General features: G+C 49.4%; 2 protein-coding genes across 6 annotated transcripts in view; both read left to right on the top strand.

Annotated features, from left to right (window-relative positions):
* TAL1 (TAL bHLH transcription factor 1, erythroid differentiation factor) overlaps positions 1-3,585 on the top strand; it is a 17,841-nt gene extending 14,256 nt beyond the window's left edge. For all 5 annotated transcript variants that reach the window (XM_090049080.1, XM_090049084.1, XM_090049082.1 and 2 more), the window contains one exon: positions 314-3,585. In XM_090049080.1, the coding sequence (XP_089905206.1) occupies positions 314-732 (419 nt within the window). In that variant the 3' untranslated portion in view covers positions 733-3,585. The remainder of the gene's footprint in view (positions 1-313) is intronic.
* Positions 3,586-42,028: 38,443 nt separating this feature from the next.
* On the top strand, positions 42,029-70,235 carry PDZK1IP1 (PDZK1 interacting protein 1). Its single transcript, XM_090049324.1, has 4 exons — positions 42,029-42,199; positions 63,456-63,564; positions 67,701-67,799; positions 69,313-70,235. The coding sequence occupies exons 1-4, from the start codon at positions 42,133-42,135 to the stop codon at positions 69,383-69,385; spliced, it is 348 nt and encodes a 115-aa protein (XP_089905450.1). The 5' UTR covers positions 42,029-42,132; the 3' UTR covers positions 69,386-70,235.
* Positions 70,236-71,232: the final 997 nt, after the last annotated feature.

The following is a 71,232-nucleotide window of genomic DNA, read 5'->3' as shown; positions in this document are numbered from 1 at the left end:
TCTATTAGCCCTTTATTTCTGGGTTATCCTAGCAGCACACAGGCTGCTAATTATTACATGAGCTATGCTTGCATACATGGCTCAAGTTAGGTATCTAAATCCTTATGTAATAAAAAACCGGCCTGCTTGTTACCTCCCATTGGCTTGAATGGAGGTTGTAGGTGTCTCCGTATCTTTTCAAATGAAACTACTTTTACAGAAATGTATCACTAGGTGCTTAAAATAAGTCAGGCAAGCTGGGAAAGATGGCCCTTTGAGCAAAATAATTAGCTTGCTTAGTGCTGCTCCTAACCCTGCTCCTTTGTAATTGTAGGTCCCCATACAAAAGTGGTTCGCCGCATTTTTACCAATAGCCGGGAGAGGTGGAGACAGCAGAACGTCAACGGTGCCTTTGCAGAGCTTCGCAAGCTCATCCCGACGCACCCGCCGGACAAGAAGCTGAGCAAGAATGAAATCTTACGTCTGGCTATGAAATACATCAACTTCCTGGCCAAACTGCTCAACGACCAGGAGGAAGAAGGAAACCAAAGGGGCAAAGTGAACAAAGACACTGGGATAGTCCAAGAAGACCTCCTGCAGGACATGTTGTCTCCAAACTCTAGCTGCGGAAGCTCTTTGGATGGCGCAGGAAGCCCGGACAGCTTCACAGAAGAGCACGAAGCATTAGAAACCAAGCACACGAGGAGCCTCCATCACGCCATCCTCCCTGTAGAAGGCAGCGCGCAGCGATGATGAACTTCCCAGTCGCTCGTCGAACCGAGAGGGGAAAGCGATTGGATCTGGACTCTTACAATTTCTTGCTCCGCATCTCCCGGAAGAAAGGGGGGACTTCGGTTCCTCCGGGTCTCGCAGTCCTGGAACTGGACGGAGAGCGGGGTGTTAGCGAACTCGACCGAGTCAAGTGGACGTCCAATATTTAGGTACTTGATCAGACACTGAAGAAAAGCTCGGGCATCGTCTTAGTGTACATATTGCTCATGATTTAACACAGGCAAGGAGAAAAACCTGGCCGTCATCTCTTTCGCATTCAGAAGGGTCCCGTCCCCCTCCCAAAATATTCGGTGATAACCTCTCTTAAAACAGAGTGCACCTGCAACGTGAAACAAGGCCCCTTCTTTCACTGCCAGGATAAGCCACAAATCCTCTCCGAACACATGTGGCGGCAACAACCACTGCAAATCCCTTCGCGGTATTTTTGGCATTTCTCTGGCCCTTCACGAAGTATATGCAACTTGTCTGGATGGAGACTATGGCAATACGCTTTTGTTGTCTGAGAGCTTTTGACTGTACCTTTCTAGTGAGGTGATACAATTCCTCTGCAAAAAAACAAAAAAAACTATTGCAAAGACTGAGACTTTTTTTTTAAAAAAACAAACAAAACCTAATTGAACTTTGGGTTGTTTGAGGTGTTGTATTTATGATGTGGAATTACTTCTGTTTAATACCGTCATGCCGTATCTGCTGAACAAAAAGGTACATTGATGTTTTCTTCTCTTCTCCCTGACACAACTGTACCCACTTTACAAAAGAGCTTAAATCCCAGCCCTGCTGAAGCCAGTGAGATGATCCCGATCGGCTTCTAGAGGGACAAGACTTGATTCAACGATTAAACGTTTTATTAAGGGCAAGCAAACATTTGCCAGTGATTTTTTTTCCCCCCTTTGGAATTGTCGACCTGGTTGGGTTTTTTCCCCTTAGTTTAAAAAGAAAAAAGAAAATGGTGGAATAACATTGTGTGTGTATGTCTATGAGAGAGATAAAAAGGTTTTAATTATGGACTTTGAATGGTTTGGTTTCATTGTAGGAGCATGATGGCTATCTCGCCTATACCAGTTTTGTTCAATAGCCTCATCGTTTGAGTCTGCCTCTTTGCTTCCAGTCACTGGGAGTCTTGTTTGCCCAAAGACTGCAGGCTGGGGTTGTCTTGATGTTGGTTGTCAGCTGGGATGGTCTTGATGTTCTCTCTCGCGAAGCATCAGGCCCCAGGGCTCATAGAAATGCATGTAGTAGCTCCCGTGAATTTGGCCCTTTTTTAAGCTGATGGCAACGTACAACCAGATGCACTGAAAACAGGAATGAAACCCCCAGTTGCAGCTCTCTATTAAACCCTCTGAACAAGCACGACAATTTAAGGCCACCGGCCAGTTTCTCAACTCCCGTGAACTGGTATTGTTCCAGTGACTCCATGCGCTACGATGTTTGGCATAGGCGAAGTAGCTAGCCCATGGACCGCACAATTTAAATGGACCCCTTACCAATTGCTAATGCATGCTAGAGCAGTGACACCATCCCATCCTCTGCCTCTAATCCCCAACTCGTTCATAGCAAGCCTCCTTGTTTGAAGGGGAAATCAATAGTGCGAGTGCACAACCTGTCCTCTTACTCATGACGGGGTGTGAGGTACAGGGAAATGAAGATGCTTCAGTGGGTGAACGCTGAGACCTGAAAGTTGACTTAGTTGAGAGTACGGGCAACCCTATTCTTGTTCTGGGGTACAATCATCTCTTCTTCTCCTTTTCCTTTTTAATGCCAGCTTCATGAAGTGAGTTAATACTATCTGGGGAATCAATATGTATGGGGTCAGCTTTCTTCCCAGTTACAAGTGTGTCTATTTATGAGAATGTATTTCCCCTAAAGTGTGATCTGCTGGTATTTTTAGGGTTATTGCAATCCAGCCAATGCTCCTAGGGGAGACCTTGAAGTCACGGGGGGTTGGCGTCTTCATGAAGCTTAAATTGCTGATTTGCAATGGACTCACCCCACTTTGCACATGCACCACTTACGTCTGCAGACAGGTCAGAAAGTGGGACTGACTGACGTGATGCGTTAGGCCAGGGGGGATTTCACCTTCCCGTGTTTTCTGGGAGTCAGGAGGGGTGTCATGGACTTCACCGGGACTGAGACATGATGGTGGGCTTCCAGCGATGGGGGAGATGTGGAGGGGGGAGGAAGCCTGTGGCCAAGATGAAGCATTATCAACCTTTTAAGGTTTTGAAATAATAAAGACTCTGTTTTACCTCTTTTCCCATTAGCTCTTCCAAGAAAAATAATTTAACACGTTGGAAAATCTTCTCCCCTGCACTTCTTTATATGTAGCTGAAGAGATGGTACAACCTTTCAACATGCACGTGTGTGCACATGCACACACACACACACACACACACACACACACGTACACGTACACAATCTTTGTAGCCTCTTAGCAGAATACAGCTTAAATCTATCTGGGATATGTATAGTTGTATTTTAATTGTGATTTGAATGGTACATCTACTTCTCCATCTCTTCTCCTGCCTGCTCCTTGTCTTGGTATATATAACATCGCCCTGTTTATGTTTGGAAGCAGCACTTTCAGTCAATGTCGTACCGTGTGATTGAATTCTCTTTGGGTTTTTTCTTTTCCAGCCCCTTCCTGTGGTTTCTGCACTTTTTTGCAGAAGTTAAGTAACCAGACCTGGTACCCTTATTATCTTTGTAAAGCCGATTAGGCAACCCACTGTGGATGTGCTATTTAGAAAACACATTTGTTGTAATGTGTGTGTACATACGACTATAAATATAAATATATATATATATAATGACTATATCAAGAATATTTCTAAATAAAGTTTTACAAATCAGCCTCAGGTCTCCTTCTTAAAAAAAAATCTCTGATTCACAGACTCCTAGAAATAGAGGGCTGCAACGTCACCTAGTCCACCTGTCTGCTCAAGGTAGGATTGCCTCCATCTGAACCATCCTAGAAGCAAGGTGTGTTGGACCAACTGTACAGATGGGCAAGATGTTAGACGAGCTTTTGGGTGCAAGAGGGCCCTTGCTTGGGTCTGGGGAAGAAGCATGCAACAGTCAAAAGTTGGTATCACCAAACAGACCCCGCTTCTTCTTGCATATTCCCTGCCTCACCACAGCCATGACACTCCAACCTCCTGAACCACCCTGGCCAAATACTCATCCTGTCGTGCGCATCCAACGACAGTTGCCACCACCGCGCTAGGGAATCTGTTCCAATGCCCAGTCACCCACAGATCTCAACTAGTCTTCCTCAAAACCAACCTAAGTCTCCCCTGCTGCAGTTTAAGACCATTACTTCTCCTGTGTCTGGTGAGGATGGGCCTTGCCATTCTTTGTTTTTTCCCCCTGAGAAGTTATTGCAACTTGCTGCCCTCAAATGCACAGGTAATGAGAAGTTATTACTTGCAAGTCCAAGCTGTAAGGATGCTTGGATTGCCAACCTCTACTCTTTACTGGTCAAACGTTGAGTCAGGTGCAAAAAAAATCGCAAGATTAACTTACAAATCATGAGATTTTTGTTTTTTAATAATTTGCTTTGGTTATTCTTTTATTTGTGTTCTGGGGGTCACTCACTTCAAGCTTTCAAGACAAGGCTAGAAGAAGATCCCCAAGTTTGGTGAGACCTGCAATAAGATTGCACGAGCTGGCTAAAAGATATCACCTCCACCGTGAGTCCTAATTCCTTTTGCCTCCATACCAGTACAGCTACAACCTGGATACCTTTGTATTACATAGGGCATAATCCCTGATGGCAGTGGTGGGATATGAACTGTTTTGGGTTAGAAGAGCTCAGCGTGGACTGAGTGCCAGATGATGGCTAGCTAGACCATGGCCTCTTCTTGCAGCTGCTCTATGAACCAGACCCTGTGACCACTGAACTGAGCTGCCCCTGTGTCTCAAGAGAGGGCCCAGGATGTCAGGGTGACGTTCATGATATAAGCCCTACTATATTCTCTGCCGAGGGGTCGATTTCCCCCTGAATGCTTCTGGCCCCAGGCTCTCTCCCCACCAAGGCCCTGATGGAGGATGCCATAACACTAGCCAAGGGCCCGATCTGCAGTCCTGCACCTAGTGCCTTTGAAGGGAGTTGTGGGTGGGTGGTCTGCAGCCCTCAGGAGCAAGCACTGCACACGAAGCCCCTTTAACAGACGTGCTCTTTGCTTCCATGAGCTCCCCAGCCCTTTGCATCAGGTGCAAACCTGCAGCACTTCCACACTCACCACTAGCTGGACTCACGCAGGTGGAAGGAGCCCAGGCCTTAGGATACGAGTCGTGAGGCTTATAGCAGGAGAGTGACTGGTGCTACAGAAAACCTCAGTAGGTGCAGGGAACCCTCCCCAGATCCTGGTGCCCTGTCCCCTTGAGGCAGGTGAGGGGTTTCTCAACTCTGGCTTTCCTTGAAGGGGAACAGGCTCTGGTCCTGCACATGTGGACTCTGGAGCTGCATCTCTGCATGGGCATGGGTGCAGCTGCAGTTTTGTGCTCTTGAGGCTGCTGAGACCTCCTGGGAAAGGGAGACTTGAACCTGGCATGAGGGTGCGGGTTCTTGCTAAGTAGGTCTAAGCAGCCTAATGCAGGGCCTCATAGAGATACCTGAGCTGGTGGAGGAGCTTAACAGCACACAGCTCCGTTAATGTGATGCTCTGTCCCGGGTAGAGTCTCAGCAGGGCTGGTTACTCGCTGCCAGGCGAGCCCTGCGCTAATGAGGCTATGCTGCTTCCAGCACCGAGCCCGCTTATCCTGATTGCATTGAGCCCTGGGGTAGGGATAGGGGGAGTAGGGTCTGTAACACACACACACACACACACACACACACACACACACACACACACACCCCCCCCCCCATGTAATCAAATGTGCATCATTACAGCACAGCCCCTTTTATACTGGCAAACTTCATACCCTTACATGAAACAATCCTGTAATAATTCACATAAATACCCCCTACCCTGTAAGTACATGTGTATAATAATAACACCCCCCATGTAATCACATGTATAATTACAACGCACACACGTGTGATTACTTGCGGGGGGGTTATAATTATACACAAGTGCTTACATGGGGGGGTGCTGTAATTATACACGTGCTTATATAGAGGGGGGGCTGTTTGTGTGAATTATTACAGGACTGTTTCATGCAAGGGCATGGAGTTTGCTAGTAATTACAGCACAGCCCCTTTAATCCTGGCAAACATCACACCCGCTACATGGAGCAATCCTGTAATATTTCACCGGGGATGCATTTTCTATTAACCATTTGTCACCCATTGTCCCTCAATGCTCCCTTTAATTTTAAAACCGTTCCCAGGAAGCTCAGGGTTTGGGGTTTTTTTAAGCATCTGGAATTCACATCTGGGCAGCACCAAGCCTGGGGATCCCTTAACAGTGCGTGTAAGGGGAGAGACAGGAGGTCTTCGGTGTGCTGAGTATTGCTGAGCATGGCTGAAGCCACTTGCATGCGCTGGGCCAGGCCGTCTTCTCCTGCTGCTGATTCCCCACGGGCGGCAGCTTTATGATGCATGTCGATCGACTTGGGATGGAGGCGTTGGCTGGAAATGTTGCTCCTGGCCGTGAAGCAAACGCCTACCTTGTGTTTATCTGGGGACGGCTGATCGTCTCCGCCTCATCCCCTGCCCTCTCGTCCTGCTGTTGTCCCAGGACAGCTCCAGATGAAGCTGATAGTTCATGTGTACTTTATCTCTCCCTTGCACCTTGCCCTTGCCATTTCTCCTGCATGACCAGGAAAACGGCCCTCCCCTCAGCTCTTTCTAAAGCAAACCGACTTTGCCATCGCAATGTCTCTGGCTCAGCTGTTTCACTTCACAAGGGGCTGGGGATTGTCCCGGTGTTATAAACCCCCACGGCAAATCGCCAGCAGAACAGCTGAAGACAACAGGACTTATCCAAAGCTCACTCATGTCAGTGGAAGATAGGCAGTTGCAGTAAATGGAAAGACTCCTGTATATTTTAGTGATCTCTGGGCCCGTCCTATAGCAAATTAATTAAAGTTCAAGAGCCAATGAATCCTAGAAAATTAGGGCTGGAAGGGACCTCACATCCACTCCAACCCCCTGCTCCAAGCAGGACCAGCCCCAGCTACATCGTCTCAGCCAAGGCTTGTCTGCACGGCTCTTAAAAACCTCCAAGGATGAAGAGTCCACCACCCTGAAGACCCTAATGCAGAAACATCCTTAAGCAAATGCTTAATCTACAGCATGTGAGTACTCCCATGGATTGAGTGCAGGCTGAGTGTTTCTCAACCTGTGGGGCACGACCCCAAAGTGGGTCACAAGCATATATGGAAAGGTTGCAGACAAACTTGAAAAATGGATTCTTCTTTAAAGGAGAAAAGTATGGGACATCATAGCATTTCCCCTTGCAGGCTGGCAGATTTCCAACCTGCAAGGGGCTGCTTGGGGTCCCTTATGCCCCCAACACACCCACCCGCTGCCCCACACACTGGGGGCCTGGGGGCAGCGGGTCAGGAGCGAGTTTATAACTGGCCATTAATGTTTACAAATGGGCTCTGGTACAAAAAAAGGTTGGGAACCACTGCTTTGGCTGATGGGGACCAACACGATGAGCAGGGAAATGATTGCAAAGCTCCACAGAGGGAACAGAACAGCTTCAGCCCTTAAACTTTTCCGGTCCCAGATGACGTCCAGAAAAACGCAACTAAAACTATGCACCACCATCATTGCACCTGCCGTGATGTCATGGCTTGGTGCGTGACCCTGAAAGACCAATAGAAATGGATTGGGCTTGAAAATTATATTCACAGGCCTCTGCTACTCATTATAGGTATTACACAATTAACATTCATCCCACAGTAAATTTAGACCGGCCACACATGCAAAGTAACGATCACAATAAAAATGACTATCCAGCTATAAAAGGAGCCAACCAGCGGCAAAGTTATTACTGCATATTTTCAAGTGCTAACTCTGTAGGCGGTTTTTATCTAGCTTTAATCTGAACGTGTAGCAGGGATCCCAAGAAGACAGCTGGGCCAGTGAAAGACCTGGTGAGGGCAAAGTGGAGGCAAAGAAGTAATGAAGAACGACAAAATATCGCAGAATGGCCGGTCGTTACACGTGTGGTGCGTGGGTCGTGGTTAGCATGGGTTGGCTCTGGGGTGAGAGCGGAGGAATCTAGAAATAACAAGATTAACTATAATCATCAACCCACATAATGTCGTCCTCGGGGTAGGCCTCACCAATGGTCTATGGGCAACATAAGAAGAAACCTGAAGGTACTTAATGTAGGACAGGGTTGGGAGGCGATAGCTCAGGACAGACGAGCATGGAGGCACATCATCAAAGGGGCCGAAGAGCTGTAACTGCTGCTCGCCCATCGGATAAGAAAGTAGTCAGCTACAGGTTTAAGCAAAATGCCACATGAGGACCTTAAATAGAATAAATTTGAATTTACCCCCAGTTTGATAGCTCTTTTTTGAACACCGCAGGCCTTCATTAAAGGAAAGGAGAAGCTACAACCAGCAAACAGATGAAAACCTTTGAGGCTAGGGACAGACCAGTTTAAGTGATCGGAAACTGGTTTAATCCTGTAACAGAACAGATGTCCGGTGCACATAAACCGGTTTGAAACCGGGGTGCGATAAACCCAGTTGAATGTAGTATCAGACTTCACTGATTGGGGTCAAACTGGTTTATGCCATGTCTGTCCCAGACCTAAATGTCCAGGAACAAATCCTACTCTTTGATGCACGTGAGTCTCCCAGGGGTGCTAGCAGAAGCTCTCCCCCGCCTCGGCCTGTGCCAGCTTTGGGCACGACGCTGACCTCCAGCTTGAGCTCACTAGAGGAAGCTGACCCCCCATGTCACCCCTAACTCGAGCATCAATAGCATCATTCCCTGCTCTGTGAAATAGTTTGAAACTGTTAGGCAGGAGGTCTGCTGTGAACCGAGTGAGGATGGTGTCCTCCTTAGGCCTTTGCTGACGAGTCCGGACTATAATTATCAAAGCAAAGGATAGCATGGGCTCCCTCCAGACATCTGATGGCAGAATTCAGATCCAGGGGGTTATTGCATTTGCCCACTTTTGATTAGCGGGAGAAGGGGGAAATGGATCCTAAATATTGCTCTGGGCTCCTCTGCTTGATCACCACATCTCCTCGATAAGCAAGGAACGTGTTGCTGACTGTCCAGTCCTGTTTGTACCACCGGTGGGTGGTTTTCAAGCTGCTGTGAAGACCAGCCCCTGCTGAGTGCAGCCGTCACCAAAAAGAAGATGCTGAGAAATCATCCAGGATTTGCTTTAATTTATTTCTCCGCATTTCGGAGGGGGCGCAGCACCTCTACCAGCTGTTTGCTGAGCGGAGGAGCCTGGTTTTATGGATGGCAAGGGTTGCTCTGAGCCAGGAGTAGTGCAATGTGGATGGTGCTCATTTAATGAAAGTGGAAAGAGCCTGCTTTATTCAAACACTTCTCAGGTACTGAGTCCAAGGGTAATGAATCCATGACTTCATTAGGCTTTGGGTTGCACCTCTGCCAAGCTTTGCACTACAGCTCTGAGGTCCCTCGGCTTCGAGCCATTCATGTTTCCCAGTTGAACTGAACTTTGATCTGGGTGCATGGAGAAAGCAGGATCAGGTCTGTCATTCCTTTTAGAAAGATGGACTGTCCCTGCCCACCTCCGGTCCTGCAAACACCACGCAGATCGCTGCTCCTTTTGGTCAGCGTGACCTCTGCAATGTGCTTTTTTGGCTCACAAGTTACATTTTGGCCAGTTCTTAATTGAGCAAATTTCCTGATTACAGGGTTATAAAGAAGTAGGGCTGGAAGGGATCTCCTTCGGTCATTGAGCCTGCAGAAAAGGACCTGGAGGTTACAGTGGATATGAGTCAGCCTGATGGCTGCCAGCATCCTGGGTGCATCGGTAGGAGAAGATCGAGGGCGGTGATCCTTCCCCTCTATTCTGCACTGACGAGGAGTCCTGCCAATGATTCGGGTCTGATCTGCTGCCTGAGGCAGGATCCAAACCAAATCCTACACAAATCCTGCAAACCTGTTGTCTAACCTTTTGGAAAACTACGCGGTGAGCCCCAAAACAACACAAGACACAACTTGCTCACCTGTGGCAGGTAAACCCGGGGGGGACCACAGAGGCCAGCACTCTGCTGTTGTTTTGTGGTCATCTCCACCCAGATGTCAGGTTCAAAGCTGTCCGCGACGGGCAACGATTGTCACATTGGTGAACCCCGTCCCTCCAAATAGTTGCGAGTGCAAACCAGCTTTTCCAGTTCAGCCAAAAATGCCGTGGAAATATTCATTGTGATTGATTTTTTCCCCCCTTCAATGAAACACTGCACATTGTCTTTCATAATTTTTATTATTATTATTTTAATACTCTTCTATGTGTGTTTGGACCAAATGGTCCAGTTTCCTTTTTCTGGTTGCACAGAACACTTTTGCAACGCACACAAATACTTCAAAATGTCTCCCTAAAAATGACTGGCCCCCTTTGATCAGCGGCATTTTTTTGGGTTTTGATTGGGGATCTCAAACTTTGCTCGCTGTCTGGAGAAACGCAAGCTTATATGAGCCACCCTGGAGACCCGGAGGGAGAATTTCAGGCTCCTTGATCGGCTGCTTGGAAATAGGCTGCAACGTGGTTCGGAAATATAGATTCACTTTGCACGGGTAGCATTTGCTTTGAATTCACCCGTGGAGAGGGGGAAGGGAGGGCTGCGTTTGAATACAAAAGGGGATGATCCCCCCATAAATATCATTGTCAGAACAAGTTAATTGGCTACGCACACGGTTTCCAAAGACGATCAGGATTTTGGCATGCTTTCCGTTGCAAGAAAGGTTTTGGCAATGAGCGATTCTCCCCTTGTTTCTGAAAGCGCCGTACACGCAAGCTCCAAAGCGTGAAAAATGCCTTCTGTTTTTATTTTGAAAAGTCACATTTCTTATGTGCAACACGGAGAACTCCAGGACAGAGCTCAAGCTGGTGCTTTCAGGAAGATCTGCCTGAAGTATACTTCAAGAACAAAAATTGCCAAGCCCTGCCTTGCAATCCCAGGTTTTATCAGCTCCATCCACAATGCAGCACTTTTGTTCAGGGATAACATGCAAATCCATTTCAGGCTAGAGTATGGGGAGAAAAGGGGCATGTAGATAAAAAAAAAAATTAATTAAACTAGAGAAGCTGGGAGGTACTTTTCTCTTTTTTCTGGATCAAATCAAACCAACAAGGAAGTCACCCTAAGTGAGAGGATTTCACCTTTAAGCTTGCTTAACAAGCTAAATTAGAAAAAAAAAAAAGGGGAGGGGGGGAAATCCTTCCAGAATAATAATGCTGTGCTACAGATGAAATGGGGAGTTAGTGCTTTTTATTCCCCCCTCCCCTTAATATGTATTTGTGCTATTAATTGGATTCCCACATTAATTAGATACAATATACTGGTTGATCATGCTGGATCCAAGCATTCCCAGACTAGGAAATGATGAGAAAGCTCCACCCCTCCATTTATATACAGGCTCAGCAATGAGAAGCAGTAATTTATGGCTCTCTGAGACTGCTCTGCCTCTCCCTCTTCCCATGCGCTTGACAGAGCGGAGCCAGTTATCTGCGTGGCCTTGCTATTCCCACTGCAGGACAAAAGCAGCAACAGGCTAACTGGCCCCGGGGGAGAAAGTGTGGTGATGTCAGATATATATGGACTAGATGAGCCAGCAGCGTGCGGACATCAGCATCCTGTTGACTTTGATTCACAGGCTGAAGCAGGGCTAATCAAGGATGAATGTGTGCGTGTGTGCAAGAGAGAAATGCAAATGGAAAAAAAAGCAACATCCCGATCAGAAGCAATCAGGACTCGTCATAGAGGTGATATCTTTTATTAGAACAACTAGATTTTTGCAAAAAAAAAATTATAATAATAATAATGTTCTGAATGGTTCCTTCTTCATTTTGACTTATGTTAAAGCCTTACAGGGGGCTTTAATGACTGCCTAAAGAGGCCTTAAAGTTCATGCCTGCAGACAGCATTCAAACCAGTGCCTCTACTGCAGAGGACTAACTGAAGCCCATGGAAAAGGCTGCTGGTAAGCATGACTTTTCCACTGACCTCACTGGAAGCTACAAGATTTTTAGACTCAATTTCTGCTTTCTATGAATGCCCCGGACTTGAAGATGGGATCATGGATAGATTTTTACCTCCCTGTTTCATTACTGTTTTTCCTGGCTTTTCCTCCTTGGATGAGAGGGTATGGTATATGGTTGATTTTCATAGGTAGCTATACAGTCCAGTGCATCTTGTGTCAGGCATGTTGCACCCCACTCCGCTCCCACGGGTACCAGTCCTCAGTAAAATTGCTCCCCCTCATCTCCACTGCACAAATGCTGAAATAAACTTACTAGCCAGGATCCATGACAATCCTGCGCTGCCAGCTCACTGGGACATATTCCACCCACCAATAGCTCGGCTCCCCTCAAGGGATCCAACATGGTCCACCCTTTCCAAATCCTTTGAGTTTTTTCTTTACTCAAAGGCACGAAGAATGGCCATTGGAGTCAGTCAACCAGGATTTAACTGGCCACGCCGTTTTTGGGCACTTCTTCACCATTTTCGCCTTGGACGGGGCCACTGTTCCTCCAACCTATATACCAATGGGGTTGCATAATGACAACAAATGCCCTTGTGGACAAGGCCCATGCTGGTGACTCGTGTCCATTTACCAGGCTATCTGGTGGCCTTCAAGCTCTTCACATTGGTGAAGATATTGCCTGATGATGGCTGATGCCGAAACCGCATATGCCAAATAAAGAGAGTCTAGTAGATTCATGAGTCCCTGAACTACAACTCTTCATGAGACCTCCTATTCGTCCATTGTAACAACTCGATCCCGGTTATGATGGCGATGATGAGGGACCAACCCAGACTGCAGCACACCCAGAGAAGTAACAGAGGGGATTTGTGTCTCTTAGGGGCTGATAACTTATTCATTGCTTGGTCAACCCTTTGTAAGTCACCTATAAATAGACCCTTAATACACAATATAACCAATGGTTCAAAATGCCCATGCGACTCGGAGCAGAGCAATGGAGATATAGATGGCTGATATAGTCATTTGCTTCCCTCTTTCTTTCAGGGCTTGCTGGAGAGATTTAGTCCAAGAAACCCCGTGACCTTTCCAAGGAACAATTTCCCATTGTTTTCCTTTTGTCCAGCCCTGTCTCTATTTTTACACTCTGTTTTGCTGCTCCAGAAACAGGACCCCCCGGGGAATCGGCAGGAAATCGGAGGGAGTGTCTGCAGCTCGGTCGCAAGAGCCCAGCCCCTTTTGATCTGCTGGATGCTGCTGCCCCCAGCCAGGGTGTGCACCTCCTAGTGTCACTTGTATACATGGATTTGGTGACTCAGGGTGTTAAAGATTTTCATATGAGGGGTCAAAGGACCTCTGCTAGGGACCCATCACCAGTTGTGGCTGCCCCAGGTCTTACAATGGGAAGAAACGGGACTAACAAAGAAGATGCTGGTTTACCCCCTTTAAAATAACTACAGGCTCTCTAAACGTGCTCCTGTTTGCTTGGACCTGAACTTTCCCTAATGCAGCTCATTGCAATGAACCTTGCCATAGCCTGGCCATGCTACTCATTGCACTGTATGAGCTTCAGCCAGTGTCGGCGTTAACTGGACCTAATTTCTCCATCAGGGCAACAAGCACTCAGTGAAGTCAGTGGCAGAAGCGGGTGTGCCACCCAGGCGTCCTGGCTCTTCCTTCTTCCCCAGTACATACAGTAATTACATGGGTTAATTAAAGTCACACCATTGGATACATGGGGCATTGGGTGCAATAGAAATTCATTATGGAGCCCAGCAGGGTGCTTTTCCAGCAGACGGAGGACAGTGAGAAATCTGATGCAGCTAAGCCAGCCACCTCGTCCTCCTCGAGCCGGATCCGTGTGGGGAACAGCCCTTTAGCTGGCAGGGCTTGCACTGTCCATGGAGGTGGTGGCACTGCCCTGGTACAGGAGCTCCTCTTCCTGAAGCCGTGTTTCCACTAGAGGGCATGGCTGGTGTACTCTTCCCCGTAGACCTCCACAGCTGTTTGCTTGATTAATTAATACTCTGGGATGGGGAGAGGCTAATATCCTTGGCTGCAGCTGCATGTGCTCCGTCTGCCCGCTTCACGCTGCCCGTCTGGCTGCACCCCACTCTCCACAGGGTCTCCGACAGCTCTTGGCTCTTGCGCTACCTGTTATTTCAGTCCTAGGCTCCCCCAATCGGCTCTGCTAAAGCTGTGACGTTGGCCCTAGTATTCGACGCCGGGGTCCAGAGAGGTTGTTATCCTTGGCAGTAGCCGACTTCTTGGAGATGCTCCACTCAGAGGCCCCGCTTCACACTTCGCCACTAGCAAATCAGAAGTCAGGCCTTGAAGGTCGCTGGGGTTTTGGTCGTAGCCGTATTGGTTATAACGACATAGGCCGGCAAGGTCCGTTGAGTAGATGTGCTAGCTTTTATTAGATACTCAGTTGGTCTAATAAAGGATATCACATCTACTCAATGGACCGGACCTTGCCTGGACTTGAAGGTCAAAACTCTACACACGTTCTTGCCTCTGGACCTGGCCTCTGGCCCTGGAAAGGCATGTGGTGATTTGAGGAATATGGAGACATAAAACCTGGAAACCCTGGTAGATGTGACGTAGGTATGGAAATGCTGCGTTTTTTTGCATGTCTCTTTGAAGGCCAGGCTCTTTGCAAAGGAGCCTTCTAGCATGGTCCTTTCCAGACCAGGGGGAAGAGTCACTCCTTGCATCGAAATGGGCAGCTAGCAGCTTAGAAATGAATGGTTAGCCAAAGTCTGGGTGAACCAGGTTATGTGCAGAAAAGGAAATTTGGAGCGGTGGAAAACCAATGACGGGGCCAGAGGGGCCAAGGTGAAAAAAGGATTCCTGGAAGGAGCAAGGGGGGAAGAGTCGCAGATACATGCAGGACGCGCAGACACGTCTGGGCAGGAGAAGGGGGGAGAGAGAAACCAATTTATGTAGCCAGGCAGGTGGAGGGAGGGTGATTTAGCAACCATGATCAGAGAAAGTGGGCCGGCCTGGGAAGACAGGGACAAATGCAAGTCGTGAGTTGTGCAGAGGGATCCCGGAGGATGGTGAGCCCGTGCCTTCAAACTACAGAGTGGTGAGGAAACCGAGGCAGGGAAAAGCATGCAAAATTTTAGCCCATTTTTGTGCTGCCAGGTCAAGAGCAATGGAAACCTGGTGCAAGTTTTCCTGGGCTGTTCCCTTGAAGGGTTTAGCAATAACCTTAATGCCCACTCAGCTGTCAGGACATCTAAGCACGTTTAGCCCACGGGGGACGGCGGCTCAGGAGTTATCCAGAGGCTTGAACTCCGTGCGCAAGCCAGTTTGGGCCAAACCAGTTAAGTCTGATACTACATTCAGCCAGGTTTATCTCCAACTGGTTTCAGCCATTTTCAAACTGGTTTATGTGCACTGAATGTCTGTTCTGTTATAGGTTCAAACCAGTTTCTGATCACTTAATCTAGTTTAAGTGTAATGTCTGTCCCTAGCCCCTGGGGCCAGTGGATTGGGATGAATACGGCCCAGTGGATTGGCCTGCTGAGTGTGCAAAGGGGGGGCAAGATGCGGGACAGCACGAAGAAAGTGTAAACGAGGGACAAGGCAGCCGAAGGCCGTGGCATCAGGTCACCAGGGCCACTGAACGGAGAATCAGGTCTGGCCTGCACAGCTGTTTGCACTCATTCTCTCCCCCGATCTGCACCATCACCAAAATCCACACTCACATATCGCAGCATGTTGGGTGTGATCCAAAGATGCCTCTTTATTTCAGCTGCCTCCAGATTAAACTGCTTATCATGCACCAGCCTGCCTTCTTGTTCGGCATGGTCGATAGCATCCAATGACACCGTGACGTGCAAACACGAGAAAGTCTTTTAAAGTCCAGATGACAGGTCTGGTCCGCTGGCATGCAGTGCTTCCAGCCTGCAGCCTGCTGGAGCCGGCGAGAGCCTTTTTAACGCCCCAGGAGAGGTGTTGAAAGGGGAGCTGCCGTGCTCTCTGGCTCGTTCCTGCCTGGTTCCCACAGATGTTCTGGCAGATGTTTTGGAGGGAAGGGCACTGCATGCAGCTGCGAGATGTGCAAGGCGCCTGGGAGCTGTTAACCTTCCAGCAACATCTAGTTTGCAAATCAGCCATCTGCAATTCATATGGCAGACGGGTCTCCCGGATGGGAAGGGCTCGGCCCATGAGACGCAGGGCTTCCCCTTGGAGTCTGAATAGCAGCGCTGCCTCTCCTCGTTAGGCTAAAAGACATCCTGCCACGACTGGCAGTCGGGTCCTGTAGCCAGGGGAGCCACAGAGCTGGGCTGGGACCGAGAAACTGCAGGGCTCCGCTGTACTAGGGGCTGTACAAACACATAGTGGCTTGAAGAGTTTACAATCTCAACAGACAAGATAAAGGGTGTGAAGGGAAGCCTGGAGGAAGAAACCCCCCCCAGCTTGCCAGGGTCACATGCAGTGCCACTTAGCGTGAGAGCCAGGGACGGCCTGGCTGAAGACAGGGTGGTGCATCGGGGTCCGCTGAGTCGAACACGTGGCCTGAATGCAATGCTGCCTGCAGTTCATGCAACTGGTGGTAGCAATTGCTCCTCAGTTATCCAACCCCGCTCCCGTTGCAACCAGGGAGCAGGACACCCTGAAATGCTGCACCGCTTCGGCGCGAGGCATCGGAGCCTCACCCCAACGACACACACGATAACGACCGACACGCTAGGAAACGCAGCGCAGCAACCACGACTATCACCTCCCCTATCTCCGCGCTATCGAGGGCTGATCACATGCCTCGCACCACAGAAAGGCCGGGGCACTTGGAACCGCTCTTGAGGTTTCAGGGAAACAAAATGAACTCACACACACACATGCACACACACACACACACTTCGCAGCTGTAGTTAAACTGGCTCAAAGCCTGCTCGATTGTTTTCCCCATATCAATCAGGAGCGCTGGCAGTTTCTGCCCTGGCTGTGCGGGCGCATGCAACCGAGGCAGAGCGGCGGTCGTCTCTGTAGGTCAGGCTGCGTCAAACTCTCGACTAGGAGCGGGCCTTCTTCCTGTCCAGCTTTCGCTCGGGATCTGACGGCGGCAACAGGAACAGTGCCGGGAAGGGAGAGTTTGCTTGTGACCGGCTATTGTTTTCATTGCCTCTAGCGTGGCGGCGCCCCGTGCCGACAGCACCGCCCGCAATGAAGCTGGCCCGGTGTTTCTTATCACCGAAACTTTGCTTTTTCGGTTCTTTTGGCCGTCCCTCGGTATTTAGCCGTTTGGGGCCTCTGCCTCAGGCCGAGGCTTTCTGGAAAGCGTTTCAGCTGAAACAGTTCTGAGAAGATGATTAAAGGAAGGCCAGGCTGGATTTCTTCTTTTTTTTTTTATGTGTGTGTGCCCATGTTTAAAACCCTTCAAGTCATTGCTTTAAGACAAAGTCCTGCCTGCACATCAGAGGAGGGATGTGAAACTTGAAACCTGGTGTCAGGGATGCAGTGTGGGGGGAAAGCATCCAAATGTGCTGCCTTGGCACAGGCTTAGCAGAGGTTCGTGAGAGCAGAGACCGTTTCTGGGTGCCCCATGCCCCAGAAGCCCCACGTGTCACCTGGAAGCGACTGAGTGCGCTCGATCTTCCGGCTCGAGGAGCTAAACAGGACTTTCCCTGCATTGGTTCTTCTAGGTGCCACTGTTTCTCCTTGGATCTGTGCTCCACCTGCAAAGGCAGATGAGGAGGAAGAGGCTTGGCTTGGTAGGCACTGGACTGGATGAAGGAAAGAAACCAGCAGAGCGGAGGACTAGGGTAACAGCGATAGCATAAGTTCGATAGTTCTTTCTCCTCGTTCGACGGGTGCCCTGCTTCATGCACAGAGCTCTGCACAATCAGAAAGGGACTCCATTTGGGACTGTAGCCACTGGATCCTTATTTAAGCGCACCGTGTTCAGCGCTGCTGCTTGCAGCCATCGTCGTGCATTGTGTGCTCAGAGCTGTTGCCCAGCCCTGGAGCACATGGAGCCTCCCGGTGTCACCCTCCAAATCATGCCTCCTACAACTCCCGTTCCAGCTTGCAGGGAACCTGCAGGTTATTTCAGCTCCCAGCCCTTATTTAGTACCTGCCATCCCAAGCCTGACTTGAATACAGAATTATGAATCCTCTCTAGCCCCTTCAGTGTTGCTCTTCAGTCCAGGATACTGGTACTTCACAAATATCAATGAACTCATCTTCTCAGCCCCCTCTCTGCCCCTCGCCCTTGAGCACAACTGGCAGTACTGCCTCCATTTTGTAGACATGCAGCCTTGATACACTGAGGCCAAACATGTTGGCTACGTTTAATTGCCCAAATGGAGATATTTGATTTTGCAGACTACTTAGTGTTTTAATGCAATGCGCATCACAGTTGATATTAGTTGCAATTTGTGGGCGCTCGGCTCTTCTGACCATGGGTGTCTCAAGTTGGGCACTTGGTAAACCAAGGATATGCAATTAGTGTCCACGTGCGAAAACGTGCTTGCTCTCTGAGCATCGTGCAAGGGCACTGCCACAGAGGCAGGGACAGAATCAGCATCTTCATGGCAACATTCAACACCTGAGACCCACTTCCCTGTAACTGCAACCCCCACCTCACTCAGTAGACACTGTGACAGGGGGCTGCACATGGCCAATCATAACGCTGGCCTGCCCACCCGTATAGGGCAGTCTACCCTCATTCGTTTGCCACGTCTTAATGAAAATTAACTGTTAGAAAATACGGGAGGCTGCCCATTAAGTGCCCTGATGCCTAGGGCTTTATACACAGCTCCGACCTTCCCTATACTGTGTCCCAAGCCTCATGATGGCATCGCATGTTGGTAACAGCACTGGCCTGGGGCCGGGCCAAACTCTGTTCCTTGCTGGGCCTCTAGCACTCTGCCCTGCAGCTCTGCCCTTCACAGGGTCTCAAACACACTGCCCACTTCTGGGCCTCATTCATTCTTCCCCTCGCTGGGCCTCACACAACCCACCTTACTCTGCACAGCCCCTTTGGGTTCCCCTTGGGCCCTACTCTACGTGGACCTTCAGACTTTCCTACGCACACTCTGGCTGGCCTACACACAGCCCTTCAGGCCACCCCCACACAGACCCTACTCTACATGGCCACCAACCTTCTGCCTCACAATGTGGCCTCCAGCCCCTCTCTGAGCCTCTTGGTTCCCCTTCACAGGGGCCACCACTTGGTCCCCCTTCACTGGGGCCTTGGGGTCTTACACCCCATGGGACTTCACTAGGGTGGCAACTGGCATGGCATTTCCTGGGGACCACCCCACCACACCATCCATCCCTAGCAGGGTGTCATTCTACACCATGTCTCCAGCCCAGGAACCTCCTCCAGCCCCATTTGTTCCTGCCCTGTACTTCCAAGATGTCATGAGCAGCAGCTCCAGTTAGGTGGTGTTCTTCCAGTCGCTTGCAGCAAACTGTTGGCTCAGCCCTGAGGGCCTGGGTTAAAAGGGAGGCTGCTCAGCCCCCTCCTCCTATCACAAGGCCCTCCTGTAGTCATGTGACCACCCCATCAGGGCTGGCCCACACCTGCCAGCTGCCCTGCTGCCTGCTCTGGCCCCTAAGTGCCAGGCACCACAGGTGCACTGCCACAGTCCCCTTCCAGTTTCTGTAACGCACAAGGCAGGGGTCTGATTGGAAGTAGCCTTATTCATGCTGCACCCATGAGTCCTTCCCAGATATCCCTCTTCTGTGGTGAAGGAAGCAGGGGTCCTGTATAAAGAGTTGCCCTGTGTGATCATGTCACCAACTGCTGCATCCTAATGCACACCCCGAGCAGGTTCCATTCTAGATGTAGACGTGCCTTGAATTCTGGCATTTCCTAACGTTTTGGTGTTTAACTTGGCTGTAAGGCTTCCCTTTGGACACAGTTGGCTTGTATGGAATAGAGGCCAGGCTATGTTGGGGCTGGGCTCAGGGTCAGTGGTAGCAACAGCAATGGGTGTGGGGGTTGGTTTCCCCACCTGCCCGGCACAGCTGCAATCACCAATGCCGCTCTTCCCAGGCGAGTGGGCAGGAGCGACTATGAAGCTTCCCCTGCTTCGGAGACAGCGAGGAGAGCAGCAGGGGAAGGGAGGAGATGTGCTTTTGTGCACAGAGGGGGTGGGGGTGGACTCTTACCTTACAGAGGGAAATGGTGGAGGGGGTGCTGTGGCATGATCCGATCCAAAAGAGGAGCGAAGCCATGCCCCTGCACTCCCTCTGAATCTGGTCCCTGCTGTGTGTTAATTGAAGGTTTGGCATTTTTTAATACGTGGTGGTTCACAGTTATGAAGTGTCCTTAGAAGCCTGGACTCGGAGGGCATATTCTGCATGGCTGTTAAAAAAAAGTATGTAGTAGGTTGGGGTGCTCAACCTGTGGGCCAGATCCAGCTTGCAAAGCCATACTGTTCAGCCTGTGGGGCTCTCCACAGGTCCTGAAATTTGGCAGAGTGGGAGCAGCAGCAATGTTATTACCGCAGCAAAGATCAGGGCTGCATCAATTAACATCGGCACCACCCCCCTACCATCAAAGAAGCAGACCTGGGAGGATCCCTATGGACTGTATGACATGGTCCCATGAGCTGCATGGGCATGGGATCATGGGGCCAGGCTGGCACAAAGGATCCAGTTCACTGTCCAATCCCACACATGGGATCTAGCCCACAGACTGCCTCTGCCTGTGGGACCTGGTCCACGGCTCGAGCCCGTGCTACTTATCCGGATAGGAGATTAGGTCTCTTTTCTGAAATGATCCCTCACACCTATTAGTGAAAGACGCCTGAGAGCGTTCAAGCTGAAACAAGGTGGGTTGAATGTGTCTTTTACCATCATTTGGTGGCCTAGTTTCTGCATTTCCTTCACTTCGGCGATGAAACTATCCCCGATGTGTGTCGCACACGGCGCGGTGGCATTGAAGTTGACAGCACAGAAGCTTTTCAACTCTGACATTTGCAGAAATAAGCCTGAAAGCATGCCTTTTTATTAGGACTGGAAGAACAGTTCTTTTTAAATGTTAACATTCGCTAATGTTGTCTGTGACACGCACATGCACATATCGCAGCCAGCTAACTATGGAGCAGGGGGGTAACATGGAAAAAGGGAAATTTAGACTTAACAAAAAATTCCTGACGGGTGTATTTGAGGGTGGCAGGGGTGTAGGTTGTAGCTGTGTTGGTCTAAGGACATAGGCAGGTGAGGTTCTTTGGGTGAACTGGATAACTTTTATTAGACCAACTTAAATAGTTGGAAACACTTTTTTCTTAGCAAGCTTGCAGGTTTAAAAACCCTTCATCAGGCTGAGGAAGCATCTGCGGTTGGTGTGTGCGCTGTGTATGCAAGAGGGCCAAGCAGGATAGCATAAAGGAATGGATCTGAAGCCCCCACGATCATCAAGGGTGTTGCCCTGCTACGAAATCCCTGGCCACCGTGGGATACAGCTGTCCCTTCTGCTCAGAAAGCACAGGCTCCACCATTTCTCTTTGAAGTGACTTGCTGTTAGCGTTATAGGGCTCATGATACACGGCTAAGCAATTCTGCCTCTTTCCAGCAAAGGGCAGCAAACATTAGCTATCTCTTCATAGCATCAGCCCATTGCAAAGAAAGGTCTTTTGTCTCTCTTTTTGAGACACTGCTTTTTGGAAATAATTGCATTTTGAGGGGAGCGTCTACACATCCATTGGTGCACAGTAGTTACTGTCTGTGCATTCAGTTTAGTATTTTCTTAATGAAGCTCTAACTTAACGTGCAGTAACTATATTTACTGCACAGTAGCACCGGCGCATGGTTTTTTAGGGACGTTTACTGTGCAGTAGCCTAATACTACTGTGCAGTAGCGTATTATCACGGTTTTTGCTCGGCACGCTGCTGTGCAGTGTTATTAGGCCACTGCGCATTAAGCATCTTGCATAGACATGCCCGAGCTGCTGATGGTAGGTGCCTTTGCCTTTATAACACGGGCTGGTCAAGCAATGGTAAGGATTTTTGGTTTTGGTGGGGAAAAAAAATCAAAGAAAAAAGCATTTGCATTTGGTTCAATTATTTTTTCCTGGCCTTTTCCCACTTCTAATGATTTTTTAAAATTTGATTTTTGGTTTTATTTGTTGCTTCACTCCATTTTTTACTTTCTTCCCATTCTTTGCCTTTCTCCCACAGGAAACAAGAGAAGCAATTAACACCAACCGCAACATAAATGCTTCTTTTTTGGTTGTCCCAAGATGACTCTCTTTTTAAAATGTTCTTAATTTTTCCTGTTGTTGAATAATGAAAATTTATGAAAAAACACGAATTTTTTTTTGGCCAAAATTGTTATTTTTGTTGAAAATCTACTTTGCGCTGGAAAAGAAAAAATGATGCTGTTTCTTCTACCCACTCGCCTTATAATTACTGATTTGCCCAGGGGTGTCTACCTTCATTTTGAACACGTGGGTTTCAGTCGGAACAGAAAAATCCAGGGAAAGAAACTGCACGTGCAATTTCTTTCTAATTAAGGCTTCTAGGTACAGGGGTACACTGGCAGAACGGACTCTTTCTCTTTAAGGAATGAGACACGTTGGGTCATTGGTAAAAACATTTAATTCAGAATAATTCCTCCGTGAGATCCTGAAGCTGTTGGCGCGTCCACGTGGCTCCAGAGACCAGGTTATCATTCCTCAGAGGGACTGCAGTTGCTAGCGAGGCTTGGGAGTACCGCTGGAAGGACTTGCTGAGATTTGCCGGTGGGGAGCGGTGGGATGTGGTGGTGTGCTGCGACTATTATTTTTTTAATTAATCGATCTTTCTCTCCTGGAACCTGGCTCATCCCCCCGATCCCAGGCCCAGGCAGCTCTCGGGGGTCTCCGGCGTCTGTCCTTGAAATCTATTCACACCGTTAGTGTAAAGTGCAGGGCTGTTCCCAGAGACCAGCTGACACAATGAAATTGCTCTGCTTTATTCAGTGCTTTCTATTCCTCCCTCCCAAGAGAAATCTGGCTCTCGTTCCACTCCCCCCACCCCCAAACTCCATGGCCGGAGAGCTCAGCGATGGGGAACCTTTGACATTTCCAATGCACACAACCACGTATGGTTGTACCTTTAAAAAAAAATAATAAAATTGCATCCCAACCCTTTTTGGGTTAACACAGAATCCATTCAGCACTTCTGCCTTGCATGGCTCTCCAAAGCCCCTGGATAATAGGACGACCACAATGAATATGTAAAGCAGAAATATATGTGTTTGCAGACTCCCCTCTGCCCCCACTCTCTCCAGTACCTGCATCTGCTTCTCTGGTCTAGGGCCAAGAAAGTGACTTAATAAGTTCTTGTGTTTGTGTTAGCGTTTTTTTCTTTTTAAACCAAACAAACCCGCCTGCCTGTTGCAAGGCATCTAGGCCAAATCCACCTCTCTGTTATGGTAATCGCAGTGGCTCTTGCCACTAAGCAGATGCAGGCTGGTAAATAATAAGACTGTTTAACAGACACCGAGGAGGAGAGAAAATCTTTTGTGCGGCACTTGCTGGGGTTGGAGTACCCTTGTAAGGAAACAACTGGAGCTCATTGAATAGAAGTGGAGGTTATTAGATGCGTTTCACTTGTTCCTGATGGGTCCTTTTTGGGTTTTTTTTTACTGCTTAATTATGGAAGTGATGTGGCTATTGCAGTTGGATGGCCTGGACAAGCGGGCTGCAGACTGGGAGTTTGTAGTTTGGGACTGGATGGGGGAAGGCGGTATCGTTTATTGGATGGATGCGCTTGGTGGGGTCTGACTTTATGGTGTCTTTAAGCTCCAGGGATGTCTGGGTCTAGTGTTTGGGCCAGCCTGTTGTGAAGGTAGGGGCTGTCTGAAATTATGAGCAGGGTGTGAGTTAGTAGGTGCTGCGGATTCAAGGGTAATGGCCTGTCATGCAGTGCAGGCAGCGTAATGGGGTCTTAATGGGGCACGAGTAGCTCTTACCTTACCTAGAACCATCCTGTATTCTCCGGCAAAGCTCAGGCTGAGTGCTGCAAGCATACAGGATACCCAGTGTAGCAGGAGCTTCTAGGTCCATACCTTCCTATTGAAAGCTGGAAAAAAACCCAAACCCATGAGCGGAAACGCTGCGTCCCACAAGGCGTAACGAGGATGTAGAGCTCATTGCCATAAAGCATCACTGATGTCTAAAAACAGCCAGCCATTTTGGGTAACAATACTATCCAGTTCTAGCTGCCAGCTGTCAGTGTTAACCATTTCTTTTACAGGGAGAAGGGGTAGTAAACCTTGTGCAACGGGCTTTAAACCCGGTCGCTAACGATTACTACCAGGGTGAGGATTTCAGAGGATGGGAAGCATTTCCACTTTGGCTGACTGTAAGTATGTAACACTGGCCTCTTTTGGAGATGGGAACCTAAGGAGATCCAACGTCTGTCTGTCCATCTTTCTGCCCCTCAGGATAATCATGGTCCTCGGAAGCCAAGAATAGAACAAATAAATATATTCCTTCTCCGATTTAGGTAGCTCATCATTAATCTTCCAGACTTCAGCTTGGTCTCCTGGGTCAGGAACGAACCTATTTAATCAACCCACATGATCAGTCCCGCTCGTTGCTCTCCAGTGGCAGAAGGCCCCTTTTGATCCCTTTGTCTCTCGATTGAATTATCCTCGCATCACCCTTGATGCGTTCACCAGACAGCCTATTCTGTACAACAGTTCCCAGGTTAATGAAGTCCAATGCTGGCTCCCGTTGACAGCCTTAAATAAATAAATAAATAAAAGAAACCCACTGAAAGAGCAAAGCCCTGTAAATAATTACAACTGTCAATTCCTGCTTGCCAAACCTGCTATCATCCCATCTCCCTCTGTTGTTTCACTTGTCGCTCTTAGTCGCCGGGAGTTTTCCATTTACAGAAAAAAATGTGTCCATCAACACAGGTTTCAACCACTTGGACGGTGCACAAAGCGCTGGGGGCTCCCAGCACTGCGCAGCAAAGCTCCCCTGGGCGCTGACGGGGAAGGAGCAGTCACGCCAGCACTTACAACGCTAGCACAGAATAGCTCAAGGATTTGCCCTTACAATACCTGGGGTCTCTTTTCTGACTTCAATCGACTTTGCGCCTTGCCTGATTCAGAAACCCGCGTAAGTTATTTATTTCGTGCATGCGGTCTCAGCATGTTGTTTCAGCCGTCTTGAGGCAATGTCATCAACGGGGTGAAGAGCTTGAAGGCCGCCAGGTAGCATAGTCGATGAACACGAGTCAAAACTGTTTAAGTGCCCTCCTCAACTAGGGAGCTCAGGGAGGGAAAGTCATAGGATCGTAGAAAATGAAGGTCGGAAGGGACCTCAGGAGGTCACATCTAGTGCAACCCCCTGCTCCAAGCAGGACCAGCCCTAACTACACCATCCCAGCCAGGGCCTTGTCTATCTAGATGGGTGTTGAAAACCTCCAAGGATGGATCTTCCACCATCTCTCTGGGTAACTTGTCCCACTGTTTTACTACCCTCCTAGTATTTCCTAATATCCAACCTAAACCTCCCTTGCTGCAAGTTGAGCCCATTGCTCCTTGTTCATCATCTGCCCCCACTGAGAAGAGCCCAGCCCCGTCCTCTTTGCAGCCCCTGGCAGGGAGGTGACGGCTGCTATTCAGTCCCCCTTGGTCTTCTCTTCTCCAGACTCAATCAGCCCAGTTCCCTCAGCCTCTCCTCACCAGTCCTGTCCCCCAGCCCCACAACCATTTTCATTGCCCTCCGCTGGACTCTCTCCAATGTGTCCACATCCCTTCTGTAGCGGGGGCCACAACTGGATACAGGACTCCAGATGTGGCCTCCCCACTGCCGAATAGAGGGGAAGGATCACTGCCCTCCATGTGCTGGCAACGCTCCTACCAATGCAGCCCAGGATGCCAGTAGCCTTCTTGGCAACCGGGGCACCCTGTTGGTTTATATTCAGCTTATCGAGTATGTTGGCTCAAATCCCTGTTCTTGGGCTGCACTGAAGGGTCCAATTTTCTCCTTAGAGGTTTGCTGCTTGTCTGGGTCTCGTGGCTTCCCTTATGGACTTCGGAGGCGATTAGAGTACTCTCTTAAAACTGAAAATAATAACCAACAAGGATCCATTTTCACTCTGCCCAAGCTAAGTGGGAATGGCTTTTCAGGAAGGATGCTGTTAATAAATCAGAACCTTGTTGATATGGACCACCAGTGAGACAGGCGAAGCGCCCTAATCTACAAGCGCATTAGGATGTGGGAAAACAATAATCCAAGAAGAAAACACATTATCTGGCCTTGTTACTTTACAAAGTAATTTAAATTAATTTTTCCCTAGCGTGGTTAGGGACCACTGCTGCCTGCCCTTGTCTATTCTCTCCGGCTAATGAAGCTTTACCAGCGACTGCTAGCGAATTTCTATTAAGACCTCATCTTAGAGGTCACGGGGCAAAATCATTGTTGCTCCTGGGAAAGATGTGTATGAATTTGTAATTGTAAGTCCATGTTTGATAGGGATTAGCATCTGAAAGGGAGAGAGCGGTGGTGGCAGTGGTGGGGGGAAACATTATTTCAATTAGCAGGAAGGAAAGCAACTTCACATCTGATTCTGGCTCGCACTTTAATTTTCTCCTTTTCCAGGCATCTCAGGATAATTATTTTCATTAAACAGCCCTCCCCTCCTTGCAGATCTGGTGAAATGCATGGGAAGATGCAGCTCTTTTTTTCCCCCCCTCACTAGTTTCCAACAAGATAGCCCCGATTGCAAGACTTGGGGGCAGGAGCAGGGAAGCTTCTTTCTAGTCTCATCTTCCCCATTCGTAATCTGCAGCTGGCGGGTGCGATACCAGGTAGGAAGCAGGTCTCAGTAAAACTCCTAATGGCATGCCATAGGGTCATCGCCATTTTCCTGGCTTTTGTGCCTTGAGGGTTTGAAGTGACCCTTTGGGGAAACCCTTGGGTTTCTGATTGCCTGACAATGCAGGGGACTGAACTCAGAGGCCCATAAGGCTCTTCTCAACCTTCGAGGCCTGTGATGAAGCTGCTTTTTTCTTACGTATCATTAGCAGGGACAGCTGATGCTCTGGTCACAACTGGGATGACAACTTTGGGCTTCGTTTCTTGACTTTTCGAGGGACTCCTTCGGCGAACTTGCGGAAATCACTCAATGTCTCTGTTCCTCATATGAGAAATGGAGCTGATGATAAAGCTTCCTGCTATTCCTCATTTGTTCAGCCTGCAGGACTTGGGGCAGGGGCTGTCTCTCACTAGGTGGAGAATTGGTGCTCAGCCCAACTGGGTCCTTATCCGAGTGGGTGCCTCCAGGCACAAGTGTAACATCAAAATGATGAGGGTAAAAAGGACTATGAAATACGACGATCCTACTTTTTGGAAGAGGAAGGTTTCTTTTCTTCTCAGCCTGTGACTGACCAACATAAATGAGCTTTATACTGGAGGCCGTTCACTTTGGGATTCTCCTATGGAAAACCTCCCCCATGCAAGTCTACTGCTAAATTTTGCATTTGGAAATGTGGATCAAATCTTGCAACTTCCCGCCACACAATCAAGATGCAAGCTGATTATTGCAGCTCCCGAGAGCCTCAGCCCACGGGACCGACCCATTCCCCAGTCACTTCCCCCAGGAGACTGGGCTAGCTCTTGCTTGGAGCTTCTGCAATCACTTTTCATGATAGCCGTTCCTTGGGAGAAGGCCAATTATTAGCAAAGGAAGATGGTGAAATCCATTTAGGGCCGTCCCTCATGAAAAGAAGGGAGAAAACTCTTCCACCAGGTACGCGGGAGGCCGAGATTATCATTTTTATGGGGTTTCCAATCTTCTGAGCCCTGTGCCTTATCAGCGGATGCAGCTGGAGACTTCAAATGCCCTCCTAGCTCGCTGCTGATTTTATGGGGTGAAGATTAAAGATGATCGGATAGTAAATTATTCATTCCGTTTGCTATCTCTGGGCAGCGGGGAATATCCAGATAAAATTCAACTCTCTCCTCTTCCCTAACCATCACACGGTGGGCTCCCGACTGTCTGCCACAACAGCGTTGCAGCAACACATTTCCTGATGCTCAGGAGTTATTAGCACTGTCACATGCGGCAGGCACCGCACAGAGAGCACGAGGCAAACATTTAATGAAGAGTCTCTCCCCTGCTTCCCCAGCAAGAACGCAAGGCAGAAGATGCACAGCTAGCATTTGCAGTCAGTCATAGCTTCCTAGGCTTTTAAGGCCCAAAGGGATCATTGGTTTTGTGTCATCTGACCCCTGCACAACACCAGCAAGTATAGGAAAGGGTGATTTTTTTTTTTTTTGCAAGAGAGGGGAGATTTTAGCTTCCTCCTCCTGCTGACGGTGCCATGTAGCTAATCACGCGTTTCACTTGGTTAAAATTCCCTCTGTGGCCCTGTGCTCATTTCCAAACTATCATGCAAGGTGGCTGCGAGTGGAGCCCAGCAAACAAGCTGCAAGGGAATATTTTGCTGTGGTTGCCTGGAAAACATCTGCCAGCAGAGGGAAGCATCCTCAGGCTCTTCAGGGAAAAAAAATCTTGCATGCTTTACCTGGCTCCTTTCAAGACCTGGCTGCATTTTGGGGAATATCTGTGCATTGATCTGCTCCTACCTATGTGAGTAACAGCTACTCCTGGGAGCCGTTTCACTGACTTCAATGGGACAGCTTCCACAAATGGCATCTCCAGTGTTTCGTGATTTTTGGCCTTGTTCTTAAAGTCTACGCTTTGGGAAGGAGAAAACCTTAGCTCTTTCTTTTAGAGATACATGTTCAGAAATATAAATATATGTAAAGAAAGAGCTTAAGTTTTTCACCTTGCTAAGTGTAGACTTTAAGAACAACGCCCAAAATCATGGGAGCTGGCAACACCGCATCTCTTGTTCCTTGCCAGGGGCACTCAGGCTCTGGGCCTGTGGATGTGGCTGTGGTCCCAGCCTGTGGACGGAGGGCGGCCTGTTCCCGGGGGAGCCCTCCACTGTCCGTGGCCACTGGAGATGCTGCTTTCCACAGGGACGTGCCTCTGTGTTGCACAGCATGGCTGGCTGTTCGTGACTGCCTTGGTGCAACTGCCCGTGGGCATGGGAAGGCTGGGGACCGTGGCTGTGGTTATCCAGGTAATCACAGATCCTTTGCAGCTTTTCCCCAGGGACATAGCTGCTTGCAAAGTTTCAGGGTGTGAGAGCCGACCTGGCTTGGGGAGCTGTAGACAGGAAGGATGCGATGCTGCAGGGGGGCTCATGTGGAGCAACAGAGTGCCATCCCGGTGTGCCCTCTCCCCTGGGAGGACCGTCAAGCAGAGGAGGGCCTGTGTCCTCAGCCTCCTACACCTGGGTGTGGGGACCGGATCAGCCCCCACCGGCCCCCTCAGCCCCAGGGGAGGCGCACCCAGGCCCAGGGTCAGGGCGGATCGAGTCAGGGAGTGTCTGGAGGGACTGGACGTGCTTAAATCAGCGGGTCCGGATGATCTCCACCCCCGAGCGCTGAGGGAATCGGCTGCGGTCGTTGCGGGACCCCGGCACGGCCGTACGAGCACTCGTGGGGCTCTGGTGTGGGGCCAGAGGACTGGAAGAGGCCAACGTGGTTCCCATCTTCAAAAAGGGAGGAAGGAGGACCCGGGGACTATAGGCCAGTCAGTCTTACCTCGATCCTGGGGAAGCTTTTTGAGAGAGTTATCCTGGCATATGTCCATGAGGGGCTGGGGGGGAGATCATGCTCAGGGGCAACCAGGACGGGTTCATCAGCGGCAGGTCCTGTCAGACCAACCTGGTGGCCTCTACGACCAGGTCACCCAATCCTTAGACGCAGGGCAGCAGTGGACACAGTCTTTCTGGACTTTCGGGAGGCCTTCAACACTGTCTCTCACCCTGTTTTCATTAAGAAACTGGGGGCTGTGGTGTCGACCCCCCCACAGTCAGACGTGTCGCCAACCGGCGGGAGGGCCGCACCCAGACAGCGGTGGTGGACGGGTCGTGTTTGACCCAGAGGGACGTGGGCAGTGGGGTCCCCCGGGGCTCGGTCCTCGGGCCCGCGCTGCTCAACATCTTCATCAGCGACTTGGACGACGGGGTGAAAAGCACCTGTTCACATTTGCTGATGACACTAAGATGTGGGGGGACGTGGGCACACTGGAAGGGAGGAACAGGCTGCAATCAGACCCAGACAGGTTACAGGGGTGGGCGGATGAGAACAGGATGGGATTCAACACTGACAAGTGCAAGGTGCTGCACCTGGGGAGGAAGAGCCAACACCACACCTGCAGGCTGGGGAACTCCCTTCTCGTCAGGGCAGAGGCAGAAAAGGATGTTGGAGTCGTCATTGGTGCCAAGATGAGCATGGGCCGGCAGTGTGGGGACGCGGTCAGGAAGGCCGACCGCACCTTGTCCTGCATCCACAGATGCATCTCGAGCAGGTCCAGGGAGGTGATCCTCCCACTCTGTGCGGCACTGCTCAGGCCACAGCTGGAGTCCTGCGTCCAGCTCTGGGCGCCGCACTTCAGGAGGGATGTGGACAGCATGGAGAGTGTCCAGAGGAGGCCACTCAAATGACCAGGGGCAGCAGGGCAGGCCCTACAAGGAGAGGCGACGGGACCTGAACCTGTTCAGCCTCCACAAGAGGAGGCCGAGGGGGATCTAGCGGCCTGTTACAAACTAGTCGGGGGGACCAGCAGGCACTGGGGGAGTCCCTGTTCCCCCGAGCACCGCCAGGAGTGACCAGGAATAACTGTCACAAGCTGGCAGAGGGTAGGTTTAGGCTAGACATCAGGAGGCGCAACTTCACGGTCAGGGAGGCTAGGATCCAAGAGAAGTGGTGCAGGCTCCTACCCTGGGGGTTTCATAGTTGGTCGGGTCGGAAGGGACCTGAGCAGATCATCAAGTCCGACCCCTGCCATGGCAGGAAAGAGTACTGGGGTCAAACAACCCCAGCAAGGTGATTGTCTGGCCTTGTCTTAAAGCCCCCCAGGGTAGGAGCCAAGGACCGAGCCCTGGAGGACCCCACTGCCCATGTCCCTCCAGGTCAAACATGACCCGTCCACCACCAAACTGGCCTGTAGTTTCCCGGGTTGTCCTTCTTACCCTTTTTGAAGATGGGAACCACATTGGCTCTCTTCCAGTCCTCTGGCACCACACCAGGGTCTTTGAGAGGAGGCTGGATGAACACCTCGCTGGGGTCGTTTGACCCCAGCACTCTTTCCTGCCATGGCAGGGGGTCGGACTCGGTGATCTGCTCCGGTCCCTCCGACCCGACCAACTATGAAACTATGAGTGCATGCCCTGGCCACTGGATATTGGATAAAAGGGTGATGGGAGGGGAGTGAGCCCATGCCCACAGTGGGTAGCCTGTGCCCACCCCACACACAGATGTAGGGGCATGCCCCCCCCGTGCCTCCCCAGTCCCTGGCCCTATCGTCCTGGCAGCTGGGGCCCCCTCCAGCAGGGTTGGGGGTGGCCAGGGGGCAAGGGGCACCAGCAGGGATGGTGGGGTTGTGGAGAGGAGTGAGGGGCACGAGCAGGGCTGGGGGGCTTTATAGAGTAGTGAGGGGCCTTTCATTTTAATCATGGCTTTGGGGGGGGATTTATCAGAGAATTTGCAATTTTTTTATCAGGGAAAACCAGGATCCCTGCTCATCCCCTTAAATGGTGTAATGAGATCCTCCCACTGGGAGGCTTTCGTAGACTCTGGCAGGGCGACCTGCCTGTAGTGCAAGGGACAGGTTTCCACCCTCAACTACGCCAAGTCTGCTGCCGGCTGGCCAGCCCCGTGCTGAGGCGCCCTGTGCCCCAGCCAGCCCCGCTGCGACACTGGGGGCGACGTGTCACCGCCAAGCGCGCGAGCTGGCGTGTGCACCATGGCACGAAGTAACGGCGTGAACATGTGTGTCGCCACTATTGGCGTTGCTGCCAACGCACACCCCTGCTCGTGTGGATGAAGGATAAATGACTGTCAAGCAGGTTTTCCCTATTAAACTCTTCAAGTCATTCCAGGCTGAGAAGAAGGGGGTCTCTCCTGCCAGGTCAGTAAAACCACCTGGGCCAATAGCATCCAGGGTTGCCAACTCTGAGTCTTTTCCAGGACACCAATGTGCCCATGACACACTACGCGGATGTGCCCGGGTGCCGGATTACGATGCGTAGACTTTTCATCAGGAAGGCAAACACACATGACTATTTTACATTGTAAAAACCCGCTGGATTACTGCATAAAAGTCGGATTCAACATTTACTATTTATTTTAATGAATGCCCCGTCCTTTCTCTCCCAGGTGACTCTCAGCAGTCTCTTGGAGATTTATATCCAAGTCCAGGGCAATCCTGCAGGGTTGGCAACCCTAATACAATCATCACGGAGGGCTGGCAACCCAAATACCAGCCCTTCCTCGGCTTCCAAATGCTGGAGGAGATGCAGAGGGTGAATCGGCCTGGTATAAATACTCATGGCCTTAGCTCTGTGTCAATGTGAGAGAAAGGCCTAGTTGTTATGCCAGGCACAGTCCGATGGAAGAGACAGGCCCCTGAGAGCTGGACAGACCTAGTCTGGCATCTCTTATGTCCCATCCCAGTACGAAACGTGGCTTGTGTGGACGGGAGCGGTGCCTCACATTGCTCCATAACCCACCCTCCGTGCAAGTGAGGCAGCAAACGTGACCCCGATGCTAGGTCCCCTTCTCCGCCGATCTTCATCGCTGCACTGACCGGACCGGTGGAGGAGAGAGGAAGTTAGCTGTGCTAGTCTGGAGTCAGGCAAATGGGAGAGGTGCACCTTTTAGGCCGACGAAATCAGAGGTGCAGACGCTTTTGTGAGCCCAAGCCCACTTCATCGCAAGGCAGTGAGCTCCGGTTCGTGAAAGCTTGTGCATCTGTGATCTGGTTAGTCTCTGGGCCCGTAGTGCTCACGGCTCCTGGTGAGGCTGGACGTGCCGGTCGTGGCTAGCCTAGTAGGACTGTATGAAGGAATTTGTCCTCCACAGAGACGAGCAAACACTCAGGAAAGGCAAACACGACTTAGTCCAGCCATTGTGCTAGTGTTCCTGTTGCCAAACGATCTTCACCCCCCACTAGCCCCTGTTTACACAGGCAATCTGCAGCCATCCCGGCTTTTGAAAGCGGTCCCTCTATTTGGATTTACTCAGGGTCTTCTCCAAAGGAAAGGCCTTTTGTATAGAAATGTGTCTAATTAGCACCAGCCCTCAGGGGGCTCCTGCACAGGCCTTATAAAATGCCAAATCAGCTTCTTTCTTCCCAGGCTGGTGTTTTGTGTGTGTGTACATGGGGGGGGGGGGTGGGGAGAGCGCAAAGCACACAGCTGGACCCCGCTTTTGGATTTCAGTTCTGTAGAAACACAGTTTTCTTTCCAGGGGGCACCTTTATTCCCTGCCTCGACTGAATTCCCTGAGAACTGGATACTGAGTCATGCCGGGCACTTTTCAACTGCAGGCAGCCCCGGAATAAGAATTTTTGTGCACCATTTTCCATCACTAGAGCTAAAAAGCACTGGGGGTGACCAACCCCACCCTGTCAAAAATCACGAGACACTCTTCAAAATTAAGAGATTTGGGATCTAAATCATGAGATGCTATTTTTGAAGTGTGTGTGTGTTGTGGGGGGGGATTATTTGTGAAGGTGTGGGGGGCTGCAGGGGTGTGTGTGGGGTTTGAAGTCCAGAGAGAGGGGTCCTGGTAGGATGCGGGGTGCTGTGGATCAGGAGTGAGGGGCAGCAGCAGGGCTGCGGCGGGCCTGTAGCTTGGGCGTGAGGGGCAGACCGAAAGACACAGACAGACACACACACACACACACACACACACACAGAGGAAAGGCAGGTGGGTCAGGTTGGGTCATGCGATGGGAGGGTGGGTGGCTCCCCGCACCAGCACGCACCCTGGGGGAGGCATAGGGGGCACATGCCCCCCCCCCCCCCGGACTTGTGCATACAGGCTGCCTGCCATGGGCTCAGGGCTCTGCAGCCTCCTGTCTTTGCCCCAGGAGCCGTGCAATGCTGCTCAGTGGGCAGGAGATGCTTGGCACAGCCAGCACATGGCCCCCGGGGCAAAGATAGCCGGGCACAGAGCCCCAAGTGGGTAGCCTGTCTCTGCCCTGCACACAAATCCTGGGGGCATGTGCCCCCATATCTCTGCCAGGGGTGCATGCAGCAGCAGGGAGCCACCCCTCCATGCTCCTGCATGAGCTGCCCGTGGCTCTGTCGCACGACCTGCTCTGGCCCCGGGGCCCCATTGACCCCAGGCCTTGTCCCACTCCCTCCCTCACCGGCACTGCTCTTCATGCACCGGAAGAAAAAATCCCAAGTTTTCATCTCTCTGTCCAGAGATCACAGGTTAGAGTTCATTTGACTTGGAAATTGGGAGTCTCGCAAGAGTTTCGCAAGAGTTGGCATTACTGATGGGGTGGTATGTCAAGTAACCCAGACTGCCAAGGGAAGGGCTGTGACTCAAATGCAGCTCTCCCAGGTTGTACATTGTCTACCGGGCCGTAAAACACAAACCCTAATTTAATTCCAGGTCAAACTCCGACGTGCTTTCCGAGGAAGAAGCGTATGACAAAGCAGGCTGTCGTCTATGAAAGCTCATGTCTCCCAGTCAGCGTCAGACTCGCGCGGCTACCTACCGCTCTTGCTTTCTGATGAGGGACAGTTTGGAGTTTGAAACATCTGCCCAAGGTATTCCAAGGGGGAGACTGGAGGTAGATATTTACATTTCAAAACAAATTTCAGAAGAAATAAACAAATCCAGCTTTGTTTCTTGTTTTTTTAATTATTATTTTTTGGCCAAAATTATGAAAAAACATGAAAATATTTCAGAAACAAATGATTGGCAGCATTTGGACATATTTCTCCCCATTGCCCCTATTGCTTTTCTTTGGTTGTTGCCCTTTTCAATGGGAAATGAGAAAAACTGGGAGAAGAATTGGGGGAGGGAGGAGGGGGGGAAATAAACCCCCAAAGCCACGAAACATTAACATGTCCAAATAATTATATTCATCGAAATAAAAAAAAATCCCTCCCACAAAATGATCCGAATGATTGAACTTTTTAGTGGAAAACTGTTTCCCCATTTCCCCCCATTGCTTTTCCTTGGTCGCTGCCTTTTTCAGTGGGAAAAAATGGGAGAAAAAATGGGAGAAAAAGGGACACCCCAACTTCCCCAAACCACAAAACATTAAAATACCCAAATAATTTCATTCATCAAAATAAAATAAAAAATCCTGCAAAACAATATCTCTCCCCCCAAAATGATTCAAATTTTAGTGGAAAATTTTCCTCTTGATACAAGAAACACTTGATGATAAAGCTTCTGGCAGGTCTACAGGAATCCAGATGTTGCACATGACTCTTGACATGTGAGTGATGAATAATCTCAGGCTACAAGGAGAAAGTACAGGGCAGTGCACGGTCCTTGACCCCGGACCCGAGAGAGCCGGGTTCTGGTTCCAGTCAGGCATTGACCTCTGATAGTTGTTTCCCTTTTCTGTGCCTCAGTTTCTCCATTGGTAAAGCAGGCCTACCAGGATTTCACATAGAGAAGTTGGAAAACTCAGTGCCCGGGGGGGGGTGGTGTTTCTCTGCAGCTTTGCTTTGCCTCCAGTGGAAACCTGCAGTTTCTTTTATCAGTTTGATCAAAAACCACGTGTGGCTGTGGGGAGAATTGTGAATTCATAAATCAAACTGCAAAGCAAGATTGAATCTACTGAGGTTTATGACTGTGCCGCTGCGATAGGCTTCCTGCCCCGCTAGCCCACTTCTTGTCCACAGGTGCCGTGAATGAACAAGCGCATGACTTACTAAGATAGGACATGCCGCTTATAGCCTCGTCTTAAAGTCTCCTTAAGGCCTTCTTCAGGGATCCATAGGTGGGCAGGCCAAGAGGATCATCTAGGGGGCCTTCTAGCCTGCTCTTCTGCAGAAGCATGTGAGACGTGCCAGCCTGGGTGAAGTTAGAGACTAGGACCACGTCTCTGATAGCTGTGAATGCTTGCCACTGTAGAGGAAGGACCAGGACATCCTGCAGCCAGCAACCATGGAAGAATCTCTTCCAAGAGACCATTTCCTTCTCCCCGCTGCAGAGATTGGTTTACGTCCTAAAGCAGGAGGCTACACATCCCATCCAAACCTATTGTAACTGCAGGCCACAGACTCTCACCAAATGTGCCCATAGCTTGGGCTGAACTACAGCATATCGGTTAGAAAGAGACCCTTTGTTTCGGAAAGATTCAGCGAGACGGTGCTTTGGCTCCCCCCCTCGAGACGCTCTGCCGGTGGTTGACTGGAGCGGGACCCAGAGGTTCACCTGCCTGCAGCGTGTGATGCAACTGTCAGGCTACAAAATATGCAGGAGGCCTCAGGGAAGAAATGCCTTCATTTTCAAGATAGTATTCTCCACAGGGAGGACACCCAACCTTCCTTTGATCATCCAGCTAAAAGCAGGTGAGTGAAGGAGGTCCTGGAGTTACGGCGCAAACCAGGACTTGGGCGATCTCATTGCAATGTCATGCTTCTGCTACATGACCATGGGCAAGTCTTGGGAGCACAGGTCTTCAAAGCCCTTGGAGATATTTAAGGAGGGCTGAGGTCCATTTGTCTTGGTTCAAGGGAGCAGCTGGATGCTGGCCTCAGCTATGTAAATATAACCATCCCATAGAGGAACGGCACCCCTCGCAAGTGGGTGGTGCAGGCGGAAAGAACTGTTCACCTTTGCTTGGTGGTACGGATCCACAGGATGGAGCCCATTGCAGTGGTAGTTGGACAACTAGATAGGAGCTAAACACCTAATTATCTATGAGGATCTGGGCCTGAACCTCTCTGGACGCCCCATCTGCCTCTGAGGGGAAATCACACTTCTGCCGGAGGGCTGATGGGAGGATAAATGCACAGATAGGGAGGTGCTGTGATAAGGAGGCCACGGTGGGTAGGTAGAGGCTGACTGAGATAACGGGACTACTGAAATCAGTGGGCTTCTTCTCGCTGGCTTTCATGGGTGTTGGGCTGCGAGCTCAGCGTGTTGACATGCTGTTGCTAGGAAATTCAATTCCTGAAGGCATTTCAAGTCTTCTAGAGCCATTAGGAAAGTGCACTTGATGCTTGGGGAAGTCGAAATCCTCCCTTTGGCTCTGATTCACGGACCAGTGAAGCCAGGAGGAGCCTTTCCTCTGATTTCAGCAGGCTTTGGACCCAACCTTGTATCTACAGAGCAACCCTTACAGGTGCAGCCACGGGGCACGCAACCCCATGTTGCCTCTACCTCCACCTGGAGTGATGCTTCCCAGGGGTGGGAAAGGTCAGCCTGTCTCTACCACTAACCATCCCTTGGCAAAGCGGTCTGTTACAACCCAGAAGAGAGGATAGTTCAGCATTGGAGCTGCTAGACCCATTTCACACAGGCCATCAGAGAGCCATGAACTGGGAACAGCGTTTTGCCCCAGACTTCATCATAGTTTCATAGTTTCATAGTAGCTAGAGTCGGAAGGGACCTAGGTAGATCATCTAGTCCGACCCCCTGCCTTGGCAGGAAAGAGCACCGGGGTCAGATGACCCCGGCAAGGTGCTCATCTAACTTCCTTTTAAAAATCCCCAGGCTAGGAGCCTGCACCACTTCCCCTGGAAGCCGGTTCCAGGCCCTAGCCACCCTGACTGTGAAGTAGCGCCTCCTAATATCTAATCTAAACCTACCCTCCGCCAGCTTGTGACCGTTATTCCTGGTCACTCCTGGCAGTGCACGGGGGAACAGGGACTCCCCCAATACCCGCTGATCCCCCCTGACCAGTTTGTAGCAGGCCACAAGGTCCCCCCTTAGCCTTCTCTTGTGGAGGCTAAACAGGTTCAGGTCCCGTAGCCTATCCTCATAAGGCCTGCCCTGCTGACCCCGATCATACGAGTGGCCTCCTCTGGACTCTTTCCATATCGTCCACGTCCCTCTTGAAGTGCGGTGCCCAGAACTGGACGCAGTACTCCAGCTGCGGCCTGACCAGTGCCGCATAGAGGGGGAGGATCACCTCCCTGGACCTGCTCGAGATGCATCTGTGGATGCATGACAGGGTACGGTTGGCCTTCTTGACTGCCTCCCCACACTGCCGGCCCATGTTCATCGTGGAGTCAATGACGACTCCAAGATCCTTTTCCGTCTCCGTGCTGGCAAGAGGGGAGTTCCCCAACCTGTAAGTGTGGTGCCGGTTCTTCCTCCCCGTGTGCAACACCTTGCACTTATCAGTCTTAAACCCCATCCTATTCTCATCCGCCCACCGTTGCAACCTGTCAAGGTCAGCTTGTAGCCTATTGCACCCTTCTAGTGCACCCACATCCCCCCACAACTTAGTGTCATCAGCAAACTTGAACAGGGTGCTTTCTACCCCCTCGTCCAAGTCACTGATGAAGATGTTGAACAGTGCGGGCCCGAGGACCGAGCCCTGGGGGACCCCACTTCCCACGTCCTTCCAGGTCGAGAAGAACCCATCCACTACCACCCTCTGGGTGCGGCCCTCCAACCAGTTGGCGACCCATTTGACCGTGTGGGCATCGACACCACAGTCTCCCAGCTTTTTGATGAGGACAGGGTGAGAGACAGTGTCGAAAGCCTTCCGGAAGTCCAGAAAGACTACATCCACAGCAACCCCTGCGTCTAATGATTTGGTGACCTGATCGTAAAAGGCCACCAGGTTGGTCTGACAAGACCTGCCACTGATGAACCCATGTTGGTTGCCCCTGAGCATGCATTCCCCCGCAAGGCCCTCCTGGATGTGTGCCAGGATAATTTTTTCAAAGAGCTTACCCGGGATTGAGGTCAGACTAACTGTAGATATTAGGAGGCGCTACTTCACAGTCAGGGCAGCTAGGGCCTGGAACCGGCTTCCAGGGGAAGTGGTGCAGGCTCCTAGCCTGGGGATTTTTAAAAGGAAGTTAGATGAGCACCTTGCCGAGGTCATCTGACCCCGGTGCTCTTTCCTGCCAAGGCAGGGGGTCGGACTAGATGATCTACCTAGGTCCCTTCTGACTCTAGCTACTATGATACTATGATACCAGATTGGGTATGTGGACTGACCCTGTGCCATGCCTCCTACCTTCTGGGTCAGATGAGTTGGGCATCACTGCGCCAAACAGTGTAAAGAGAACAGTATACTATACCAATATGCCAGTGGTTTTCAACCAGTGGTCTGCAGACTATGTCTAAGGGGTCCACAAAAGATGACTATAAGCAATCAAAAGTATGTGAACACCCACGCTTACAATTCGAAGGCTCCGCATCTCCATTCAAAATTCCCAAAGAAGTCCACACCTCCATTCCAAATTTTTTAGGGGTCCACAAATGAAGAAAGGTTGAAAACCACTGCAATAAGCACAAGATACAAAACCGTATCGGGCTTCAGAGTAGAGATACAATGCTGCATTAGATAAAGCTTCAGGAGTATGGTACACAGGGCCGGCAATTACAGTTTAGCTGAAACAAAGTGTTGCTGTTCAGTTAAAAGGGAGTTTAGATCATTCTGATTCTTAGAGGGGCTTTTTGGTAATATATCTATCTATCTATATATACACACACACACATATATACACGCACACATACATACATATACATATATATATATACACACACACACACACATACATATACACACACATACACACACACGGTAATATATGTTTGTGTGTGTGTGTGTGTGTGTGTGTCTATCAAGGTTACACACACACACACACACACACACACACCCCCCCCTCTTAGTCACTGATCATTGCCTCCTTAACCCACCATAGGAACCTGCACACCCATTGCAACACTCATACTTGTGCAATGGCGCTCCCGCGCACCCGTCCGCAAATCATCATCTCCCTTAAAACCCATTGTCTCTTAGTCCTTTCCCTGAATATGGGGTGAGTTTGTGCAAACAACAGTTTGGAAGTGATATCAGACAGGCTTAAGCTTGTCTTTAAATACTAGAGGTTAGGACAGGATGATGAAGGGGAGGAGAGTTCTGCATCTCCAAGGCTATTTTCATCTGCTTGTAAAACACCAGGAAACAGGATTTGGGACCGGATGACCTTTGGGCTGATCCCACCTGGCACTGCTTATTTTTCAATGTGTGCGGATGACATCAGAATCTCTTCATGGGCAATGAGATGAAATGCTCACCTGTATGTTCATATCTTCTGGCTAAAGTGGCGTATAAGCCTCTCAGGCTTCAAAGGGTAGATGGTAAGATGACAAATGTCTTTCCATAGGCTCCATCACAGCCTTTGATCTTATGGCAAGAGTCTTCTGTTCTAGACATTCATGGCAGTGAGTTTATGGGTGACCTGCTAAACAAAACTGGAACGCAACCAACTCAGCCCAGCAGGTTTGGGTGCTGTTGCTAAGCAGGTTTATGTGCTGCCTTGCACATGGCCAAGTCAAAGCTAACTTTCACTGGACAAGTTTGGAAAGGATCCAGAGGAGAGCAGCAGACATGGTTATAGGCCTACAAAGCATGACATACCAGGAACTGTTGGCAGAACTGGGATTATTTGGTCTGGGGAAGAGAAAATTGGGATTTCATAACCATCTTCTATTATGAGAAAAGTTTCTTATAGAGGATGGTGATCCTGGGTCCACAGGGGACAGAACGCAAAGTAATGGGCTTGAATTTCAATACTTGAAAGTTGGAAATTGAAATTGAAAATTGAAGTTGGATATTAGGAATAATTTCCTAACTTGGAGGCTAGGTCAGCACTGGGAAAGATTTCACCTAGAGAGGCTGAGGCATCATCATCATTGGAAGTGTTGATGTCCATGTTAGACAAGCGGGGGGTAGTCAGGGATGTGCCTTCAGGGTTTCACAGATGTTAGGGGCTGAAAGGGACCTTACACATCATCGGGTCCAGCCCCCCTGCACGTGGGCAGGAAAGACAGCTGGGATGAGATGACCCCAGCAAGGTGGGCATCAAGGCGTCAAGGGTGTTGGATGAGATGAGCGCAGAGAGTCAGTACGCGCTCTGGTGACTAATCATACATTCCTAAAACATTTCTTATGTTCTTACGATCACCTCTGCTAACTGAACTGAAAACGGCTCTTCCCACTATTTATTCTGCTTATCTACTGCATTTAGCTTTTCCCTATTTTTCCCCCCTCATTTCTCTTCAGGGCACCAGACTCAGCTGTTTCACTTTTATTTCTGATCACGCTCACTTTGTTGTTACATACGGTTTGTGTCCCAGTAACACACAAGGTGTGCTAGGTAGCGTTACTTCCTAGAGATCACAAGATAGCAGCAGGACACTGCTGAAATGTCTGGATTGCAACCGTTGTCAGAGAATATTTATTCGCTGGGGGTTTTTTTTTTTAAAGTAGCTTTAATTGGATCTTTAGTGGCTACATCCTTCTGCAGCTTTATAGCTTCCTCAAACTGCATGTTTATCACTGTTTTACATGCTACCGGCACCTGAAATTCAGATTCTATGTATGCTTGTATGGTATAAGCATTACCAATTTAGCCAAAAAAGACACTGATTTAGCGAAAAAAAAAAGTCACTGCTAGTTGTTTAGGGTCTGTGACTTGCACTTGAGTGGTTTTGACTCTGTTCATCACAGGGAAGAGGCTTAAATGCTGCCAAGTAGATTGTGTTATGCCCAGAATTATTTTTGTTGGTCAGAGATTCAAGCCCTAGTTTTACAAGACCTGCATTTTGGGGTCTTTCGCTGTCCCCTTTAACTTATGGATTTGCCATCATGTTCATATTTCTGGGCTGCTGCATTACCGGATTTCCTATGAATATCTTAAGCCCTGGTGCTGGCAAAGGGTATTTATACCCAAAAGCTTGCAAAGAAGAATTTCACCAGGTATTTGAGTTGGTCTAATAAAAGAGATCAGATTCACCCGCAGAAGCTTGTCTGCCAAAACCCTGGTGCTCTTTCTAAAAGAGGTTTTGTCGATCGCGGTATCACTTCCCCATACTCTTCTTCCAAAGTCCAGTAAAGTGGTTATTGTCTTGTCTGGCTTCCCTCCAAGCAATTGTCAGTGACTCCAAACGGCATTTCTGCAAACTCCCTAAACAATCTTAGGCATCAGTCATTTGCACCAAAGGGGAAGCAAGTATGTAAATGAGATGCAAATGCAACCTCCTTATTCTGATTTATTAGGTCGACTTCATTTCAATAGCCATGTGTGAACATCCACTCACTTCTTAATGGGTTTGATCATTTACCCAGCTCATTGCTTTGGGAGGAGGGCGTGCTCAGGTGTACTCTGGGTGTTCAGGTTTCAGGGTTAGCTCTTGCAGAGGCTCCTGAGAAGAGGCAGAGCTCGCAGCGCAAGAATTCACAGCGCTGACCAGGCAGACAACTTCTCTCCAGCCATGCATACCCTGCAGGTTGCTGTCTTGTGCCTATTAATTGCGCTGGAGCCTGTGAATTGCCAAGGAAGTAAGTGTGATTTGTTACTGCATGTTTCTACCTAGAGTTGGTTACTTCTTATAAGTTTATGACGGTGAGTGGAAGTGGTGCTTCATTAAGAGGCTGCTTGCTCTTTGCGGCAAAGGAGGAAAACAACCCCAAAAAGCAGTTCAAGGAAATTTCCTATTGAAAAAAAAAATAATGATGAGTCTTCACCGCGCTTTGCAAGATGCTTTGTTGAATGTCCTTACCCGTCGAATGAATGGTGGGGAGTAGGGCAAGGCAATTAGCCAGCCCTGCATTTGGTTTGCACTGCAAAATAGAAAGGACTCGTGTCTGTTCTTGCTGTAAGACAAAGTACAGGTTTGGGTTTTTTTACTGGCACGATGGCTGTTAAGGATAGCACTTACACTTCCCATTTTGGGTTTTATTTCAACCAGTTACATTGAGGTGGAAACTAGTGCTTTATCTCCATCAGGACTTTGCAACAATAAAAGCTCATTCAATGTAAAAAAATGCACCTTTTTTCCTGGCAAAGACAGCACTGAGCTTCCTAGCTGCTCTGGGATGAGGGCAAGGAGATCTAATTGATTCATTCATATGAGATCTTATTCCGCTATGTTGAGTCTCCTCCACAAAAAGCCTCCAAAAAGCTGACTTTTGGAGACCTGAAGAAGGGCAGTTTGTGCTCAAAAGCTTGTCTAACTTCTTGTGGACTGTACAGTTGTTCCAATAAAGGATATGGCAAAAAAAAACCCCTCGCCTCTCATCCAAAACCTGACTTATTAGCAGGGGTTTCATGATACTATGATATCATTAATGTTATGGGGGATATGGCAGGACACTTACCAGTATTATAAAACTTTATCACGAGAAATTAAAATGAATCTGATTGCATCAAAATCCAGCTATTTCTTCTCTCTCTCCCCAACCCTCTCCTCCCGCCGTGTTGTGAGGTCCTATTCTTGATTGTTTTCCAATGTCTTTGTTCAAAGCTTTGCCCCTTCTGAGAATTCAACTGCAAGGGATTTTCTTTCAGCCTGAATTTTGATCTCATCCTGCAACTTGTAAAAGTCAAAAGTGACTTGCCCTTGTCTTGAATGAAAAGAGCTGTGCCTCAGTTTCCAGGTATGACCAAGGGCTGTATTTGGTAGCCGTGTTGGGCTGAGACAAAAAGAAATGCAAAGAAAGATCATTTTATTTGCAATTTCTTAGTTGGTCTAATAAAAGGTATCATCTCTGAACCAAGAGTCTGAGAGTTTTGCATTTCTGTAGGTCTGACTGATGCCCACGCAGACAGTTGTCAAAGCTAGATGTGCCCCAGAATGATAGACCAGCTCCTTCCCCCCCACCCCAAGTTAAAATGTGTGTGTGCTCAGATGGGAGGTAACGTGCATAAATCAGGGAACAACATGCCCAGGAACAGCCTGGATTGGCAGTTTTGCACATGCAGAGGCATTCATCCACATTTGCCGGCACTGGCTTTACTCAGCATTGTTTCTTTTGGCCTGGAATGATTGCTCTGAGGCTATTAATTAAAAACTGGCAGGTCATAAAGGAAAATCCACCTTGGTGGGGCTGTTCCAAGAAAATGATGGGTTATGAAATTTCTGGTAACTTTGTTCTGCTTCCTGGAACGGAAGACAAGAGGTAATTAATGTGTATGTGATGGCTCATGGCATCTGTAAGGATTCATTGGAGGCACTCTGATTTGCACCCATCTTAAATACATGGATTGCCACCCCGCCACAGCCAATAGCTAGCCCCTTTGGGTGGTCAAACTAAGGAAGAAGCATGTGGCAAAGCTGGGATCCTTTACCAACAAACTAGCCCCCTGACTCATAACCACCGACTTACAAGTCCTTCCCGATTCCCTCCCATCCCACTTAGTAACGTACCGCCCCTCGTGTCATATCCCAGCTCTGTTGCACCATCTGAGGCAAAGGATTCTGGGGAATTTAGGGCTGCTAAAGTGCGTCTTGGCTTTATACGTCCAAAGTAGAAACATGGACATTGGCTTGAAAGTATAAGTGACTCGGAAAGTGGTCACAGTGCACTTTTGAGCAAGGTGGGGGGGGTGAATTAATTTGGATAGGATCAGATGTCAGTGAGTGCACGGCTTGCTCAGTTTGGTGTATGCAGTTACTAGCTGCAGCGCCTATATGATGGCTTGAAGCATGCTCTTCTCTTCATACTTGACATTTTGATGCCTCTTTGTGGGTCACAACTTGGCGCTCTGTTTCTAGTCCGTTTGGATTTTGTTCCAAGTGAGCCAAGACAGACCCCTTGCGTCCGAGCTCTTGCGAACGCTCAGTTCAGATTGAAGCCCTCAGATCCTAACCCGCCTTTTGATTATTCCATGCTGGATTCAAAGCCAGAAGGCCCTTATATTCCAGCCGAGGTTAGAAAGTTGCCAAAATCTCATGAAAACAGCTGCTGGAGCAAATGTGAGGCCCAAATTCGTGGGAACTTCATGAGGACAGCTGCTCTGAGGAGGTTTTTGCCTTGTGGGCCACGCTACATCATAGGAACACTTTACATGATTTCAGCATTGCTGAATTTATGCCCAAATTTGACCTTAAACTGCAGCAAGGGTGTTTCTGAATATCATGAACCGCTAGACACCACAAATACGCCCTTCCCCCTTCCCCCCCAACACCTGGAAAAAGGATGAGGAAATACATCTGGCAGAGACAATGGTGGAAGAAACAACCCAAATTTCAGGCTTAATTAAATAACACATTTGCTCACAGCAAAACCAGTAGACATCATAAATACTGACTCATCAGGAAAAAGGATAAGGAAATACATCTAGCAAAGACAACAGACAATGGTAGAAAAAACAATCCAAACTTTCAGTTTACTTAACTAACACATTCTTCACATTTAACACTGCCTGCAGCTGCGCCTCCATAAGCCCACAGGTATAAGTGTGGGCACACTTGTATACAACAGATAGTGGAGTGCATTGCTCATGGTGGTATTGTATTCAGTTGCAGAAGCCAGGGTAAATTTGTACCTTACAGATTAACCATAGTATGTATGTGTACACACACACACACACACACACACTCATACATACATATAGCACAGGGATATAGCTTGTAGCCACTTTGGTCTAAAAAGCAGAGGCAGACAAAAGTCTTGGGCTAGAGGCAATAATAAAAGATATCGCCTCTAGCCCAAGAGTTTTGTCTGCCTCTACATATAGCACAAGCTTTCATCATCTTCAATCCATGAAAGCTTGCTTATATATATAAAATTAATTATCTATTTTGCTTAGCCTATAAGGTGCAAATCTATAGCCTTATATATATAAGCCTTATCTATCTATCTATCTGTGTGTGTGTGTGTGTGTATATCTATCTATCTATCTCAGCTATTTTGGTTAGTCTATAAGGTGCAAATCTATAGCCTTCCGCTTGACTTCAGACTTTGGCTAACTATGTCTCACTGTATTGTGTTCTCAGGTGCCCAGGGCACCCCTGGGTAAATTCACAGATGTTAGGGTCAGAAGGGACCTGTTAGATCATCGAGTCCGACCCCCTGCTCTGGGCAGGAAAGAGTGCCAGGGTCAGATGAGTGTGATGGTACATGTATCCCTGGGTCGCTCCTTAATCATTAAGCAAAGAAAGCAACCCATTGGAACAGCTGGGGTGTCACTAGGGTTTAAAGTTGGGCAAACATTTGCATTCCTTAGGAGGTGGTTTTGGTCCACGGATCTCTCGGTAAACAAGTAACTTGTCCTCACTTTGGCTTGTGCTGAGTTCGGACTGGAAGTGTTTTGCTGTGTGCACTCCCTGCGGCATTCTGGGTAGGTTTACAAGACCTAAACCAGCAGTCTTGCACTTTTCAAATACCCAAATTCGGTCCTCCATGCCACCATTCATGAGATTGCCTAAGAAAAAACCCCAGGAGAGTTTAATAGAAAGATGTGTTTGAGGTTCTTTATATTTGCCTCCAGGTATGCGGTCAGTTAGGATCACACTTGCTTCTCGTTGCCCAGCATTTCTCCACGACCAGAACAGTTTAGAACTCACTGATTTTTTTTGGTTTTTCTTTGAAATGGCCACTGAGATCTTCTGCTACTAAAATGAATTAAGGATTTGGTGCTTAAAAGGGAAAGGCAAGAGATGGGGAGGCTCAGAGAACGGTTGAGATGGTTGGCAATAGTGAAGCTAGTTCGTAGATGATTATAGATGCACCTGCTTTATAACTATCCATTTATGTAGCAGCGAGTGTTGAAGTGGTGTTGCAGTCATGATGGGCTAGGAAATATGTGAGAAGCAAAGATTTCTGTGGGTGTTACATTTTATTGGACCAACAGCACAGTTGGGAGAGAGAGATGCTTTCAGATACAGTGCACTTGTCAGGTCAGAGTCTGCTGCATAGTAACAAAGCATGTCTCCAAGGTTCATATCTCTTACTGTAGTAGAATAAATAAGGATGTCCTAAATTTAAATGCATCCCTTTCCAGGGTAGGTTAAGTAAAGAAGATGTCTCATCAGGTTTTCTGAGGTTCCCCTGCATAGCTGTGGTCCTTATTTGGAGCCGGAGATCCGAAGAAGACAGCACTGCATTCACAGATTCATAGACTGTAGAGTAGGAAGAGACCACGAAGGATCATCGTGTCCAACCCCCTGCCCCCGGCAGGAAAGAGGACCAAGGTCAGATGACCCCATCTTATAAATCCCCAAGGTTATATTCAAAACCTTGTCTTTAAATTCATCCTAACCACGCCGCTGATCCAGCAAAAGCTATCACCTGCAAAACTCCTTGCCGCTAATTTCTGCAGTGCATATTTATTGCATCTAATAAAGATATGCTACAACTTATAGTCCACGGATTAGTCATGATTTTATTTTTTTATTTTTTATTTTTGCAAAAAAAAAAAAAAAAAGATATTTCTGTACCTTTCTCTCTCTCCAACGTGAGCAAATCGCTAGTAAATTAGCAGCGTTCCAGTGCGGTCCAAGGAGCTGTAGGTACACCGTGTCTATGAACATGCCTCCTGGAACAGATTTAAGCATGTGTTGCTCCATTGATTTCAATTGCCGTGCCAATTTGCAGCAGATGAAGATCTGGGCCTCTGGGTTTTGTTTACAGATCTTTCCCCACAAACCACCCACTAACTAAGAGCATTTGATTCAATTACAAGAAGGACTTGCCTTTCAGTCTTGGCTAATTAGATTTTTCAAAGGGCTCCAAATCAGTGCTATCTGGAGCCAGGAGGGAGGCATTTGTTACTGGTGCCAAGATCTAATGTTCTTGCTAATGGGACATGTCCAACCTCTACCCACACATCCCCACCCAAGGCAAAGCAGTCTGCAAAGGAGTGGGAGCTGATGGGAGGCTTGTGCATCTGCACGTTTTATTTTTGTGCAAACAGTCTTTTGACTCTGATTTTGGCTGTCAACAGAAGTAAATAAGACAGAAGAAACAGCGGAAGTCACAACGAGAAAAAAGGACCTGTTCGAAAGGGATACGTTATTGCAAGCTAATAACTGAGGCCTCCATTCAAACAATGATCTTGCGAACTGCACTTAAGCGTGTGCTTAAGAAAATGTTTTCCTGGGTCAGTGTCTATGAATGTGGTCAAAAGAAAGGCCTGAGACCTAAGATTTCCTTAAGGCTAGCTCTGTCCTGCACCGAACATAGTCCTTCTGCATCAGCTTCTTCACCTGTCAGAAGGAGTCTGCATTGTGAATCTCTCTTTCAGGTCGATGAATGTTTGGGAAATGCTCCATAAAAATGAAGTATTGTTAATTTTTTTTTTTGGGAAGTGTGTTTTCCAGGCAAATTGTAAACTGGCTCCTAAAAGAAAAAGCAGGCAGGGTACTATTTGTATTCATAGAATCACAGACAATGATGGTGGAAGGGAGCTCAGGAGGTCACCTCTAGCCCAGCCCCCTGCTCCGAGCAGGACCAGCCCCAACTGCATCATCCCAGCCAGGGCTTTGTCTACCCGGGGCTTAAACACCTCCAAGGACTGACATGGGTGCCCTGGCTATAATGGACTTTCCATAAACAGAGTGAAGGATCCTCGCCTATGGAGTTTATTGTCCATCTACCTAGGCAACCCAGGCAATGGGATTATCATCTCCGTTTTATACGTGGAGAGTCGATGCCTAGGGAAATGTAGTGAATGACTTGCCCAAGGCCATGAAACAGTAGCAGAGGAAGGAAGTGAATCCTGGTCCCCCGGGTACCAACCTAGGGCCCTATCCTATAAGGCCATGATATCATGAATCGCTGAAACCTATTTCACATGCCATGATGCTTTATGTCAGTGAAGAGTGGGCCGGCTGAGGGAGTATCCCTGCTTTTTTCCTTCTTCTTTTTAATTCTGTGTGTCAGGCCAAATCAATTCCCAATTCTATAGACTGATAAGTCATTCAAGCCTGTGTGGTGCTACCACCGGCAAGCCTCCTCCCTCTAGACTCCTCAGTCTGGGGCATCAGATACTCCCAAATTCATGGCAGGCATCCTGCATGCAAGCCCCAAGGTATTAGGGATCAGATGCCCCCTGTTCTCCCTTGCCCCAAGCCTAAAGGCTGAAGGAGCAAGCTAGAGGGAAAGCCTGAGAGCAATTCCCCATCACCATCAGTTGTGTAGCCCAGATCCTCCCATTGGGAGGGTATAGTAGACTCTCGCAGGGGTGCCCGCTCACACTGCAATGTGAAGGCTGGGAAGAAGGGGTCCTCCCCTGCTTGCTATGTAAAACCACCTGAGCCAAAAATCACGACCGTGGTGCCTCCCCTGCAAAATGAGCTGCCGTGCACTTGTGGCTGATACTGAGTTACTGAGACACCTGAGGCAGACATCAAAGGATGGCTGTGATGTTTGTGTTAACTGGCCGTGGCCTGTACCGTGTCCCACCTCCACCGCTGGGTGCGGTGCCTGCGTGATCCCAGAGCATCTACTCTGTCAGGTTGAGGACATGGAGTACATCCACCCAGGCTGGGGGATTTCTCCTGGGCACCTCCCAGCCCTGCTCCACACCCAGTCCCAAGTCAGAAGGCACATTAAGACTAAGAAACAAAGACTGATTTGCATTGCTGGGGATGTCATAACCTGGAAAACCCCTGTGGTCCTGGGACTGACATCACTGGCTGGTTCAGTCAATGAAAGAGATTATGAAGGCCATTACTGACAGTCGTGGTTTATGAAAGAGATTATGAGTCAGGTTTGCAGGGGAGAGGGAGGACGAACGAACGTCATTGCGCAAGACATGGCTGAGTCCTCAGCTGGAGCGCTGCGTGGCATTGCAGACATCCAAGTTCAGGAAGGATGAGCTCGCTCTGGGACAGGTATTGGATTAGGGCTTGCTGGGATGATCACGGGGATGGGGAGTATGTTGTATGAGAGGAGACCAGAGGAGCAAAATGGAGATCAAGAAGGGATACGGTTGCTCATATAAATACAAATCGGGGGTCTGCCTATGTTGGGGTGGGCAAAATGTGGCCCGCGGGCTGGATGCGGCCCTCCAGGCCATTGTATGCAGCCCATAGGGCCCCTAAAAAATTTAGAAAATGAATATTTATCTGCCCTTGGCTGCCTGTAATGGCTTGCCAAAATTCAGTAAGCAGCCCTCCACCTGAAATTGTTGCCTGCCCCTGGCCCATGCCCTTAGACCACCATGGCTACAACCAGCACATTTAGGGGGAGTTGGTTGCAGCCACGTTGGTCTAAGGACACAGGCAGACAAAGTTATCTGGGTAAATGTGATATCCTTTATTAGACCAATTGACTAGTTGGAAAAAAGTGTTCTTTGCAAGCTTTCAGGCACAAGCACCCTTCTTCAGGCATAGGGGAGAGTCTTGTTGGTGTTGGTCTACTCTCTAGGGCTGAAGAGAAGCTTAAGCCAATATGCAAAATGCAGGTCTGTGACAATACAAATGCATGACAGGAGAGATCAGAGGGGAGAGGAGTTAATGGGTGTGAGACAGGTAGGTAGGGGGAGAAACAGAGGAGGGGAATATCAACCGGGATAAAATGTAGCTGGTAAATGGGGTTATCGAACGGCAGTCAGGTTATAATGTGCCATAAATCCAATGTCTATATTTAGTCCATGGATTTTTGTGTCTGGTAGATTTATGAAGTGAAGTTCACAGAAAGGTATTTTATAAATTCCCTCTGAGGGTCAGAACGAGAGATTGGAGAGAGAGTGGTTATTTTGTGAGAGGTGTGCACCCACAGGTCATTGGGCATTGTATCACGGTGGACATTCCCCTCTTCCATTTTCCCCCCACCTACCTGCACCTGTCTCACTCCCACTAACTCCTCTCCCCTCTGAGCTTCCCTGCCATGCATTTCCATTTTCACAGACCTGCTTTTTGCATATTGGCCTTAATTTTCTATTGACCCTAGAGAGTAGACCACCACCAGCACTCGTCCTTATGCCTGAAGGAGGGGGCTTGTGCCTGAAAGCTTGGGAAGAACAATTTTTCCAAGTATTTATTCGGTCTACTAAAAGATATCACATTTACCCAAAGAACCTTGTCTGTCTTTATTTATGAGCTGAGCATATTTAACCTTTAAGCTGAAGTCACTCTGCTCATAATGTTGGCACATGAACACATGGGGCAGTCGAAGGAGGGTCTGAAACAATAGGAGAGTGAAGCTGTGAGCAGGTTTCCAATAGGATTAACAGGAAGAAAAGATCTTTTAACTAGTTTTAATATAGAGCTCAAATCAGTTTAGAAAAGGAGTCATGCATAGATTGGATGGCCCGGGAAATCCTCTCTCTCTTTTTGTTGCAGCAGGCCCGCGCGTTAACGGTGACGATTCCCACCTAAGCAGCGAGGCCGGAGAATGATAAGCAGGGATTTGAACCGAGAGTAAGCCCCAACTGCAGTGACAGCAGCTGCTGTGGGTGGCTGACTCATGGGTCTTGTATGGATGTCCCATTTGCCGTGTGAAGTGCGGATTGCAATTTGGATTTAATCTGTGAAAGGGTTTTTAGATCTGGAGTTCTGGCTTGAGTCCATCTCTCTTCCCAAGGGAAGCTGTTTTAGGCAACTGGAAAGGCTGCTGGACCAGTCTAGCTACCCTCCAGAAGTACATTTTCTTTCCCCATGCAATGAAAAAGTTAGTGCATAACGTCTGCAGTTCTGTATTAACCGCCCATGAAGACTAATGGGAGAATTTTAAATGCTTTGAGCCTAATTTTCCAGCCAGCCTGTCATATCACCCAGGCAAATCCTGCTTTTGCAGATCCAAGCTGCAACAGAGTGTGCTGATCAGGGGATTAGATGTGTAATGGCGCGGTTCCAATATGCAAGAGGGGATTATTTGACGTGCCCCATGATTTGGGATGGAAATTCAGCAGGACGTTTCTCGTCTTCAGGCTGGTCTCCACAAGGCCAAATGCTGGAGCTGTGTCACCGCCACCCGTTCATTTGGCTCAGAGCGAACTGCTATGACCTGCTATTGGAGTTACTTTGGTAGCAGGGGTAACAGATTTGAGTTAAAGGTGCCAAATTTATCCCCTCCTAGTGACTCGCGGAAGATTGCTAGACTAACTTAGCAGTTGCATTGGCTCCCCAAAGCACACAAAGCAAAGGCATCAGCCCCTGCAGGGAACAGCAACAGCTGTGCATAGACTCTGCCTCCGCAGTTGCTGCCTGTGTTTCGTGCCTGAGGATTTCTGCTATCTGCAGCTTTGCGTTTTCCTGCTTTTATCACATCACTGTGCATCATGCCGGCATGGTCATAATCTGCCCTCCCCAGCCCTGGAATGAAGACCATCCTGATGGGGAAACACGCTGTGCCAAGCACCCCCTGGATTTCTTGTGCTGAGGGGAGAGGGCTGTGTCTCTGGCGTAAGATAAGAGATGCCCCAGGGAGGAAGCTGGCAAGAAAACTTGAGTGCTTCCAGGAAAAGCAGCTGTTGGGCCGAAGCCCTTGGAAATATTTCCAGGTCAATGCATGTCTTCTAGGGGAAAAGACAAGGCAGTTATGGGAGGATAAAGGAGGCGGACTCAAGGCATCGAGGTGGAGGGTTTTGGCCCGGCGAGGGCAATGGGCTCGTCGGGATGAGGAGGGACTGGTAGTGCAGAGGCTGCAGTGACCCTTGACGCTGACATCAAGCCACTACCAATTGTCCCCTGCTCCGCTGAGTGGCAGCCAATGCCTCACCAAAAACGGGAGGAAACACAGAAACCAGGCCAGCAAACGCTGAAGGAAGGACCGTTTTGGGGAGCAGGTGAGCTGGTGAGGATATAAACCACAGGTTGAGATGAGCTCTAAGCTGGGCGGTGTGGGTGCGCCAAGTTGACAGCTGTTATGGGGTATCATTGTGGGTCCAGGCACGAGGCTTAGACGTCGTTTAGAGCTGACCCTGATGGAAGTGGGGAGGGGGACATTCGAGCTGGGGAGTCAAAGGGTCAGATGCTACATCACTGTCTCTTCTGTGCCGTTGGCTGCAGACACTGGCTTGCCTTGCCTTATGCTAGCCCAGTGGACCACCCAGGCTTGGGTGGACCATTGACCCATCAGCTTTGGGTTTGGGGAGTGTGAGTTCAGTTCTTTGTCTCACATCATTGCCCTGTGCCTCAGTTTCCCATCTGTGGAATGGGGGTGCAGAACACCTCATTCTTTCATAGTTTCATAGTTGGTCGGGTCGGAGAGGACCTGAGCAGATCATCGAGTCCGACCCCCTGCCATGGCAGGAAAGAGTATTGGGGTCAAATGACCCCAGCAAGGTGTTCATCCAGCCTCCTCTTAAAGCCCCCCAGGGTAGGGGCCAGCACCACTTCTCTTGGAAGTTGGTCCCAGATCCTAGCCGCCCCGACCGTGAAGTCGCGCCTCCTGATGTCTCGTCTGAATCTCCCCTCTGCCAGCTTGTGACCGTTATTCCTGGTCACTCATGGCGGTGCTCGGGGAACAGGGACTTCCCCAGTGCCTGCTGGTCCCCCCTGACTGTTTGTAACAGGCCACAAGATCCCCCTCAGCCTTCTCTTGCGGAGGCTGAACAGGTTCAGGTCCCATCGCCTCTCCTCGGGCCTGCCCTGCTGCCCCCGACCATGCGAGTGGCCTCCTCTGGACCCTCTCCATGCTGTCCACATCCCTCCTGAAGTGCGGCGCCCAGACCTGGATGCAGTCCTCCCGCTGCGGCCTGACCAGTGCCGCATGGAGGGGGAGGATCACCTCCCTGGACCTGCTCGAGATGCATCTGCAGATGCACAAGGTGCGGTTGGCCCTCCTGACCACGTCCCCACACTGCCGGCCCATGTTCATCTTGGCATCAGTGATGACTCCAAGATCCTTTTCTGCCTCTGCCCTGACGAGAAGGGAGTCCCCCAGCCTGTAGGGATGGCACCAGTTCTTCCTCCCCAGGTGCAGCACCTTGCACTTGTCGGTGTTGAATCCCATCCTGTTCTCATCCGCCCACCCCTGTCACCTGTCCAGATCTAGCTGCAGCCTGTCCCTCCCTTCTCACGTGCTCACATCCCCCACATCTTAGTGTTGTCAGCAAATTTGCACAGGGTGCTATTTACCCCCTCGTCCAAGTCATGGGGATGTTGCGAGGAGTACTGACGGTGACGTGCTTCTAGTGCTGGGGACATGGAGGTACCTGAGCTACGCAGATGGGTCACTCCTGACCATCCAAACACCCTCTATTGCAAGAGAGCTCAGGTAGTGTTTGTTTTTTTGCAGCCGACAGCCTTGCTGATAATGGGGGCTAAACAGAGGTTAGGCGGGGGCTTTAGCCGTGCCCAAGTCCTCCTTACTATGAGGATGTCCCCAGTCAGTTGGGCTCCAGGCCTAAAGCCTTGAGCCACCATGGTCTGCCCGTGCCCTTAGCAGTCCCACCTCGTGAACAGCAACCCCCCCCAGACTGCCTCCTCTCTCCAGAGGTCCCACCTGAGGTCAGACTCCACTATTTGGTCGGTCTGTTGTTGTTTCGGAGCTCAGAAATAGCTGTTTCTTTTGTGTGCCTTGGCCACCTGGGCTAGGGACACAGCCCAGAAAGGGAAGTGGGCATGTGGAAGATCTGGGCCACAAGCATTGCTGGGCTGACCTGGTGGCTGGCCCATCAAACCTGCAGCCTCCCGTCCTCTGTGGTCATCAGGCTTTTATCCAGCCCCTCGCTAGCACCATGGCTGACTCCTTGTACTTCAGAGGCCAAAGGGCCTCTCATGCACCCAGCCCACTGTGAAATATGGACCAGGGGAGGGATAATTAGATGCAACTTGGTTGAGCTTATCTTACCTGGCACGACCAGATGTGTTGTTGATAGTCAAGTAGCTATCCTACCTTCTTATAAGGTCTAGACTAGGGGTGGGCAATTATTTTGGCTGGAGGGCCACTTCAGGTATTTTGGTGAGCTGTTGCAGGCCAGGGCGAGGTACTGACATGGCCCGGCACGGTGTGGGGACTGGGGCAATTGATCCTATGTGCCCTATGCCCATTGCTGGGGGTGCCTGATGGAGGGGGTTGGCGGGGTCTTCATGGTCTAGACAGAGCTTTTGACTCAGTGACTTTCTGGGGGAATGAGATCCTCAGAGCAGATGGCAGGGAAAGCGATGAATAGGTTGCAAGACAATACGGTCCTTCATCTCGCCGTCTGAGCCTCTGTTGACGCAGCAAAGTGGACATGGGAGTGGAGCACACCCATGCTGACCTGGTTTAGCGAGCACAGATATCAGTTGCAAGGACCCAGGGACTTCCAAGCTTTGGGAACCAGCATTTGCTTCCATCTGACGTGTGGTCGAGTTGCTATTGTGGGCCCAAACCTCTGTTACCACCTCTTCGTGGTTATGATTACCAGGCTAGCTATCTCTTGGGGTGCTATCACACACTGCAGTTGTCCCTCGGCATGGCCTCAATGCCAATAGGCATTACGCCCACATGGCAGAAGGCAGACGTGGGTTTGCAGTCATAACACGGCATACACGCCTCGTGCTGAGCTCCCAGAGCCTGGCACAACCATGAGAAAGTGGCACAGCTTGCACTGACTGTGATGGGAGTTGCCACCTCCCTTCGATGCCCGTGCTAGCGTTGATCTCCATGGACTATCTACCTGGTGCGAGCTGTGCTCATGACAGGCATCCACAGTTAACCCCGGTTTACATCCACCAGCACTGATTCCACTCCTGATTTTGGCCCCTAGGTATGTTACAAAGGACTGTGTTGTTGCTCTTCCATTTCCTGCAAATCCTCAGATCAGCTGAGGATTTCCTCCTACCGATCAGCAGAAGTTTATCAAGGAGGGGTGCTGACCTCACTCAGGGATGCCATTAGCTGCCCTCTGTTTATTTGTCTGGACAGATGTGCAGAAAACCAAGAGACCATTATCTAAGGGAGCTTTCTACCGCAGGAGAGGAGCTGCTGTTGTTGAATCGCAGGCTGTGCTGCTAACCTTGAGCAAACATTTTACCATCCCATCCCCCCCTGCGCTAGTTGAGAAAAACACTGTGACTTCATCCAGGCTGTGACCCATTCATCGACCTTCCTTTGTGTCTTCCCTTTTTGCCTAGCAGCCTTTCCTTCCCGTGCCAGTGACACGATTTTAGGTCATTTTGAGCCAGGTGCTTAGAAACTGTTGCTTTTCTTGCACACACAGTTCAATTCCCACTGAAGGGGAGTTTCTCCTTGGAGCTCAGGAGACTGGAGAGGTGTTTTGCTCTCAGTTTGGAGGGGGCCACAGTCAGAGTCCAGGTCGTATGCTTACAAAATGGTCAGAGGCAGCCTCCGGGTTGGGAAGTCGCAGTGTGCCATCTTCGGTTCCAGCTAGAGACAGCTGTCCTGCCATCCAGCTGTGCGACTGTGCATTTGTCATGTCCTGCCATCCAGCTGTGCTACTGTGCATTGCCTAATTCTGCTCCAGGTGCATCTGCAATTGTGTTGGTGGGTGATTCAATGGACCTAATACCACCTAACTTTCCTCAATAGACCGACTTCAAGGGACTGTTACAGAGGGGGAAACTGAGGCACAGAAAGAGAACAAGTGTCTTGTGCATAGGCACCCAGTGATAGAAGAGCGGTGCTTGCTTTGCCTCGATAGAGCACCCCCGCAGACCAGCGTGTCTGTAGGTGCCGATCTCTGCCAGTGACTCTGGGGAAGGGCTCTGCCAGAGGGAAGATAGGCATGACTGAAGTGGGCATGTTCAGTTTGCAGAAAAGGCAATTAAAAGGGGCCATGAGAGCAGTCGGCAAATACCTGAAGGGCTGCAACAGGAAGAGGGAAAGCACTTCTTGCCTCTTACTGCAGAAATCAGGCCACGCACCAACAGCTTGTAGTCGTAAGCAAAGTAAGTTTATGTTGCATATCAGGAAAATTTCATTCAATGTTACAGCGATGAGGCAGTGGATCAAACTGCCCAGGGAAACTGTGGGATCTCCATCACCGGAGGCGTTCAAGAAGACATTGGACAAGCATTGGTTAGGGATGCTCTGGGAGTGGCTGTGCCTGTGCTTCACTATGAGTATTTCCCATGCTTCTGGGCTTTACTGGTCATCGTGTGGGTCTGGGAAGGACATTTTCCCTCTCTTGCTGCTTCAAGTGTCAGGGTTTTTCTTCTTCATTTATCTTTAGCTTCCTCAGAAGCATTGGATGTTGGCAGCAGCCAAAGCTGAGGATTTTGACTGGGCCGTGCTTTGCTCGTACTGGGACTTAAACCCAGTGGTTTCTGGCTAAAGCGTCTTGCTCCTCTGCTTAAGATCAGGTTGTTCACCAGGGATCCTGGTTTTTTCCCATTTAAAAAAAAACAAACCCAATTTTCAGTTTAAAAAGTACCTCCAAATCCACATTTTCCCATGATTTAAAATGAAGTCTCTCTCTCTCTCTCCCAGCAGACAAGGTTCTTTGGGTGAATCTGATATCTTTTATTAGACCAACTTAAATAGATGGAAAAAAATGTTAGCTATTTAAGTTGGTCTAATAAAAGATATCAGATTCACCCAAAGAGCCTTGTTTGCCTATGTCCTTAGACCAACATGACTCTCACCTACACCCGTGTGTGTGTGTGTGTGTGTGTGTGTGTGTGTATTAGTGGTGTTCCATTTAAAATCATGGGAAAATGTGGATTTAGGGTTACATTTTTTTAACTGAAAATTGAGGACTTTTTTTTTTTAAATCAGAGAAACTTGGGATCCCTGCTGATCATCATATTTGGGGTCAGGAAGGAATTTTTACCCCATGGACAGATTGGTATGGACTGGGTTTGAGGGTTTTTTTGCCTTCATCCATAATGAGGAGCATGGCCTTCTTTCATCCCCCAAGCATGTTTTAAGAGCCTTCCTGGCAGCAGGGCTGTGGCCCCCTTGCCTTACCCATGGCAGGGTAGGCTGTCATGCCTTGTGCGTGTGTCAGGGCTGACTCCACGTGTAGTCCTGCTAAGAGGTTAGACAATGGATTTATATTGGATGGTTTGGATAGGAGCGATCCTGCCCCAGGCAGGGGGTTGGATCAGATGTGATCCCAGGAGGTCCCTTCCACCCGGTTCTCTGTGATGCCAAGATCTATTTTACAGCTAGTGCACAGAAAGCAGAGGTATGGAGAGGGGGAAGCTATCTCAGACCAAAGCCTAACCTGGGTTTAATGGTCCATCATGCTCGGCCACTTCCAAGGCTGTTTCATCTCTGAGTAACAGATTGAATTGCCAAGACTTGCGGCTCACTTCCCCAGCTATCGGCCAGCACTTGTTAGGTTGTTCCTTGGGTATAAGCCCTCCTCCAGGGTTAAGTTTTCACCATAAGGCATGCTTTATGTTGGGTGGAAAAGCCAAAGGTAAAAGGATGTTCCTACAATGGGACAGAGTAGCGGGAGGCTTTGGACTGGTTTGCTGCTTTCCGCTTCATACACAGCACATAGAGTCAGGACATTTTCCCCTCCCACTGTCCTTTTGGATGTTTGCACTGTTTTTGCCAAAGTGGATGCCAAAGTTTCAGAGCCACTCCCAGCCCTGCTGGAAAGGGTGGAGACAGGAGTTGATAGATTAGCTGTGACCCTGAAAAGCCCATTTACTGTTGTTTTTGAGCAGCGTGTGGAAATGGCAGCTGAGATCGGGAGGGGTGCATATTGTATCCCCCCCCCCCCCGTACAGACAGGGATCGACACTCATCCAAGCCTGTTTGCGGATGCCAGAGCTAGGAACAGGCCCCTGATCAGTTGAGCCCTGTTGCAATGGCCTCAGTGACAGCCTGAAGTTCCCCCCACCCTCCATCTAGCAGGTCCTCAGCATGGCTGGTGCAACTCGGGAGGATTTAGCCCCGCGTCAGCTTTTGTGTCATCTTGCTGTGCTGCTGCGTCCCCCTCCATGCACCGCACAGCTTGCGGTCGGCTGGCTCCCCTCCAGCCTCACACCACCCCCGAAACTTGGAAGGGGATCACACTAAAAACAAGCAGGAGCGTGTACATTGCTAGCAGCAGAGTGTCGCGCCGAACCCACTGGCACCTCCTCTGACAGGTTTGTTATGCTAATAGACCCTCCGTAATCCTCTTTGCAACATCATAATCATTAGCGACGGATTATAACCTCCAAAAAACACTGCAGTTACTTCCTCCTTGGCAGGAGCTGGAGGGTGGCTGTTTTCTGGGAAGGAGAGATGAGGAGGGCAGCGAGTGCTCGGAGGCAGGTAGAGATGCCTGTACAAGGTGCTGACAACCAGTGCCTAAGAACGGGGCATGGTGTTGGCATGGTAGACATTGTTGATGGTGTTGTTGGTGTTCCCCGCAGTCCGGGGACTGGTGTGGGGTACTGCTGGCACCTTGTTCCTTCAATATCTAGAGGAAACCTGCTGATTTCATAGAGCCTGAAAATCCTAGGTGGACAAGGATGGCTCCATGGGTCAGGCGCTGACATGGGAGCCTGGAATCCATGGTCCTGTCCCCTGCCGCGAGGACCACAGACTTCCTCTGGGAGCTCAGACAAGTCTCTTGGCATGTGCATGGTCTCTGCAAAGAGGTGCCCAGTATAACTTAGCCTGGCGGGGGTAGTCGTGCCAGCCTCAGCAATCTTTAATCCCTGCCCTTGGATGGAGGGGAGGCCTAGGGACAGTGCCAGGGGGTGCATACTCCCTATCTGCAAACCTAGAAATGTGGGGTTGGGTCAGCCCTCTTTGCAGCCACTCTGGAGACATTGCCCCGTGGTAGAGAGCAGGCACTGGGGGTGACTCCAGGGCAACTACTTTGGCTCAGGTCCAGCGTGTGCAAGTGGGAGTGGGTGGGTGGGGGTGTGCCCAAGAGTGTGCAACTGCAGCGCTGTCCCGGGGGACCACCCGACAATTCAGCCGGTGGACTTGCAGGGAGATTTGCTAGGTTACTACCCTCATTCCTGGACGGTTCTTCACCTCGAGGGTACGCTGAAGGAAATCAAGAGGGGTTCAGCTACAACAGCAATGAGTGTGTGCCCTAGACACAGAAGAGGCAATGGGACCTACATAGGACTGGAAGGGGCCTGCTGGTACAGCATCACTTGTGTATGTTGCACATATGCAAATGGGAAGGGAATGAGATGTTGAGATGCTGCTGGGTTTTCTACACCTTGAAATATAGAGGCAGGGAGCCTCTAGGAGGCAGCTGTCCCACTCTTTTCCCTGATAGGATGCAGAACTCTCTTCGTCCCTCGGGGAAAGTTTATATTTGAATATATGGACAAAAGAACTGCTGTACCAGGTCAGGCCAAGCATCCACTGAGGCCCATCTCCTAAACAGTAGCAAGTAGTGGATGCTTTAGGAAAACTATAATAAATGGAGCACGTGCAGAATGATCCACCTCATGTCAGAGCTGGAGTCATAGCGTTTGGGGATGTCCTGAGCCTGAGGTCACACCACCGACAGTTGTGGGATGGACCTGTCCTCCCTAGATTTGTCTAATCTCTTTTGGTTTTGAAATCTGTGTACTGCTGCATGCTAAATCTGTGGGCCTCCTTAAGAGAAAGGGGATTACACTCCTGGCTTCCACAACATACTGCGGCAAGGAGTTCCCTGAGTTTCATAGTTGTTCATAGGGGCTGGAAGGGCCCTTACAGATCAGAACATCGGGGGGTTTTATGCATAGTGTAAAAGAGGGCCGTCTTGTATTAGTTTTAAACCCACCACCTCATCACGTTATTGGCTGCCTGTAGTTTTTGTATTACGAGTCATAGTGTGAATGTTTGTATTATGATAACAGTTCCCCATTCACTCTTTCCACTCCATTCATACTTGCGTAGACCTCCTTCATAGGACCCCATCAGTCATCTCTTTTCTAAGCTGAAGAGTCTCTGCCATTTCCATCTCCCCTCCTAGGGAAGCTGTTTCACCCCCCATCTTTATTGCCCTTCTCTGCGCCTTGTCTACATCAGGGCAGGGGGTCGGACTCGAAGACCTACTGAGGTCCCTTCCAGCCTAACATCTATGAATCTACTATACCTGTTTTGAGATGGGGGAACCAGAACTACACACAGTATCTAAGATAAGGGGGCACCATGGATATCTATAATGGCATAATAATGCTTTCCGTTGTTTTGCTGTGCACGGTGCTGTACACCGGTGCAATGGAAAGACACAGGGGGGATTTGCTTTCTTTGTGTACACGGAGAATGCAACACTAGGGATGGGCGTGAGATGCAGAATTTGGGGGCAGGTTGTGATCCCGTTGAGGTGAGGAGGCCATCAAGCTCAGGGGTTTGGGTTTTGTCTGGGCTCTAATGGAAAACGACATAGAGGAGCAAGGTGACCGGTAGGGAGGGATCAGCTGATTGTCCCCGTGTTGAGCTGAGGAGGCTGCAGTCTAGGGCTGTTGTTCTGGAAAGCTCTGCCCTGCCATCCCAGGCCTCCTGCTGAGCCAAGCTAAAGACCATCGGGCTTTCCCGTTATGTTGCCTTCCTTGGAGGGTGCTATTGTAGTGATGTTTGAGAGGCTGTTGGGGTAGAGGTGCTTCATGTCAACCTCACCTTCCTGGGCTGGCTGGGACTCCAAGGCTAAGAGCTGGTCAGGTAAGAGCCCAGCTCAGCTGGCATGTGTCCTAGGGTATGGCCCAGGCTTCAAGATTGGGTGCAGTTCCCCAACTCTATGACAGACAATGAAGCCTTGGGTAATTCCCCAGAAAACTGCTAATTTGTAGAATCATAGAAAACGAGGGTTGGAAGGGACCTCAGGAGGTCACGCCTCATCCAACCTACCCATCCCCAACTAGATCATCCCAGCCAAGGCTTTGTCTATCCGGACCTTAAAAACCCCCAAGGATGGAGATTGCACCACCTCTCTAGGTAACTTCTTCCAGTGCTTCACTTATTGAGAAAGTTTTTCTTAGTATCTACCCTCAACTTCCCTTGCTGCAGCTTGAGCCCATTGCTCCTTGTCCTGTCATCCGCCCCTACTGAGAACAGTCCAGCTCCAGCCTCTTTGCAGCCCCTGGCAGGGAGTTGAAGGCTGCTATCAAATCCCCTGTCAAACTTTTCTTCTCAAGACTAAAAAAAGCCCAGGTCTTCTAAAACTAAATAATCTCCAAACTAAATAATTTTTCTGCACTTCCTCATGGGGTACCCAGCTAATCCTCAAGAGGTGAGCTGGACAAAGCATTTGCATTAGCCAAAAAGTCCTTTCAGTTTTGGGCTGATTGAAGCATTAAGCAAACGCATGTCAGATTTAGCAATTTATTCCAACTGAACGGGGGACGCCTGTGTTTTATCAGCATTTCCAAAAATGAAATGTTTGGATTTTTCAAGGGCAGAATGACGTTTCGGTTGCAGTCGATCTCATGTTCATGGAAAGAATGAACAAGGGGTTGTGTTTTGGGCCACGCAAAATGCTGTGTTTGATCCAAAAGGAGTGTTTTGTTGAAAACGGGGGGGAAAAAAATTAAACAATTTATAAATTAAAAAATATATATATATTTGATGTCATCCCTGAATGGAATTTGTTTGCTCACTGAACCGGAGTCAGTTATTTGCAGAGACATTGTCCCAATGCAGTTGGGACACAGCTTTCCGGGTGGACTGCAGTAGGGCTGTTAGACTTAATATTTGTTGGCTCTGGATTTAGGACCCAGACCGACCACGATTATTTCCCATTCAATAATAGGCAAATGTGTTGATACACCGTGATAACAGAAAAGAAGCAATACAAACAATCCAGCAATTCTGTATGTCTACCAAATCCTAGGGCTGTCATCAGAGTCGAAGTACATCTGCCCAGGATGCAGTCTTCACTTGGAGGCTGTTTCTTAGGTCAGTGGCCTGGAGGTGGGATACCGACGCCCACACCACCCCCTTCGGAGGGGTGGATGAGACGAGCTGGTAGTATGCCCTCTGTCCGTGGTGGCCTCTGGGACCCTTCCCAGGGGCCCCTCTTGGGGAGGAGGAGGAGGGAAGGACGAGACAAAAGGAGGGACCCTTTATTACTCTCAAGTCTCTGCCTTTTTATTCTCCATGACTCTTGACGACTCTTCATCCGTGGCTATCTCTGGCTGGTGTCTCTCTGTGCTCACACATCCACATAGCCTTCTGGGCCTTTTCCTAATCTGGTCCATTCCCCCGAAACAGGAACTATGGGGCCCCTGCTCTGCGCCTTGTTAGCTGGTGTCTTTTTTATCTCATGTTATGGATGGTATAGCACGTACTCCTGTTCCTAGACTTTGTGTCCGTTAGCCTTGTTGTGTTAGACAGCCTGTCTTCTTCCAAGTCTGTATGGAGCTGTGTGTGTGCACCTTAGACCCAAGCTCTTTAGAAATCAATTAACCCCGCTGCCTATCTTGAACCCTTCTAATGCTTAGCTAGATAGATGGATACGTGCGTATCTATCTATCCAGAGATGGATACGTGCGTATCTATCTATCCAGAGATGGATACGTGCGTATCTATCTATTTATTGACTGATAGATAGATATATGCATATCAATTGATCGATTGATAGCTAGCTAGCTAGATAGATAGATATACACACACCTATAAGCCAATTCCCCAAAAACAAACCTTAACATACCATTTCTAAGTCAACAGTATTCAGCTGCTTTAAGCCAAGCACAGATTTAGGAGCTGGGTTGGGACTAGGATGATCAGCATAATACAAAATGACGCTCTAAGGGCTTGTTAGTCTGCTTTCATGCTGGGGCAGGGAATATCACCATGCCTTGCTCCCTCCCTCCCATCCATCCTTGCTGGATCCCGGAAATGAGGCAATGCTGTTTCCTCAGAGCAGCCCTGAGTATGTTCGAGAAACCACATCCCAGCTGGGGAGCCTGACACGGTGCAGAGGCGTGTTGGCCAAGCCTGGGGCTACCGCGCTGATGAGGGCGGTAAATGAACGTAGAACGGAGGGAGCTAAAAGTGACGTCTGCTACCCTTTTCTCCGCAGCCGCGAGAAGGCTCCAGCCATGGATGCAAGGACTCATCGCGGTGGCCGTTTTCTTAGTGCTGGTGGCGATTGCTTTTGTGGTGAATCGATACTGGTGCCAGGAGAAAGAGTAAGTGTGCTTCCTTGGTGGGAACTTGGCCACGGTTGATTTGGCGTCACTACTGTCAATGCCCCTCCACACAAGTCTCTCCTGACGACCCGGGTGAGGTCTGCGGAGGCTGCATACCAGAGTTAATGACCAGCACTTGATGCGTATAGGGAAGTCAAATGTATTGGAAACTCCTTGATATTATTTCCTGTACTCACACGCACCCTTTCCCCAAAAATCGGCCCTTCAAAATTGGGGCCTGTGTCTATGCTGGAAGGGAGGAATCGAAGCATGGAGACACTATAGTATAGCTGCTGTGCTTCTCCCTCCCCTTCCAGCCTCAGGGAGAAAATTCACCCTTCAGGATCAGAGCTGCCAGTGTTAACTCTGTCACAGACGCTGGTGAATTGGCAGTAGTGGTGCCAAAAGCTGCTGCCAATTTGCCAGCAGCGATGAGAAGGATAACATTTCAGCACAGATGCTCAGGATTCAGCCGTGACTCTGGCAAACTCCCTCTGCTTATTTCCCCGCTCCCTCATTCTGCCTACCCCACACAAGTTGCGGGTCTTATTTTGAGGTCTGTGGCATGCCAGACAATATGGTACTTACAAACACAAGCACGGTCACACCCCACCCTCGTCATGACCTGGCCTTGTGCCACTTATACCCCCTGACCCAGCCGGGGAAAGGCACGTGAAGGCCCTAATTATACTGCAACATGGAAGCAGCCAATGGCCAAGCTTGAAACTCAGATTTTCAGCTGAGCAGAGGCAGGACAGGTCCAAGCAGAGCAGCTGTTGGACACTTGCTGCAAGCGCCCGTTTGCACTGCTTTTGGTAGGTTTGAGCACTTACCCTAACCCGAACCCAACTCCTTCCTAGCAATGTAAGGTGCTCTTGATAGGACGGGTCTGCTCTGCTGCTAAAATCCACCTGCCAGGGCTCAGAGGAAGGTTAGAGAGGAGAGAAGCCCATTTTAATTCACTTGGCCTCCCTTCGGAAGAGACACTGCTGAAGCTTAGCAACCTGGAGTTGTTCCAAGCCCGATTTCCTCCCGTCCACAGCGGTTATCAACTTACGTCCCTGCCTGTCCATGCCTTCCCATCCCTTGCGCATGTCCTGGTCATCGCTGTCTAGCAAGCGCCGGAGGAATCGGTGCCCCTCATACCATGAGGACCTAAACCAGCACACAGAAGCCAGCCCCCACTGAGCACTGGGTGGGATTCAGATTGAGGATTTGCTTTCAGAGTCGAAAAGCTTGGCTTGGATCGAACTGTGAACCAGGCTTTGATCTAATTGCTACTCGCAACTTCTGCTTTGAATCGACGTGCAAACTCCTGCGGTTGCTGGGTGTGTGCGTATCGGCATGCACACACATGCACATGCTCTCCGAACAGACCGACTCCAGGTCACCAGCCACATGAGAGTGAAACAAAGAACATTGCAAAGTGTTTTGCAATGGGCTGTTGCAAGGCAGACTGGACAAACCAGTTAGCGGGAGCAGACACTTCGGATGACAGATTAGTTTTACTGAACGCCGTAGGCTTGCATCGCACGTCACTGGCATCGGGGAGGGCTGCTACAGGAATACAGGCTTTGCCACTGTACATAGTGTCACCTGGACACAAAGGGTAGGTAGACTAAATAGAAAGCCCTTAAAAGTCCAACCATTCCTAGCAAAACGTGACAACCCCACTGGGAGTTTGCCTGTATAGGGACTCCTGAGCCATAGCTATTAACAGCCTGTGCCTGAGTCCAGTTGCAGTGTTTGGAGGGTTTTGCTATAGCCCTGGAGATGTGGAGTTCAAGCTGTACCCTCATCTCACAAAAAGCTGCCTTCTTCCTTAGCAGACCTGGCGAGGCAAAGGGCAGGAGATTATGGCGCTACAGGCTCTTCCTGTTACTAGCCCCATGGCCTGTTAGTTTTGGGAGGACACTTGACTCTCCTTAAATGCAGCAGTAGACTCTACTCATGGGAAGTGCAGTGCGTGTGTGTTATGCATCCCCCTCTCTACTCTCTCCAGAGAGGAGCCCATGCCAAGGAGCTTTACCTGGAGGTTTTAGCTCTGGAGCTCCCTGCTTACATCCCCGAGCTGTTGGCAAAGGGACCTTGGCGGCCTCTTTCCATGGCTGGTTCTCAAGCTCCCTCCTTCTCCATCCCTGCAAAGGCGTTGCCTATCGAGGCCTTAACTCCCATTGGGTTGAACGGAGCTGATGGGGATCGGCGACTTCCACAGAAACACCTTGGAGAATCTGGGCTCCGGTAATTTTAAGGAGACAACTTGTCCCATAATCCTTTGCATTGGCTACTGCTGCAAAACCTTCTGGAGAAGCACTCAGGGCCCATGGCCAGGGCTCTGGTCTGTGACTGGGATGAACAAGGGGAGGGCTGGGGGGAGATGCCGAGATGCATCCTGCCCTGGAAAGGGAGGTAGCGTACCGGGAATAGCTGCTGTGGAGTCATCTGCAGATGGGATCCCCCTTTTTTCCGATGGCAGCTCCCCCCTGCAGTCAAACCATTGCCTTCTCCTAATATTCTGGGTTCCCAGAGGAAGGGCAAGCTCCAGAAGACCACACAGGAGGCCAACCATGCAGATGGACCCCAGCCTGATCTGCCAACTTGAGCGCGCTCTTCCCCTCACTCCTGAAAGCTCCAGGCTTGTTTCGCCATTGATTTCCCACCTGGATCATAGATTCCTCCAGGGTTTTGTGGGCAGAGGACCTGCTTGCCTCAGTTTCCCCATCTGCCAAAAGCGGCTGAAAAGCGGTCAGCAAGCACTCGGAGAAAACAGAGCGGTTCCTCGGGTGGTGCCCAGGATCGCAGCACTCCCCTGACTTCAGTGGAGCTATAAAAAATTTATACCAGTTGATGCTCTTCCTTCCCAGTCCGCAGCACCCTGTTGCCTGAACCACCTTAAGGAGGAAAGGGAGGCAGTGTGCACCAATGAATGGCTCACAATGGGAGTCAGTGGTCCACCCAGCTCTTTCTCCGGCCCCAGAAGAGGCATTAGGCTTCTGGGAAGCCCTTTCACATACACATGGGATGACTTGAGGTAGCTTAGTCTAGTGGAGGTCTCCAGAGACCCAGGCACAGTTTGGTTGACCTTCACACCAACCCACTTTGGACAAGTCCACCACTTGCCGTCACAGCGGGGGACACCAGCATTGACCTGCTTTCGAAAAAAAGCTTTAAGACGCATGCTGCAGGAATGATTATTAGAAACTTGAGTACACATTCAGTGGGTGTTGCAGGAACCAACTCTTGAGTTTTCCCCGCCCCTTGTTATGAATCACCAGATTCATGAAAGAGCAGGGCAGAGTAAAGAAAAACCCTTGAACTTAATGGCAGAGCATTGAGGAGCAACTTGTGACTGAACAAGGGAGACCGTCCTAGATAAAAAGCCACTCCTGAGTCTCTTTGCAGGTTTCCAGGCCAAAAGGAGTCTCTTTAAACAGTCTGTGGCCTGATCATAAAAGGGGAATTAATGTCTGGGTATGTCTACATTGCAGATGGCAGTGCAGTATAGAACGAATAAAGCTAGCTTTAAATGAATTAATTTAAGGTAGTTTAGTGTAGTTGTGTCAGCTGGGAGCTCCGTGTGGACTAATTCAGCCTCATTCTTTTTTAAAGCTAATTTGGTTACCTCTGTAAGTATCCATCTCTCTGCTTTTGTGAGCTACTTACCCAAAACCAGGGGTGCAGGTTGTAGCCGTGTTGGTTGAAGGACACAGGAAGACAAGGTTCTTTGGGTAAATCCAGTATCTTGTATTAGACCAATTTAAATAGTTGGAAATTTTTTTTCTGCATGGCTTTCTTATATGCATACCAGCCTCTGGCTTCTTTACTATGCATCCCAGCCAGGAAGAGCACACACCAACTGCAGAGACTTCCTCAGCCTGACAAAAGGTATTGATACCCAGAAGCTTGCTAAGAAGAATTTTTCCAATAATTTGAGTTGGTCTCATAAAAGATATCAGAATTGCCCAGAACCAAAAATTCAAAGGGTTTGATAACACCTGGGAATTCGTGGTGAGATGATGATTACAGAGGATGAAATTATTTGCTCTGTTGCTTCGTCCCTAGCTGTGTGCATTGGGTCATGCGGCTAGCAGCATTTCTGTTGCATCTAAACTGCTCTAACTGTGCTTCTTGTGCAGCGAAAGCATGGAGTCGGTGGTCACCATCGGAAACAAGCCAGACCCCGTCGTATCCAATGGGCACGAGGGGAAGTACTCCTCAAACGTGGCTGATTTCAGGTGATGGAGCCATTCAAGAGCTTTCTAGTTCTGTGACCCAACGGGTCCCATTTTGTGTTGGGTCAGTGGGGTGGAGGGAGGGTCAGAAATGACTTTCTGGCATCTTTACACCATCCAGATTCTGGGTACCAGGGATCAGAATGGCCTCTGGTTGTATGTCTAGAGCAACCTCCTCATGTGCTAGGGACCTAGCTCCTTCCACTTTCCTCCATAACCCTCCTTCCCCTCATCTGTGTCCCCTGTATGGCCCCCATAACACATGAGAGATAGAGGGTTGTTCCTAGTACCTCTATATGCATCTGAAGAAACGAGCTCAGGCTCACAACAGCTTATGCTTTACATGTCTGATTTAGTCTATAAGGTTGGTCTACAAGGTTAGTTTATAAGTCTATAAAAAGTTAGTCTATAAAGTTCGTCTATAGTCTATAAGGTTAGTCTATAAGACTTCAGACTAATACCACCTCCCCCTGCTCCCTGAATGCAAAAGACAGGGAAGGGAGGGTGGGAGGGGATAGGAGGCAAGTGCCAGGGGAGGGATGGGGTCCCTTCTGAGCAAGGCAAACATGTAATAAAGCTGTAGGGACGAAGGGGTCACAAAACATAATCCATGCAATGGGATAAGACTCTGGACCCTGTGTTTAGACCAGACTGAATCCAGTCTGTGGATGATTTCTTGCTCTGCAATTTCATGATCAAGTTGGCTTTTAAAGTGTTGCTGCAGAAGACCAGCTACTATGAGCTCAGCGATGGTATGTCCAGGGAAGCTGAAGTGTCCTGCCACCGTCTTGTGTGTGCTCTTGGATTGGATGTATTAATCCAGTTTCACTCCTGTTTCTAGCCAGTTTAGCATTCTAGGGCCGTTCTTATTTTTGCAAGCCGAGGCCCTGATCCTACAAGATGCATGCACCTAATACGGCCATATGAGACTGAATGCACACCTACACTTATCTGATTTTGGAAGCTAAGCAGTCACGGGTTTGACTAGTACTTGGATAGGAGCCCAGCCTTGAATCCTGGGTGCTGGAGGCAGCACTTACATACCTTCTGTGCTTTAAGCACAGTGAAGCATCAAAGTAAAATGGGCACATCAGTCTTTGCAAGATCGGGGCCTTTAAGCTTCCTATTGCATCAGTAATTGCCAATGAAATGCTAGCATTGTTGGCAGTATTAGTCCGTGCATGGATGGAGCAGAGGCATTTTGCCCTACCTTTCCTAAAGATCTACCCTAAATAGAGCAATAGGAAAGTCCCGACTCCGGCTTCCAGAATCTAGCAGCCCAGGTACGATGACCCATAGCCACGTAGTATTAAAACCAGCCAAGCTGGTCCCTTCCAGCCCCCATGAAATTATGAAGAGACAGCAGTCGTTCTTCTGCACGCTGGCCACTTCATCACAGACTAGTATGGGTCGCCCCCCTCTTTCTGTTTAAACCGGGGCCCGTTCAGTTATAGACCTGACTGAAAGACCTTTGCTCGCAGGCTTCATAACTGACCACTGTTCCCTAATATTTCAGATCCCGAGAGAACGAGCACGCCTACGAAAACGTCATCGAATACAATGAGAAAGTCCTCACCACCGCGATGTAGCGACTGCCTTTGAGGATCGCTCCATCTTCACCACCTCCACCAAACCCTAACTCTCCTCCTCTCGTTGCGAGGATCCAACCACCCCCCCGGGCAGATGAAGATCGCTCCGATGAACCATCCACGTAGCCCCTTTCTCTTTCTCTTCCTTGTGTGAAACCTCTGCTACACGGGACAACTTGGTGTGGACCTCGTTGGGAGTCCTGCTGCCTGCCAGTGACAGGAATGGTGGGGCAGCCTCCGGATGGGACACCGTCCTTGCTGCAACCAGTGCCTGGGTGGCAGGGACATTAGCTAGCTTGGGCTCCTTCTCCCTCTTCCCTCCAGGTGCAGTGAGGTGTGGAAGGAGTCTTTGCTAAACCTACTCCCAAGATAACAGCTGGCACCTCAAGACCAACCCAGAGGGAGAAGTGGCATGGCTGCCACATGCCCACCCCTTCACAGCTAGAAGCAAAGACCAGTCAGTTTTGCAATTACAGGCTGGCTCCTGTGGCACGCACTCTGGAGGTTTCTACCTGGCCCCATGTGTATGAAACCCCCCAGCCTTCTTGCTTCCCCCCGCCATTCCTTGTTATCATCTGCGGCTGGGCTAATAGCCTTTCTATGAATAGCCAATCTTGATATCTGAGCCAAATGAGCTAATGGTGTCTTTCCCAGACACACTTATTCCCCACTCCTGGAGCTAGTTATTTATTGAGTGAAAGATCTGCGCATCCTCTTGTTGGCAATCATATCATTTCTCTCTGCTGGTGAACAACAAAAATAGCCAAGCGATTGAATCTGCCGTAGCAGGAATCTGCTCCTTAGTACATATTTTTTCCTCGTGAGCAATAAAGAGAATTATTCTCAAATGTTGTGATGGCCGGTGAGGCGTAATGAATTGGGTGCCCTGACAGTTAGGGGCTTTTGTGGGCAGGAAACAGGTGCCTATTTAATGGGAAATAACGATAGTCTCAGCAATCTTCTGAATGGGCCAGGCCTAGTCTGCCTCCAGGCTGGGATCTGAGCAGGGTATGGATGGAGGTCAGCTCTCACCTCTGATCAGCCTGTGTTGCTACCTACTATCACCGGCTTGGGGACTGGACACGGGCACCTCCGTATTTTCCACCGATGCTGTTGCTCATCTGTGTGACGTCCCCTCGCTGTATCAGCCAAGCGACTTCACTGCTCCCCTTCACATCCCTCCTTCAAGCTCCTCTTGATACTTGTAGAGAAGTAAACGGCGGTCCGGCTGCTGAGACCACATTGACCAGTATGGTCCCTGTGTTTCCTTGTATTCCCTCACTGGCTCATTTCCATCCATCTCACTTGGATTAGAAGCCCTTTGGGCCCTTGTGTTCTTGGTTTGTACAGGGCCTAGCACAGCAGGATCCAAGACTACAGCTCCTAGCCAATACATGAATGCCAGCCATACTTCTCTATAAGCATCAAGACTACAGCTCCTAGCTAATACATGAATGCCAACCGTATTAACTGTAACTTTCTAGTTACCAGAACTCACGGTAGAAGTGATATCTTTTATTAAACCAAATAGTTTTTTTCACCAAAAAAATTACTTGCAAGCTTTTGGGCACAAGCACCCTTTTTCAGGCATAGGAGAAAAGACTGTAAATGTTCTCCCGGGTAGAAATGAAAGTTCATTTCGCATGGGAACGGATAACTTGTTAGTTATAGCACTTGAGTGAGACTGGGTTTAACTTCTGGCTTTGATTTCAGTCATGGCCCTTTGGGCCAGATGTTTGATTTCGATTTCGCCAGGAGTTAAGCACCTATGTACCCATAAAAATCTTCCCCTTTGTCTTCCCATGCCTCAGTTGTCCATCTGCAGAACAGGCATAAGACCCTTTTCC

The sequence above is a fragment of the Crocodylus siamensis genome, chromosome 5 (genome assembly GCF_052110815.1).
Source record: "Crocodylus siamensis isolate JL-2025a chromosome 5, ASM5211081v1, whole genome shotgun sequence".
Lineage (NCBI taxonomy): Eukaryota > Metazoa > Chordata > Crocodylia > Crocodylidae > Crocodylus > Crocodylus siamensis.
Note: the sequence above shows the minus strand (reverse complement) of the source record. Positions and strands in the feature narration are given on the sequence as shown.

Coding starts and splice junctions, on each gene's coding strand:
- PDZK1IP1 (XM_090049324.1), top strand. CDS start 42,133: ATGCATACCCTGCAGGTTGCTGTCTTGTGCCTATTAATTGCGCTGGAG. Junction 42,200..63,455: donor GCCTGTGAATTGCCAAGGAA/GTAAGTGTGATT, acceptor TTTTCTCCGCAG/CCGCGAGAAGGCTCCAGCCA. Junction 63,565..67,700: donor TACTGGTGCCAGGAGAAAGA/GTAAGTGTGCTT, acceptor CTTCTTGTGCAG/CGAAAGCATGGAGTCGGTGG.